The following is a 72,089-nucleotide window of genomic DNA, read 5'->3' on the forward strand; positions in this document are numbered from 1 at the left end:
AAATAGGCGGTTTACGGCACAGAAGGTACGACATATTCCAGGTGAAGGTAACACTGAAACAACTAATATAGTTACAGCAGTGACAGATAAGAAAGGTGTTGAATTAAATGGTGGGAGGAAGGCAGCATCAGGGCGGATGGACAGTGAGGGTCTTTTGCCCTCACAGAAGGACTTCCAAGTCCTGACCAGAAGTGACCCTCAGGCAATCTCGGTTACAAACCGGTCAATGTCTGTCGAACATGTAGACATCTAGATCGATAAAGAACAGAATATGGCTCGGGAGGGGATGTAACTGATGACCTAATTTAAGAATTTGAGATTGTGGCGAGCAGTAAATCTGATTGGTCTCTTTAAACATCCAATCAGAGAATTACAGAACAATGGCAATTGACAACGCAGCGAATGAACCAATCACAATCGTTGCCTTCACCCATCCCTCATTAGCATAGGGCTGTGGGCGGAGTGTGGGGCTGCCGATATAATGCGAGCTCCGAGCTGAGTTTACGTCATGTCTGGGTTGGATTGAACAAGACGATGCCTGAAGAGAAGAAATCAGTTACTGCCAAGAAAGGCGCCAAGAAAGTGATCAAGAAAACGGCACCGAAGGGCGGCAAGAAGCGCAGGAAATCGAGGAAGGAGAGTTACTCCATCTACATCTACAAAGTGATGAAGCAGGTTCACCCCGACACCGGCATCTCCTCCAAGGCCATGGGCATCATGAACTCGTTTGTGAACGATATTTTCGAGCGCATCGCGGGTGAGGCTTCCCGCCTGGCCCATTACAACAAGCGCTGCACCATCAGCTCCCGGGAGATTCAGACCGCCGTGCGCCTGCTGCTGCCTGGGGAGCTGGCCAAGCACGCTGTGTCGGAAGGGACAAAGGCGGTCACCAAGTACACCAGCTCCAAGTAAAGCTCCACGCTGTTCTGACGGAACAAACCCCAAACACAACGGCTCTTTTAAGAGCCACCCACAACTTCTCTGAAAGAGCTGCACAAACGCGTCATCCTTTAACCTCAATTTACTGCAGTTATTTCCTGAGTAAGTGTTTTTGACAACATTTAAAGATCCAGGGTAGATTTAGATACGAATTTTCAGATAATCGGTTTTACTGTCCGGTTCAGCCTTAGCTTCGTTGATGAATTTCCCTCCCATTAAACTATAAACACTCCCTGGTCGCCTGCCGACGAATTATGGTCTTGTTTTAAGGGGGGAGACTCAGACTTTATTCACCTCATTCTCTCAAGCCCTTTTCAATAAAAAAAATTCTAGTTAGTCAACCCGCTTATTACCCGGGGCCTGCGTGTGCAACAACCCAGAATGGGAGTTCTTAGAGACCAGAACGGGGCAGTTTGAACACTCTGTCCCTCTTCTCTTTTCACAGAAGGACTCCCAGTTCTGGTCTCACTCCCGCCTGTGCGGAGGATCGATCCATGATCTGTGATTCCCAAATTGTACAAAGATTGAGCTGGAATGTGTCCCGTTACAGAATGTTTGAAAGTGAACCCTAATTTAATCCTGATTGTAACATCCTGGAATTTGGAAGGCAATATGGAATAAAAAGTGTTTGGAAATCTTTGGCTAATGATGAATTTATTAACATAATCCGCATTGTAAAAATTATTGGCGGGGTTTTTGAAATTGAAGATTCGTTGGATGTCGAACAATAATTTTCGCCTTCTTTTCATTGGCGGGCTAAACAGATGGTGATTGGTCATCGGAAAAGACCAATGAAATGTACCGCAGAGCGACCAATCACAAGTTCACTCCCTGCATCCGTCCAGAATGTATAAGAAGAGCAGATGAGGGAGGAGTTTCGCATTCTTTCTCTGAACCTGTGGATTGTCTGGAAGAGGAAAAACCGACGGTAAAGCTCGGGCCAAGGCCAAGTCTCGTTCCTCCCGGGCCGGACTGCAGTTCCCTGTGGGTCGTGTTCATAGACTCCTGTGAAATGGGAACTATGCTGAGCGTGTGGGTGCCGGAGTCCCGGTCTTACATGGCTGCTGTGCTCGAGTATCTGACCGCTGAAATCCTGGAGCTGGCCGGCAACGCGGCCCGCGACAACAAGAAGATCCGCAACATCCCCAGGCACCTGCAGCTGGCCATCCGCAACGACGAGGAGCTCAATAAGCTGCTGGGAAAGGTGACCATTGCTCAAGGCGGGGTGCTGCCTAATATTCAGGCTGTGTTGCTGCCCAAGAAAACCACCACTTCGTCCAAGACCAAGTAAAGCGGACAAGATTTAATCTAATAACCAAAGGCTCTTTTCAGAGACATTCACAGTATCTGTAGAAGGGCTGCTTACTGACTTAATGGAGTGAGAGCCCTTGAATTCATGTACCGATAGATTGGCTTATTTCAGACATGTAAACGTAGAAAATAGGTGCAGGAGTAGACCATTCGGCCCTTAGAGCCTGCACCGCCATTCAATAAGAATCATGGCTGATCTTTCACCTCAGTACCCCTTTCTCTCCATACCCCTTGATCTCCTTTAGCCATAAGGGCCACATCTAACTCCCTCTTGAATATATCCAACGAACTGGCATCAACAACTCTCTGCGGTAGGGAATTCCACAGGTTCACAACTCTGAGTGAAGAAGTTTCTCCTCATCTCAGTCCTAAATGGCTTACCCCTTATCCGTATGCGGGAGTTTTCAGTTACGGTTCTCTACTCACACATACACTCTTCCAGTTAACAGCGAATAACTGAACTACAGTTGTCACTCAACAATTGTATAAATACCGCCACCGGTTCCTTAAATATTATTTAATGTGTCTGAAAACTAGAGAGTCGGCGATGATGAATTAATATAGTAATGAAAGGGCCTAGTTTAATTCTTGTCTGGTTTGAGATAGTTTGAATGCTGTTTTTGTTCTCGGGAGCTCCGGCCGTTCCGGCTGTGTATTTCTCTGCTAAGCCAGTCAGTTTACACCGCACTGCATCAGCGAGCGATATACACATACAGGACCCGGATCCATTGCAGTGCTTCCCAGATCTGCCTGCCCCCATTCTCCGGCAACACCGAATGGGGAAATCTGTGCTCTGCCCCGGGGAACTCGAGGTCAGAGCGACGCAAAGCCGATGTCAGTTTCTGAAAATATTAAAGGGCTCATTAGTTTATATTAGTCAAAGCTCATGTGAACCGAGCTGGTATATGAACACACGATCAGTAATCAATACCACACCCTCTGCCCGTCCCTACAATGGGTTAATGAACAACACGAAGCTCTGGTTACAGGAGATCGCAGCTCTTTCCTTTGTTGATTTGGTGGCTCTGAAAAGAGTTGTTGTTTCACTTGGTGCTGAAGCTCCGAGCCGAGGCAGGGGGTGTCTAGGCGCACTCCCCGCGGATGCGGCGGGCCAGCTGGATGTCTTTGGGCATGATGGTGACTCGCTTGGCGTGGATGGCGCACAGGTTGGTGTCCTCAAAGAGCCCCACCAGGTAAGCCTCGCTGGCCTCCTGCAGGGCCATGACGGCCGAGCTCTGGAAGCGCAGGTTGGTCTTGACGTCCTGAGCGATCTCCCGCACCAGGCGCTGGAAGGGCAGTTTGCGGATCAGCAGCTCGGTGGATTTCTGGTAGCGGCGGATCTCCCTCAAAGCCACGGTGCCGGGTCTGTAGCGATGAGGCTTCTTCACTCCGTCGGTGGCTGGAGCACTCTTCCAGGCCGCTTTGGTCGCCAGCTGTTTACGAGGTAACCTGTGGAACGCCCACATCCCATGAACGAATGCAAAAGAGGAAAGAGCAGAGGCCTTGACCATCATTTTCCAGTCCTCTTTGGATCTGGGCATGGTGCCGGAGGATTGGAGGACTGCTAATGTAGTACCCTTGTTTAAGAAGGGAGAAAGGGATCGGCCGAATAATTACAGGCCTGTCAGCCTAACCTGCATTTGGAAAGGCAAGGATTAATTAGGGTCAGTCAGCAAGGATTTGTTAAGGGAAGGTCGTTTCTGACTAACCTGATTGAATTTTTTGAGGAGGTAACCGAGACGGTCGATGAGGGTTGTGTGTACAATGTAGTATATATGAACTTCAGCAAGGTTTTTGATAAGGTTCCACATGATGGACTGATCATGAAGGTTAAAGCCCATGGAATCCAGGGCAAAGTGGCAAATTGATTCCAAAATTGGCTTGGAGTAAGAAGCAAAGGGTAATGATTGATGGATGTTTTTGTGACTGGAAGAATATTTCCAGTGTGATTCTGCAGGGCTCAGTACTGGGTCCTTTTCTTTTCATGGTATATATCAACGATTTAGATTTGAATATAGGGAGTATGATTCAGAAGTTTGCAGACGAGACTAAAATTGGCTGTGTGGTTGATAATGAAGAGAAACGTAATGGGCTGCAGGAGGATATCAATCTACTGGTCAGGTGGGCAAACCAGTGGCAAATGGAATTTAATTCAGAGAAGTGTGAGGTAATGCACTTTGGGAGGGCTAATACGGATAGGGCATACACATTAAGCGATAGGCCACTTAATAGTGTAGATGAACAAAGGGACCTTGGAGTGCTTGTACACAGATCCCTGAAAGTGGCAGGCCAGGAGGATAAGGTGGTTAAGAAGGCATATCGAATGCTTGCCTTTATTGGCTGAGGCATTGAATAAAAGAGCAGGGAGGTTATGCTTAAATTGTATAATACTTTGGTTAGGCCACAGCTCGAGTATTGCTTGCAGTTCTGGTCGATGTATTATAGAAGGACGTCATTGCACTAGAGAGGGTGCAGAGGAGATTTACTAGGATGCTGCCTGGAATGGAGAATCTTAGTTATGAGGACAGATTGGATAGGCTGGGTTTGTTCTCATTGGAACAGACGGTTGAGAGGAGACCTCATTGAGATGTACAAAATATTGAGGGGCCTGGACATAGTGGATAATAAGGGTCTATTTCCATTGGTGGAGGGGTCTATTGCGAGGGGGCATTGTTTTAAGGTGGTTAGTGGAAGTTTTAGAGGGGATTTGTTGTGGGGGGGGGGTTGGTTTCTTAACGCAGAGGGTTGTGGGGATCTGGAACTCACTGCCTGGAAGAGTGGTGGATGCAGAAACCCTCACTACTTTTAAGAGATGGATGGATGGGCACTTAAAGTGCCGTAACCTGCACAGTTACAGACCTAGAGCTGTAATTGGGATTAGACTGCATGACCTTTTGGTGGATGGAGCAGATATAATGGTGAGTGCTGCAGGGAATAAAATACAACCAGGATGATCTCCTGGACTATTTTCGATCACCTGGATGGGTCGGAGAGGAATTTTCCCATATTTTGTCTCTCTAAATTGGCCTGGGTTTTTGCCTGGTTTTTGCCTCTTCCAGGAGATCAGATGGGTCTGGTTGGGGTGGCGTGTAGAATGTTTCAGTATAAGGGGTGTCACAGTTGTGGTGAGGCAGACTGGTTGGGCTGGGTGCTCTTTGCCTTTCCGTCATTGTTCATAGGTTTATATTTAGCCATTAGGGCTGCTGACCAAGGGCCGTGTGGCTCTTTGGTGGCCAGCGCGAACATAAAGGGCTGAAATGGCCTCCTACTGCGATGTAAATTTCTATGTTTCTATGTTTCTAAATACATGGTATGTGACACCTTCTGCACAAAATAAAGTTCACGGGATTGGGGAAATATATTAGCATGGATAGAGGTTTGGCTAACTAACAGAGAACAGAGAGTCGGGATAAATGGTTTGTTCTCTGTTTGGCAATTAGTAACTACTGGGATGCTGCAGGGATCAGTGCTGGGACCATTAATACAATCTATATTCATGACTTAGAAGAAGGGACCGAGTGTAATGTAACCAAGTTTGCTGATGATACAAACATGGGAGGAAAAGCAATGTGTGAGGACGACACAAGAAATCTGCAAAAGGACATAGACAGGCTAAGTGAATGGGCGAAAATCTGGCAGATGGAGTATAATGTTGGAAAGTGTGAGGTCATGTACTTTGGCAGAAAAAAAATCAAAGAGCAAATTATTATTTAAATGGAGGAAGATTGCAAAGTGCTTCAGTACAGCGGGACCAGGGCGTACTTGTACATGAAACACAAAAGGATAGAATGCAAGTACAGCAAGTGATCAGGAAGGCCAATGGTACCTTGGCTGTTATTGCAAAGGGGATGGAGTATAAAAGCAGGGAAGTTTTGCTACAGTTATAAAGGGTATTGGTGAGGCCATACCTGGAATACTGCGTGAAGTTTTGGTTTCCATACTTATGAAAGGATATATTTGCTTTGGAGGCAGTTCAGAGGTGGCTCACTAGGTTGATTCCAGAAATGAGGGGGTTGACTTATGAGGAAAGGTTGAGTAGGTTGGGCCTCTACTCATTGGAATTCAGAAGAATGAGAGGTGATCTTATCAAAACATTTAAGATTATGAGGGCGTTTTACAAGGTGGATGCAGAGAGAATGTTTCCACTGATGGGGGAGACTAGAACTAGAGGGCATGATCTTAGAATAAGGGATCGCCCTTTCAAAACAGACAAAGATAAATTTATTTTCTCAGAGGGTTGTAAATCTGTGGAATTCGCTGCTTTGGAGAGCTGTGGAAGGTGGGACATTGAATAAATTTAAGATAGAAATAGATAGTTTCTTAAATGATAAGGGAATAAGGGGTTATGGCGAGCAAGCGGGGAAGTGGAGCTGAGTCCATGATCGGATCAGCCAAGATTGGAGGGGGAGAGGGAGGTGGAGGGGTGAGAGGGGGAGGGGGTTGAGAGGGGGAGGGGGTTGAGATGGGAATGGGGGTTGAGAGGGGGAGGAGGTTGAGAGGGGGAGGGGGAGATTGTATTGAATGGTGGAGCAGGCTCGAGGGACCATATGGCCTACTCCTGCCCCTATTTCTTCTGTTCTTATGACAGAGAGACAGAGAGGGAGAGACAGAGAGGGAGAGATTTTGAGAGAGAGCGCAAGATATACTCTCTCGCTCTCCCCCCTCTCTCACCCTCCCCCTCTCCCCTCTCCTTCCCTCTCCCCCTCTCCTGTCCACCTCCCTCTCTCTCCCCCCTCTCTCTCTCCCTCCCACACTCTCAGCACCTTACCCGCACTCACCCTACCTCCCTCTCCCCTCTCCCCACCTCCCTCTCCCCTCTCCCCCTCTCCCTCTCCCCCTCCCCTCTTCACCCTCCCTATTCATCCTCGCCCCTTCCCCTCCTCCCGCCCCCTCTCTCTCCCCCTCCTCACCCCCTCCCTCCCCCTCTCTCTCCCCCCCTCACCCTCTCCCCCTCCTCTCTCTCCCTCCCCCCCCCCGCCGCTTGCACATGGTTACCCCCCTCCCCCGTCCTCCTCCCCTCCACAGGCCCCCTCCACCCCCCGTACATACCCACCCCCCACCCGAACATGGTTACCTTTCCTCCACTGTACACGATTATCCCCCTCCCTCCCTCCCGGTGCGGCCTGTGGTGACTCACCAATAGTTCTGGGCCTGTTAGATCAGCATCAGGGGCAGCGGAGGACGATGAAGATGAGGGCGGCCAGCGATTGTATTTCCTGTACTGGGTCTGCACAGAGTCAGTAACCTCTCCCAGCCCCATTCCCCCTCACACGTGCTCACACCCAGCATTGTATTTCAACAGCACCATTCACAGCCTCAGGACCCCTGCAAGCCCCTCACAGCACATTCCCATGTGGTAGCTGTTGTAATGTGGGAAACGCCGCAGCTAATTCATGCACAGCAAGCTCCCACACACAGCAAAGTGATAAGTATTGGCCCCAGGACGGTGGTCGTGGGTGTTATGTATTTAACCCCTTGCAATCTGCATTACACTACCACCAGAGGGCCCACCTGTTGGAGTCCCAAGGGATCCCAGCATCCCTTAGGACTCCAACAGGTATATAAGCAGGTCACCCATGAGGTACCTACACTCTGAAGTCTCATTAATGGAGCTAAGGTCACACTTGCTCATTGTACACAGTACTTAGTTTCATCCTTTATTATGAGCTATCAATTGGCGATGAGGTAACGAACAACCGCGCAAAAATGCAAAGAACTGTTGGTATCCTGGAGAAGTTCTTAGAAGGGAATGATTGGGAGGCCTTCGTGGAGAGACTTGACCAATACTTCGTGGCCAATGAGTTGGAAGAGGACGAGAACGCTGCCACATGAAGGGAGATCCTCCTAACTGTCTGTGGGGCAACAACCTATGACCTCATGAAGAATCTCCTAGCTCCGGCAAAACCAACAGCTAAATTTTATGAATTATTGTGTACGCTGGTCCAGGAGCAAATAAATCGTAAGGAAAGTGTTCTTATGGCGAGATATCAATTCTACACATGTCAACGGTCAGAGTGCCAGTAATTGGCGAGCTATGTCGCCGAACTAAGGCGCCTCACAGGATATTGTGAATTGAGGGATTCCTAGAACAAATGCTTAGAGACTTTTTTGTACTGGGCATTGGCCATGAGCTAATCCTTCGCAAACTATTGACTGTTGAAACTCCGAATCTAAGTAAAGCCATAACAATAGCCCAGGCACTTATGTCTACCAGCGACAACACCAAACAGATTTCGCAGAGTAAAGACGTTTCGACCAGTACTGTGCACAAAGTAATGCTGTTTTCGAGCAGAAATATACATGGCAGAACGTACACGCCGGCTGTTGCTGCCCGACCTCAGATGACCCAGAGTCCACCATCAATGGTTAATGCGAGGCAGTTAACACCTTGTTGGTGCTGTGGAGATGATCATTGGCCCCATCAATGGCACTTCAAATACTATGCATGCAATGGTTGCAGAACAATGGGACACCTCCAGTGAATGTGCAGGTGAACTGCAAACCCTGCAAACCACCACGTTGCAGAGGAAGATCGATCCGCTGTGGATCAGGCTGAATTGGAAACTCATACCGAGGAGGCAGAAGTGTACGAGGTGCACACATTCACCACGAAATATCCACCAATAATGTTGAAAGTTGAACTGAACGGAATTCCAGTATCTATGGAACTGGACACGGGTGCGAGTCAGTCGATAATGAGTAAAAAGGCTATCGACAGGCAGTGGGGCAAAAAGACACACAGGCCCAAGCTCGGCCCCATTCACACCAAACTAAGGACTTACACCAAGCAAATAATCCCTGTAATTGGCAGTGCAGAAGTCAAAGTCTCCTATGATGGAGCAGAACACGAACTCCTACTGTGGATTGTGCCAGGGGATGGCCCCACAATGTTTGGCAAAAGCTAGCTGGGAAAATTCCGCTGGAACTGGGAAGACATCCGAGCGCTTTCGTCCATCAACGACGCCTCATGTGCCCAGGTTTTGAGCAGGTTCCCATCGTTGTTCAAGCCAGGCATTGGAAGCTTCTCAGGGGTGAAAGTGCAAATCCATTTCATCCCCGGTACACGACCCATCCACCACAAGGCATGGGCAGTACCATATATGATGCATAAGAAAGTGGAAATTGAGCTGGACAGGCTGCAGCGAGAAGGCATCATCGTGCCAGTGGAATTCACTGAGTGGGCTAATCTGATTGTCCCAGTACTTAAAGAAGACAGCACGGTCAGAATTTGTGGGGAATATAAAGTAACGATTAACCGGTTTTCGCTACAGGACCAGTACCCGCTACCCAAGGCATCCAACCTATTTGTGACTCTGGCTGGAGGAAAGACATTCACCAAGCTGGACCTGACCTCGGCCTACATGACACAGGAGCTGGAGAAGTCTTCGAAAGGCCTCAACTGCATGAACAAAGGCCTGTTCATCTATAACAGATACCCGTTCAGGATTCGGTCGGCTGCGTCAATCTTCCAATGGAACATGGAGAGCCTGCTAAAGTCAGTTCCTCACACTGTGGTTTTCCAGGACAATATCCTGGTTACAGGTCAGGACACCATCGAGCACTTGAAGAATCTGGAAGAGGTTCTTAGTCAGTTGGGACTCAGGTTGAAATGCTCGATATATTTTCCTGGCACAGGAGGTTGAGTTCCTGGGAAGAAGAATCGCAGCAGATGGCATCAGACCCACCGATGCCAAGACGGAGGCCATCAAGAACGCGCTGAGATCACAGAATGTGATGGAGCTGCGATCGTTCCTGGGACTCCTTAACTATTTCAGTAATTTCCTGCCTGGGTTAAGCACCCTGCTAGAACCCCTACATGTGCTACTGCGCAAGGGAGATGACTGGGTATGGGGGAATTCACAAGAGGCTGCCTTTCCGAAAGCCAGAAATCTGTTGTGTTGAAACAAACTGCTTGTCCTGTATAACCCTTGTAAAAGATTAGTGCTAGCTTGTGATGTGTCGTCATACAGGGTCGGGTGTGTGTTACAACAGGCTAACCAATCGGGGATTTTGCAACCGGTCGCTTATGCATCCAGGAGGTTTTCCAAGGCCGAAAGGGCCTACAGCATGATTGAAAAAGCGTGCGTTTACTGGGTAAAGAAAATGGACCAGTACTTATTTGGCCTCAAGTTTGAACTTGAAACTGACCACAAGCCACTCATATCACTGTTCTCTGAGAGTAAAGGGATTAACACCAATGCCTCTGCCCGCATCCAAAGATGGGCGCTCACGCTGTCAGCGTACAACTAAGTAATCCACCACAGACCGGGCACACAGAACTGCGCTGATGCTCTCAGTCGGCTGTCATTGCCCACCACCGGTGGAAATGGCACAGCCAGCGGACTTGCTCACGGTAATGGATGCATTCGAAAATGAAAACTCCCCCATTACAGCCCGCTGGATCAGGACCTGGACCAGCCACGATCCTTTACTGTCCTTGGTAAAAAAAACTATCCTCCAGGAAGCTGGTCCGGTGCCCAGCGGAGATGCAGGAGGCGATTAAGCCATTCCACAGGCACAAAGACGAAATGTCCCTGCAGGCGGACTGTCTGTTGTGAGACAATCGTGTGGTCGTGCCCAAGAAAGGCAGAGATATGTTCATTTGTGAACTGCACAGCACACACCCAGGCATTGTAATGATGAAAGCCATAGACAGATCCCATCTGTGGTGGCCCGGCATTGACTCAGATTTAGAGTCATGCGTGCGCCAGTGCAATACTTGCTCTCAGCTGAGCAATGCACCCAGAGAGGCAGTGCTAAGTTTGTGGTCGTGGCCCTCCAAACCGTGGTTGAGGATCCATGTGGGCTACGCGGGCCCATTTCTAGGCAAAATGTTTTTGGTTGTCGTGGATGCTTACTCAAAATGGATTGAATGTGCAATAATGTCTGTAAGCACGTCCACGGCCACTATTGAAAGCCTACGAGCCATGTTTGCCTTGCCCAGCTTTCCTGATGTCCTGATCAGTGACAATGGATCGTGTTTCACCAGTTCTGAATTCAAGGAATTCATGACCTGCAATGGGATCAAGCACGTCACATCTGCCCCATTCAAGCCCACATCCAACAGCCAGGCAAAGTGGGTAGTTCAGACCATCAAGCAAAGCCTGAAATGCGTGTCGAAAGGCTGCCTGCAGTTCTGCCTATCCCGAGTGCTGCTCAGCTACCGCACCAGACCCCACTCACTCACCGGCGTTCCCCCAGCCAAGCTGCTCATGAAAAGCGTGCTCAAAACAAGGCTCTCTCTTGTCCACCCTGATCTCTATGATCACGTGGAGGGCAGGCGGCATCAACAAAGTATGTACCATGACCGCACAAATTTGTCATGCGATATTGAGATCAATGATCCTGTGTTTGTACTCAAATATGGACAGGGTCCCAGATGGCTCGCTGGCACGGTCATAGCCAAGGAGGGGAGTAGGGTGTTCCAGGTCAAATTGGCCAATGGACTAACATGCAGAAAACATTTGGACCAAATCAAATTACAGTTCACCAACAGCTACGAACAACCCAAAGAAGACACCACCAACTTTGACCCTCCAACACACACACAAGTGGCAACTGACATCATGGTTGACCATGAAGCTGAACTCACCATCCCCAGCAGCCCAGTGAAGAACTAACCACCTCATCCACATTCGCATTTGTACCGAGACAATCGACAAGGGAGTGAAAAGCCCCAGATCATCTCACCTTGTAAATAAGTGTACTATTGACTTCACGGGGGAGTGATGTTATGTATTTAACCCCTTGTAACCTGTATTACACTACTACCAGAGGGCCTACCTGTTGGAGTCCCAAGGGATCCCAGCATCTCTTGGGAGCACAGTATATAAGCAGGCCACCCACACGGTACCTGCACTCTGGAATCTTATTAAAGGAGCTAAGGTCACACTTGCTCATTGTACACAGTATTCAGTTTATTACGAACGTATCAGAGGGAGTGCAACGAGTTCAGAAGAATGAGAGGGGACCTCAAAGAAACATTTAAAATTATGACGGGGTTAGACAGGTTAGATGCAGGAAGAATGTTCCCAATGTTGGGGAAGTCCAGAACCAGAGGTCACAGTCTAAGGATAAGGGGTAAGCCATTTAGGACCGAGATGTGGAGGAACTTCTTCACCCAGAGAGTGGTGAACCTGTGGAATTCTCTACCACAGAAAGTTGTTGAGGCCAATTCACTAAATATATTCAAAAAGGAGTTAGATGAGGTCCTTACTACTAGGGGGATCAAGGGGTATGGCGAGAAAGCAGGAATGGGGTACTGAAGTTGAATGTTCAGCCATGAACTCATTGAATGGCCGTGCAGGCTAGAAGGGCCGAATGGCCTACTCCTGCGCCTATTTTCTATGTTTCTATGTTTCTATGAAGGTTCACCAGACTGATTCCTGGGATGGGGGGGTTGTCCTATGAGAGATTGAGTAGACCAGGCCTATATTCTCTAACGTTTAGAAGAATGAGAGGTGAGAGGCGACACCCACATCGCATGAAGGAATTTAAAAAAGTGATGAGTGAGGTGTTTAAATTTGATCAAGGACAGCAGCCAAATTATTAGAGACACTCCCAGTCCTTCAGGACCTGTGCCCAGGGGAGAAGCTGATGGGTTAATCTGATCATCTTTGGGTTAAATGTTGTGTTCATTGAGCTAAGCACCTCGTGCCAGCATCAACCACTTTCCAGTCGGGCACTGCACGGGCTAGATACAGAGTGAATCCATCGGTCGCTCCCCGACACAGATACTGAGGGACAGGGAGTGTCCGGGACACTGACATTCTCACTCAATAAGGTATAAATTGATCCTGTACCTCTCCCCATTAATCCTGGGTTCCACACGGGCCAAATCCTGTTCCTGTTTCCCTTCCTGTAACAGCACTGAGCTCAACCCAGCCCAAGAAAGATTGGATCAACTGGGCTTGTATTCACTGGAGTTCAGAAGAATGAGAGGGGATCTCATAGAAACGTTTAAAATTCTGACGAGTTTAGACAGGTTAGATGCAGGAAGAATGTTCCCAATGTTGGGGAAGTCCAGAACCAGGGGTCACAGTCTAAGGATAAGGAGTAAGCCATTTAGGACCGAGATGAGGAGAAACTTCTTCACCCAGAGAGTGGTGAACCTATGGAATTCTCTACCACAGAAAGTTGTTGAGGCCAATTCACTAAATTTATTCAAAAAGGAGTTAGATGTAGTCCTTACTACTAGGGGGATCAAGAGATATGGCGAGAAAGCAGGAATGGGGTACTGAAGTTGCATGTTCAGCCATGAACTCATTGAATGGCGGTGCAGGCTCGAAGGGCCGAATGGCCTACTCCTGCACCTATTTTCTATGTTTCTATGTTTCTATAATGAGCAAGGCTCAGGGAGGGTGGTTGCTAGGCACTGCAGTGATGTCATAAAGCAGGGCCATTCAGCCCAGCGGGTCCTCTCCATGTCCCTTTAAAGGTGGAGAGGTGGGACATCCTGTCTCAACACACATCCCCCTGTTCATACTGAGAATCCCTGGGGAAGGCCAAGGCCCAGAGTGTAGAACACAACCAAGGGGGAAAGAGGAGGAGAGAAGGGGAGGTAAATCACGGAGTAGGGACTGAGGGCCACCAAGCTTCAGTTTTAGAGCCTGTAGACTTCAGGAGAGGAAGAGTTAGTTCTGCAGTTTCAGGATCCAGGGAGAGAACAAGGAGCAGATGGGAAGACTGGTGTGGGTTCCAGCACAGTGAGGATGTAGGGGGAGGGAGATTGTGTAGGGCCGTGTATTAGGGGTGTAGGAGGGACAAGAGAGGAAAGGTCAGAGGAGCAATTACTGCAGCACAACCAATAGTGAGAGAGAGAAGGTGGGGTCTGAGTGGGCCCTGGACAGGCCGGTAAACTGTTTGTTTGCTGTGACCAGCTTTCCTTATGTCACAAATAGCCTCCTGTCCCAGTGACACAAACAGCCTGTTAAACGCCACCAATGTCCTTTTGTCTGGCGAGGTCTCCCTTTGTGAAACATCAGCTTCTCATTCTGACTTACTCACAGAGAGAAATGAGCTTCAGAACTGCCGACACTGTCCCTTTGAAGATCAATTGCCCATTGAGTTTGATTAAATTGATGTTAAACTAAAAATACTGCTTTGCCCTGTGACAATAACAGATTATCAGAATATTTCCCATAGGTTAAAAAACAATATTACAGGGACTCACTGCCCTGGATAGTTGGACTGGACCTGTGATATAATAGAAATGTATTTCCTGTCAGACTTGGACACCTGGTAGATCCATCTTTAAAAAAGTTGTGAGAACTCAGTTCTCAGATGTATTCCACACAATTTGTAACAAGTGTGCAATCAGTTTGGCTTATTGTCGAGAAATCAAGGACCTGACACACTGTGTGTGTGGGACACAAACCTGATTTATTGGACATTGATACAGATTAAACTCCAGCCCAGTTATAGGGGTTACTAACATCAGTTTTACCAAACCCCAACTGCCCGAATGAACATGGTTCAGTCCTGGATATGATTAACAGCAGAATCCAATCCCTGTACTCACTTGTGAACTTGCTGCTGCCTCAGCAGGTTGGATAAATTAGTGAGTCCCTTTGCACACTCGGGGTAGGTGAACAGCATCTCCGCAGTGTGAATTCGCTGGTGTGTCAGCAGAACCTTTGTGCTTTTAAAGCTCTTCTCACTGTCAGAACATTTCAAAGATCTATTATCAGTGTGAACAAGCTGGTGTGTCCAGAGGTTGCATGACGGAGTAAATCTCATCCCACACATGCAGCAGGAGAATGGCCTCTTCCCAGTGTGAACTCACTTGTGGGTCAGCAGTTTAGATGAATGAGTGACTCCCTTCCCACATACGGAGCAGGTGAACAACCTTTACCTGATGTGAACTCACTGGTGTTTCAGTAGGTTGGACGAGTGAGCAAATGTCTTTGCACAGTGACAGCACCTAAATGATCCCTCGTCAGTGAACATTTGTTGGTATTTCAGCAGGTTTGATGATTCTTTGAAAGTCTTCAGACAGCAAGAGCAACTGAACGGCCTCCCCGGTGTGACTGCGTTGATGAGTGTCCAGCTGGGAGGGGGAATTGAATCCCTTCCCACAGTCCCCACATTTACACAGTTTCTCCATGGTGTGTGTCCTTGTGACTCTCCATAGTTGGACGATCAGTTGAAGCCTCGTTCACGCACACAACATGTGTACGGTTTCTCCCCGCTATGAATGGTGCGATGTTTTTTCAGGTTGTGTAACTGGTAAAAGCCCTTTCCACAGTCGGTGCACTGGAATACTCTCACTCGAGTTGGTGCTTTTCCAGTCACACTGATGTTTGAATGTTTGAAATCTTTGCCCACACACAGAACAGACAAACATTTGCCCTTCCACACTCAGAGCCCGATGATATTGGGGCTCTGATGAATGCAGTAATTGTGTCTGACCTGGGTGTGATGTGGACTGGGACTTTGCTCTGTAAATGCTGCTCCCCTTCTCTCACAGCCTGGAATACCAGTTGAAAAAAGCCCTCACTGAGTCCCTCATCGAAACTCTCAACAATTCGAGTGTGTGAGGGGCGGGGCTTGTGGCCCCCCAGTGGGCGGGGCTGAGCCAGGGTGGGAGGGGCTTGGGCCCCCAGTGGGCGGGGCTGAGCCAGGGTGGGAGGGGCTTGGGCCCCCAGTGGGCGGAGCTGAGCCCAGGTGGGAGGGGCTAGGGCCACCAGTGGGCGGGGCTGAGCCTGGGTGGAAGGGGCTTGGGCCCCAAGTGGGTGGGGCTTGGGCTCCCCAGTGGGCGGGGCTGAGCCCGGGTGGGAGGGGCTTGTGGTTCCCCCCCCAGTGGGCGGGGCTGAGCCTGGGTGGGAGGGGCTTGGGCTCCCCAGTGGGTGGGGCTTCAGGGTCTCTGTTCCTCACTGGGTCCCAGTGCCTGGGAGATGCAGCGTCCTGGACAAGAGCTTTATCATCACCTTTACAATCAGAGAGTGGTTACAGCACGGAAGGAGGCCATTTGGTCCATCGAGCCCGTGCCGGCTCTGGTTAGCTGGTCCCACTCCCCCACCCTTTCCCGTAGCCCCACAAACTTCTCTCCTTCTTGTACTTACCCAACTCCCTTTTGGAAGCTTTGATTGAGTTTGCCTCTATCTCCCTTTCCGGCAGTGCATTCCAGAGACTGACCACTCGCTGCGTAAAAAGGGCTTTTCTGACGTCGCCCTTCGTTCTTCTGCCCATCACCTTAAATCTGTGTCATCTGCTTCTTGACACATCCGCCAATGGGAACAGGTTCTATCAACTCTGTCCAGACTCCTCATGATTTTAAAAACCAACAAATCTCCTCTCAATCTCTGCTCTAAGGAGAACAATCCCAGCTTCTCCAGTCTATCCAAGTAACTGAAGTCCCTCATCCCTGGAATCAATCTTGTAAATTTTTTCTGCAACCTCTCCAAGGCCTCCACATACTTTCAAAAATGCGGTGCCCAGAATTGGACACAATACTCCAGTTGCAGATAGTGCAGATGACACGAAGCTGGGTGGCAGTGCGAGCTGTGAGGAGGATGTTAAGAGGCTGCAGGGGGACTTGAACAGGTTAGGTGAATGGGCAAATGCATGGCAGATGCAGTATAATGTGGATAAATGTGAGGTTATCCACTTTGGTGGCAAAAACATGAAGGCAGATTATTATCTGAATGGTGACAGATTATGAAAAGGGAAGGTGCAAAGAGACCTGGGTTTCATGGTACATCAGTCATTGAAGATAGGCATGCAGGTACAGCAGGCAGTAAAGAAAGCAAATGGCATGCTGGCTTTCATAGCGAGGAGATTTGAGTATAAGAGCAGAGAAGTCTTATTGCAGTTGTACAAGGCCTTGGTGAGACCACACCTTGAGTATTGTGTGCAGTTTTGGTCTCCTAATCTGAGGAAGGACGTGCTTGCTATTGAGGGAGTACAGCGAAGTTTCACCAGACCGATCACGGGACGGCAGGACTGACATACAAGGAAAGACTGGATCGGCTAGGCTTATACTCACTGGAATTTAGAAGAATGAGAAGGGATATCTTAGAAATTTATAAAATTCTGACGGGACTGGACATGTTAGATGCAGGTAGAATGTTCCTGATGTTGGGGAAGTCCAGAACCAGAGGTTATGGTCTAAAGATAAGGGGTAAGCCATGTAGGACCGAGATGAGGAGAAATTTTTTCACCCAGAGAGTTGAGAACCTGTGGAATTCTCTACCACAGAAAGTTGTTCAGTCCAGTTCATTAGGTTATATTCAAAAGGGAGTTAGATGTGGCCTTTATGGCTAAAGGGATCAGCGGGTATGGAGAGAAGGCAGGGGTGGAGCACTGAGGTTGCATGATCAGCCATGATCACATTGAATGGTGGTGCAGGCTCGAAGGGCCGAATGGCCTGCTCCTGCACCTATTTTCTGTGTTTCTATGTTTGAGGCCGAACCTGTATTTTATAGAGGTCCATCATAATATCCATGTTTTGTAATCTATGCCTCTATGATGCCCAGGATCCTGTAAGCATTTTTAAACTGCTTTCTCAACCTGCCTTGCCCCCTTCAACGATTTGTGCACATAGACCCCTAGGTCTCTCTGTTCATGTACCCCCTTTAAAAATGTACCCTTTAGTTTATATTGCCGCTCCTCGTTCTTCCTACCAAAATGTATCACTTCAAACCTTTGTGTTAAATTTCATCTGCCACGTGTCTGTCCAATTCACCAACCTGTCTGTGTCCTCCTGAAGTCTATCACCATCCCCTCACCATTCACTGTACTGTGTCCACCCATTTCACCAACCTGTCTGTGTCCTCCTGAAGTCTATCACCATCCTCTTCACCATTCACTGTACTGTGTCCACCCATTTCACCAACATGTCTGTGTCCTCCAGAAGTCTATCACCATCCCCTCACCATTCATTATACTTCCAAGTTTTGATCCATCTACAGATTTGGAAATTGTGCCCTGTACACCCAGGTCTGTGTCATTAATATTGATCAGGAAAAGCAGTGGCCCCAGTACCGAGCCCTGGGGAACACCACCGTGTACCTTCCTACAGTCTGAAAAACAACCTTTCCCCACAATGCTCTGTTTCCTCTCACTTAACCAACTGAGTATCCATGCTGCCACTGTCCCTTTTATTCCATGGGCTTCGATTTTGCTGGTATTGGTAACACGCCTGGGATCATAGCAAGGGGATTTGAGTACAGGGGCAGGGAGGTGTTACTGCAGTTGTACAGGGCCTTGGTGAGGCCACACCTGGAGTACTGTGTACAGTTTTGGTCTCCTAACTTGAGGAAGGACATTCTTGTTATTGAGAGAGTGCAGCGAAGGTTCACCAGACTGATTCCCGGGATGGCGGGACTGACATATGAAGAAAGACTGGATCAACTGGACTTGTATTCACTGGAGTTCAGAAGAATGAGAGGGGATCTCATAGAAACGTTTAAAATTCTGACTGGTTTAGAGAGGTTAGATGCAGGAAGAACGTTCCCAATGTTGGGGAAGTCCAGAACCAGGGGTCACGGTCTAAGGATAAGGGGAAAGCCATTTAGGACCGAGATGAGGAGAAACTTCTTCACCCAGAGAGTGGTGAACCTGTGGAAATCTCTACCACAGAAAGTTGTTGAGGTCAATTCACTAAATATATTCAAAAAGGAGTTAGATGTAGTCCTTACTACTAGGGTGATCAAGGGGTATGGCGAGAAAGCAGGAATGGGGTACTGAAGTTGCATGTTCAGCCATGAACTCATTGAATGGCGGTGCAGGCTCGAAGGGCCGAATGGCCTACTCCTGCACCTATTTTCTATGTTTCTATGACTAAACACAAAACCCAGTCTGTTGATCACTTTCAGCTACTGGACTTAGCTTGTGCCCCAGAGCATCTCTTCCACCTTCAATGTGTGAATAGAGCATCATGCCTGCAAAGCTGGTTTACGTTTATATCCACGCAGCAAATATATTTAAGAAAAGTCTGTTGGCCGATGAGAAACTGTTCAGGTGCCAGCGTGCTGCTGGTTTGCCTGGCATTTTGCCTGTAATGGGAAATAACTGAACATTTCTCCCAGTGTAACTTTTGCTGTAATGAAATGTGTTTTTAATAAGCCTCACGTCCTTGCTCATGTCTGCTGCAGTTGTGTAGAAAGGGAATGTGTGAAGTGATGGTGTTTGTATGGAGATGTGAAACAAGGAAACGGTATCTGTGTGTGACAGTGACGCAGCCTTGTGGTCACAGGGAGAACCAGGCACCGATAACCTTGTGGTTATGGTTTGAGCAGGTCAGTTCACCAATGCTCGAGCTAAGGGGTGCCAGGGATCGGCAGCAGCAGCAGTAAATACAATCTAAATGTAAATTCTGATGTAGTTTATCTTCATTTATTCCTATTTTAATAGCTTTTGCTGAATGTGGCCCATGCCAAGTGTCAGGATATTGGATCAGGCCCACCATAGAAAATGAGTTTGACACCCCTGAGGTAGATAATGTCAACCGGATTCCCCCATCCACCAACCTAACAACTTCTTTACAAACTCAAGCTAGTTTGTAAGACATGACCTTTTTTACTGGAATCCGTGTTCAGTATCTCCAATGGCTTCTTCCCTTACCCCATGATCGAAAACAGCATCTCTCGGGATCCCTTCACGTATCTTCCCGGTGATCGAGGTCACATTGATGGGCCTTCAGTTCCCGAGCTCTGATTTGTGCCTAATTTGCAAAATGGAAACTACGTGTGCTGCCTTCCATCTCAGGGAACAACCCATGACTCTACTGAGCTGTTGGAGATATGGGCTGACAGAGCACCCGTCCCATCTCTTTAAAACACCCTTGGGTGGATAACATCCGCACCTTACACCCGTCAAGATTAACCCGCACGGTGACTTTGCTGTCAGTGAAGAGAGATGAAAAAGACCAAAGTGCCGTTTGCCCCTCTCAGTGTGGCCCTGAAGGACTGTGTCCAGGCTGAAGTTCTCTCCCCATACAATCCTCCCCCAGATTGTCCTCTCTGAGCTCCAGCCAGGTGATGCTAAATACTCGGGCGGGAAAGTCAAAAATCTACAGAAATGTGTTGAAAGCAACTCTAATTTATTTATATATATCCTAAATATCAAATTCCAATCCAGTTACAGGAGTTATTAATTTCAGCGGAAACAAACCCCAACTTTCAGAATAAACACGATTCAGCCGGGATGTGATTAACAGCAGCAATAACAGCAGAATCCCACCCCTGCAGTCACTTGTGAGCTCGCTTGTGTGTCAGCAGATGGGATAATCGAGTGAATCCCTCCCCACACTCTGAGCAGGTGAACGGCCTCTCCACAGTGTGAACTCGCTGGTGTGAGAGTAGGCTGGATGTCTCAGTGAATTCCTTCCCACAATCGGAGCAGGTGCACAGCCTCTCCCCAGTGTGAACTCGCTGGTGTTTCAGCAGGTTGGATGACTGAGTGAATCCCTTCCCACACTCAGAGCAGGTGAACGGCCTCTCCCCAGTGTGACCTCGCTGGTGTATCAGCAGGTTGGATGACTCAGTGAATCCCTTCCCACACTCAGGGCAGGTGAACGGCCTCGCCCCAGTGTGAACTCGCTGGTGTGTCAGCAGGTGGGATGATGTAGTGAATCCCTTCCCACACTCAGAGCAGGTGAACGGCCTCGCCCCAGTGTGAACTCGCTGGTGTGTCAGCAGGTGGGATGATGTAGTGAATCCCTTCCCACACTCAGAGCAGGTGAATGGCCTCTCCCCAGTGTGAACTCGCTGGTGTGTCAGCAGGTGGGATGATGCAGTGAATCTCTTCCCACACTCAGAGCAGGTGAACGGCCTCTCTCCAGTGTGAACTCGCTGGTGTGTCAGCAGGTGGGATGATGCAGTGAATCCCTTCCCACACTCAGAGCAGGTGAACGGCCTCTCCCCAGTGTGAACTCGCTGGTGTTCCAGCAGGCTGGATGACCGAGTGAATCCCTTCCCGCAGTCGGAACAGGTGAACGGCCTCTCTCCAGTGTGAACTCGCTGGTGTATCAGCAGGTTGGATGACTGAGTGAATCTCTTCCCACATTCAGAGCAGGTGAACGGCCTCTCCCCAGTGTGAACTCGCTGGTGTCTCAGCAGGTCGGATGATGTAGTGAATCCCTTCTCGCAGTCGGAGCAGGTGAACGGCCTCTCCCCAGTGTGAACTCGCTGGTGTATCAGCAGGTTGGATGACTGAGTGAATCTCTTCCCACATTCAGAGCAGGTGAATGGCCTCTCCCCAGTGTGAACTCGCTGGTGTCTCAGCAGGTTGGATGATGTATTGAATCCCTTCTCGCAGTCGGAGCAGCTGAACGGCCTCTCCCCAGTGTGAACGCGCTGGTGTTCCAGCAGGCTGGATGACCGAGTGAATCCCTTTCCGCAGTCGGAGCAGGTGAACGGCCTCTCCCCAGTGTGAACTCGCTGGTGTCTCAGCAGGTCGGATGATGTAGTGAATCCGTTCCTGCAGTCGGAGCAGCTGAACGGCCTCTCCCCAGTGTGACCCCGCCGATGTGTTTCCAGCTGGGACGGGCATTTGAAACGTTTCCCACAATCCGCACATTTACACAGTTTCTCCCCAGTGTGACTGCACTTGTGTCTCTCCAGGTTGGATGATCGACTGAAGCCTTGTTCACACACAGAGCACGTGCATCCTTTCTCCCCGCTGTGAACAGTGCTTTTTGCTTCCATGGTCAAAGGCCGATGATATTCAGGTCCCGACGATTCGAGTGGCCGTCAGATCTTAATGTGATGTTTGGTTTGAGCCTCCGGTCGACAAATCCTCCCCGTTTAATACCCTGTAAAATGAATTTCAAACAGGAAAAAGGTTGGGTGAGAGAAAACCCACAAAAACACTAAGGTAGGTTGTGAAATTGAGCTGAATGAACCTGGCTATTTGTGCGGCCATCAGCAGAAAAAAAGTGACCATGACAGCTGTCGGATTGTCATAAAAACCCAACTGGTCACTGATGTACTTCAGGGACGGGAACCCACCACCTGGTCTGGGCCTACACAAGACTCTGGCCTCGATGGGTAGAGGGAGAGGTGGGTGGGGTGAAGGGGAGGGACTTTATACATCTGCAACTCGACCAGAACTTTGACAGAACCTCCCAAACCCACAATCTCTCCCACTTAGATAGACCAAGGCACCAGGTGCTTGGGAAATCCATCACCTCCAAGTTCCCCTCCAAGTCTCCCACCATCCTGACTTGGGCATATATCACCGTTCCTACATTGTCACTGGGTGAAAATCCTGGAACTCCTCACCTAACAGCATTGTGGGAGGACCGTCACCACACGGACTGCAGCGGTTCGAGAAGAAGGCGCACCATCACCTTGTCAAGGGGCAAATGGAAATTGGAAATATATTCTGGCCTTACTAGCGACACCCACATCCCAAGAATAGATTAAAACAAATCTGTACATTGAAAGCCTCTACAGATGTACTTGTTCCTAAACCAATACTCTTCCACATTGTGCGGAACCTAGTGTCTGTTTCGCAACCTAATCTCCCCTAGAATCCAACGCCGTTGACAGTCTCTCATCGGAAATTGTTGTGTACCCGACTGGGCTCAGAGGTACTGGGGATTAAACCCAGCAGCTTCTAACCCCCCTCCCCCGCCCTCACCCCTCCCTCTCCACTCCAGCTCAAACTGATGCAACAAACAGACCCACACAGGAGGCCAGGGAGCGACTTCTGCATCCAGCGCCCACCCTGATACAGAGCGGCTCTGGATTGGTCGCTCTGTGTTTCCAGTATCGATGCACTTAAGATCAGCAAATGAGGGAGAAGGGAAGAGGCTTATTCTAATAGAGTTAGAACCATAGAATCAGATAATGGTTACAGCATGGAAGTAGACCATTTGGCCCATCGAGCTCGTGCCAGCTCTCTGCAAGAGCACCTCAGCCAGTTCCACTCCCCCGCTCTTACCCCACAGCCCTGCAACTGTTTTTCTTTCAGGCACTTATCCAACTCCCTTTTGAAAGCCGTGATTGAGTCTGCCTCCACCACCCTTTCAGGCCGTGCATTCCAGATATTAACCACTCGCTATGCAAAAAGGTTTTTTCTTGTGTCGCCTTTGGTTCTTTTGCCCATCACCTTAAATCTGTGTCCTCTGGTCCTCAACCACTCAATAAGATCATGGCTGATCCGATCATGGACTCAGTTCCACTTCCCTGCCCACTCCACATAAACCTTTACTCCCATATCGCTCAAAAATCTGTCTATCTCCACCTTAAATATATTCAATGACCCAGCCTCCACAGCTCTCCGGGGCAGAGAATTCCACAGATTTACAACACTCAAGAGAAGAAATTCCCCCTCATCTAAGTTTTAAATGGGCAACCCCTTATTCTGAAACTATGCCCCCTGGTTCAAGATTCCCCTATGAGTGGAAACATCCTCTCTGCATCTACCTTGTCAAGCCCCCTCAGTATCTTTTATGTTTCAATAAGATCACTTCTCATTCTTCTGAACTCCAATGTGTATAGGCCCAAACTACTCAACCTTTCTTCATAGGTCAACCACCTCAACTCAGGAATCAACCTAGTGAACCTTCTCTGAACTGCCTCCAATGAAAGTATATCCTTCCTTAAACACTGAGACCAAAACTGAATGCAGTACTCCAGGTGTGGCCTCATCAATACCCTGTACAGTTGTAGCAGGACTTCTCTGCTTTTATACTCTAACCCCCTTGCAACCCCAGCTTCTTCAGTCTGTCCAGGTAACTGAAGTCCCTCATCCCTGGAATCATTCTCGTAAATCTTTTCTGCATCCTCTCTAAGGCCTTCACATTATTCCTAAAGTGTGTTGCCCACAATTGGGCACAATACTCCAGTTGAGGCCGAACCAGTGCTTTGTACAAATTCATCATAATATCCACACTTTCGTACTCTATACTTCTATTTATAAACAGAGATACTGTCTAATGTAATATAAACAGGGACAGGGTCTGGTGTAATATAAACAGGGACAGGGTCTAATGTAATATAAACAGAGGCAGGATCCAGTGTAATATAAACAGGGACAGGGTCTAGTGTAATATAAACAGGGACAGAGTCTAGTGGAATATAAACAAAACAGGGTCTAGTGTAATATAAACAGAGACAGGGTCAAATGTAATATAAACCGAGACAAGGTCTTGTGTAATTATAAACAGTGACAGGGTCTAGTGTAATATTTAAAATTATTCCCGGTGACATGAGCTAGTGAGTACAGAAATAGGAAGATAGAGCAGATGACTGCGTGACTGGAGAGATGGTGCAGGAGGGAGGGCTTTAGATTCCTGACGCATTGGGACCGCTTCTAGGGGAGGTGGGACATGTCCAAACCGGACGAGTTGCATCTCAACAGAGCCAGGACTAACATCCTCGCGGGGGCATTTGCTAGTGCTGTTGGGGAGGGATGAAACCAGCTTGGTAGGGGGATGGGCACCTGAAAATAGATTCATTAGGGAGGGAAGTAAAGCTGGAATTAGAAAGCAAAAATGTAGAAAGTGAGTTTGAAGGACAGAGGAAAAAAGCAAGAAAAAAGGGTAAAAAAACAAATTTAAAAGCTCTCTGTCTAAATGCACATAACATTCATAACAAAATAGATGAGTTGACGGCACAAATAGATACAAATGGGTATGATCTGATAGCCGTTACAGAGATGTGGTTGCAAGGTGACCAGGATTGGGAACTGAATATTCAGGGGTATTTGACAATTCGGAAGAACAGACAGAAAGGAAAAGGAGGTGGGGTAGCTCTGTTAATAAAGGATGGGATCAGTGCGTTAGTGAGAAATGATATTTGCTCAGAGGATCAAGATATTGAATCAGTTTGGGTGGAGATAAGGAATAATAAAGGGAAAAAGTCACTGGTGGGTGTAGTCTATAGGCCCCCTAACAGTAGCTACACTGTTGGACGGAGTATAAATCAAGAAATAATGGAGGCTTGCAATAAAGGAACGGCAATAATTATGGGTGATTTTAAACTTCATGTTGATTGGACAAGGCAAATTGGTCAGGGTAGTCTTGAGGAGGTGTTCATAGAGTGTATCCGGGATAGTTTCCTTGAACAGTACATTGCTGAACCTACTTTCCTGCACCAAGATGGCCGCCGTTAGCCTGGGTTTGCGAGCGGGAGAAAGCCCCGAAGATGCAACCGCCGATATTGCGGTTATTATTCCGGGATGGCGGCGGGCACCGGTTGTTTATGAAGCCTCCTCAGCTCCCCGCTGATCCATTGCTCCCCTCCAACCCGCTGAAAATGACAATTCTGAGCAGCCAATGCGAAACGTGTCTCTTCCGCCATTACACGAATAGCGCATGCTCCAAACCCAGCCTCGATCCGCGCCTGCGCACTGACTTCCTGTGTCTCGGTGCGGCACATTCTCCCCGCGGGGCATGCTGGCCAAAAGCGCCGCCATTACCAGTCTGAATTTTTGACTGGAGCAGGATTTACTGTGATTGCATTGGACACTGAACCATGTTCATTCTGGCAGTTATTGCTTGTTTTTGATGATCTTAATAACCCCTATATATGAGCTAGGGATTAATATTGTGTATAAATATGAAATAAATCAGCGTTGTTTCAAACAGTGTGTCGAATATTTGAAGCAAAAGAGAGAAAGAAGAAAAGTAAAAGTGGAGGGCAGAGAAACCCAAGGCAAAAATCAAAAAAGGCCACATTGCAGCACAATTCTAAAGGGGCAAAGTGTGTTAAAAAGACAAGCCTGAAGGCTCTGCGCCTCAATGCAAGGAGTATTCGTAATAAAGTGGACTAATTAACTGCGAAGGCAGCAATTAACGAATATGATATAATTGGCATCACGGAGTCATGGCTCCAGGGTGACCAAAGCTGGGAACTCAACATCCAGGGATATTCAGCATTCAGGAAGGATAGACAGAAAGGAAATGGAGGTGGGGTAGCGTTGCTGGTTGAAGAGGAAATTAACGCAATAGTAAGGAAGGACATTAGTTTGGATGATGTCGAATCTGTATGGGTGAAGCTGCGGAATACCAAAGGGCAGAACATGCTAGTGGGAGTTGTGAACAGACCACCAAACAGTAGGAGTGAGGTCGGGGACAGCATCAAACAAGAAATTAGGGATGCATGCAATAAAGGTACAGCAGTTATCATGGGCGACTTTAATCTACATATAGATTGGACTAACCAAACTGGTAGCAATACGGTGGAGGAGGATTTCCTGGAGTGTATTACAGATGGTTTTCTCGACCAATATATTGAGGAACCAACTAAAGGGCTGGACTTCCTCGACTGGGTGATGTGTAATGAGAAAGGATTAATTAGCAATCCTGTTGTGCGAGGGCCCTTGGGGAAGGGTGACCATAATATGGTAGAATTCCTTATCAAGATGGAGAGTGACACAGTTAATTCAGAGACGAGGGTCCTGAACTTAAGAAAAGGTAACTTCGATGGTATGAGACGTAAATTGGCTAGAATAGACTGGCTAATGATACTTAAAGGGTTGACGGTGGATAGGCAATGGCAAACATTTAAAGATCATATGGATGAACTTCAACAATTGTACATCCCTGTCTGGTGTAAAAATAAAACGGAGAAGGTGGCTCAACCGTGGCTAACAAGGGAAATTAAGGATAGTGTTAAATCCAAGAAAGAGGCATATAAATTGGCCAGAAAAAGAAACAAACCTGAGGACTGGGAGAACTTTAGAATCCAGCAGAGGAGGACAAAGTGTTAAATTAGGAGGGGGAAAATAGAGTAGAAGTGGAAACTTGCTGGGAACATAAACACTGACTGCAAAAGCTTCTATAGATATGTGAGGAGAAAAAGATTAGTGAAGACAAACGTAGGTTCCCTAGCAGTCAGCTTCAGGTGAATTTATAATGGGGAACAAAGAAATGGCAGACCAATTGAACAAATACTTTGGTTCTGTCTTCACGAAGGAAAACACAAATAACCTTCCGGAAATACCAGCTGACAGAGGATCTAGTGAGAAGGAAGAACTGAAGGAAATCTTTATTAGGTGGGCAATTATGTTAGGGAAATTGATAGGTTTGAAGGCCGATAAATCCCTGGGGCCTGATAGTCTGCATACCAGAGTAATTAAGGAAGTGCACTAGAAATAGTGGATGCATTGGTGATTATTTTCCAACAGTCTATCGACACTGGATCAGTTCCTATGGACTGGAGGGTAGCTAATGTAACACCACGTTAAAAAAAAAAGAATGGAGAGAGAAACAGGGAATTATAGACCGGTTAGCCTGACATCAGTAGTGGGGAAAATGTTGTAATCAATTATTAAAGAAATAATAGCAGCGCATTTGGAAAGCAGGGACAGGATTGGTCCAAGTCAGCATGGATTTATGAAAGGGAAATCATGCTTGAGAAATCTTCTAGAATTTTTTGAGGATGTAACTCGTAGAGTGGACAAGGGAGAACCAGTGGATGTGGTGTATTTGGACTTTCAAAAGGCTTTTGACAAGGTCCCACACAAGACATTTGTGTGCAAAATTAAATCACATGGTATTGGGGGTAATGTACTGACGTGGATAGAGAACTAGTTGGCAGACAGGAAGCAGAGAGTCGGGATTAATGGGTCCTTTCCAGAATGGCAGGCAGTGACTAGTGGGGTGCTGCAAGGCTCATTGCTGGGATCCCAGGGGACATAATCTAAGGATAAGGGGTAAGCCATTTAGGACTGAGCTGAGGAGAAACTTCTTCATTCAGAGAGTTGTTAACCTGTGGAATTATTTGCCGCAGAGAGTTGTTGATGCTAGTTCATTGGATATAGTCAAGAAGGAGTTAGATATGGCCCTTGCGGCTAAAGGGATCAAGGGGTATGGAGAGAAAGCAGGAAAGGGGTACTGAGGTGAAGGATCACCCATGATCTTATTGAATGGTGGTGCAGGCTCAAAGGACCGAATGGACTACTCCTGCATCTATTTTCTATGTTTCCATATTTCTCCGTGATCAGAGGAGAGTAGTTGATTTTCTGTTACCGACTGTTCAATTTTAGTGCTTTTTCTTACTCTAACTTATATCACTTCTCACCTAGTTCGCCTTCTATCATATCAAACCTCAAACTTGTTCCGTTTGAGTACATGACTTGTGGTTGTAGTGGACTTAACTGCAGTGCCTCACTGTAAACTCAGCGGAAATCCTTTGAACCAACCCTTTATTGGACTGTCTTGCATAATATTTGAAATCCGTTACTTTCTGTATCAGTTAACCTATTTTTGGAACCAATTTCATTTTAAAAACTCGTCCACACATTTTGCACGTGATAGCCTGTGAAATATTTTAATATTTGTAATTGTCATTGTCACAAACTCCGTTCCTGAGCCACCGACTCCATCTTCTGTCTGATGCTCAACCAGACTATTCGCAACCTTGGTGTCATACTTGACCCCGAAATTAGTTTTTGACCACATATCCTATGCGCAGCATAACTAAGATTGCTTAATCCACCTCTGAAACATCGCCCGTCTACACTCTTGCCTCAGGTCATCCACGCCTTTGTCACCTCTGGACATGACGATTCTAACGCACTCCTCCCACATTCTACCCGACATAAACTAGAGTTGATCCAAAACTCGGCTGCCCATGCCCTAACTCGCAACAAGTCAAGCTCACCCATCACCCCTGTGCTCGCTGACCTGCATTGCCTTCTGGTTAAGCAGTCAGTGGGTGTGGTCTAGTCATGGGTGGAGATTTCTCTGTATCTGACCCGTGTTGTACATGTCCTGGGAGTACTTGAGGCAGAGTAGAGGAAGATATACTCTGTGTCTAACCTGTACTGTACCTGCCTGGGGAGTGTTTGATGGGACTGTGTAGACGGAGCTTTACTCTGTATCTAACCCATGCTGTACGTGCCCTGGGAGTATTTGGGATATTGTAGACTGTGATTTACTCTATCAACCCTGGTGTTGTTTGGGATAGGATGGAGTGAGATTTACTCTGTATCTAAGCCGTGCAGTAGCAGTAGCCATGAAATCAGTAGTAGAGAAAATGCTGGAATCTATTATTAAACACGTGGTAACAGGGCACTTCGGAAGTAATAAAAGGATTGGGCAGAATCAACACGGATTTATGAAGGGGAAATTGTACTTGACAAATCCGATAGTGTTTTTTTGAGGTTGTTGTTGGTGTTTCGGGCAGCGGGTAAAGCCCCTTCGGAATTTTGCATTCCTTACTGCCACTTTTGATCGGCTCACGCTTTTCCCACAGACAAGAGACAAACATTTCTCTTTCCACATTCAAAGGCCGATGATATTCATGTTGCGGTGGATTGAGTGACTGTCAGATCTTGGTGATGTTTGGTGTGAGTTTCCCATCTACAAATCTTCCCTTTCTAATCCCCTGTAAAAGGAGTTTACAAAAATCATCACTGAGGACAGGATAGAAATTCAGAACAGTCAATTCTAGTTTCTATGGTACACACATTCCTCTCTGGTGTCCCCACAGCTGTAAATCCCTATCACACACATTATGCCTACTCCCCATGCTAAAATCCAAACCCATTACATCATCTCCAACATTTTTTCCTTCTTGATGGGGGAGATAGGGAGAATAAAGGGAAATCCAAACCCGATAGTCCGTACATCCGGGTCCCGAGACCAGTTTCCACCAGTTTGACGGAGCGCGCTCGAAGGACACGTGTCATGGGACAACGGCCTGATTGACGGGAGCTTCCGACCAATGGGGAGCGAGTGGAGCGGCCTGGAGCAGCGAGCCAGCGGGTCCTCCAACCAACAATCGGGCAGCCCGAGGGGCGGGACTTGAGCCGCAGCGCACGACTTTGTGCAGTCCCTTGTTCAGCGCCTGGGGCCAGGGAAGGCTGGGGGCCTTTATTGCCCTTAGTGGACACAAGGCTCTGGGGCTCACAACCCACTGGCTCACATTTTAATATAGACATTTTAAATTCATCAATAAAAGGGACAGGGTCTCTAATTAAGAACATAACATAAGAAATAGGAGCAGGAGTCGGCCACCTGGCCCCTCGAGCTTGCTCCGCCATTCAATAAGATCATGGCTGATCTGATCATGGACTCAGCTCCACTTCCCTGCCCACTCCCCATAATCTTTTACTCCCTTATCACTCAAAAATCTGTCTATCTCCACCTTAAATATATTCAATGACCTCGTCTCCACAGCTCTCTGGGATGGAGAATTCCACAGATTTACAACCCTCAGAAGAAATTCCTTCTAATCTCAGTTTTAAATGGGTGGCCCCTTATTCGAAGACTATGTCCCCCAATTTTAGTTTCCCCTATGAATGGAAATATCCTCTCTGCATCCACCTTGTCGAGCCCCCTTCATATCATGTTTCGATAAGATCACCTCTCATTCTTCTAAACTCCAATGGGTATAGGCCCAACCTACTCAACCTACCTTCATAAGTCAACCCTCTCATCTCCAGAATCAACCTAGTGAGCCTTCACTGAACAGCCTCCAATGTAAGTATAATCCTTAAATACGAAGCCCAAAACTGTACGCAGTACTCCAGGTGTGGCCTCACCAATACCCTGTACAGTTGTAGCAGGACTTCTCTGCTTTTATACTCTATCCCCCTTGCAATAAAGACCAACATTCCATTTGCCTGCCTGATCACTTGCTGTACCTGCATACTAACTTTGCGTTTCATGCACAAGGACCCCAGGTCCCTCTGTACTGCAGCACTCTATAATTTAAATGGAGAAAAATTGCAATGACCTTTTCTATTTTTTCTGCCAAAGTGGACAACCTCACATTGTATCACATTGTATTCCACCTGCCAAATGTTTGCCCACTCACTCAGCCTGTCTATATCTCTTTGCAGATTTCATGTGTCTCCTCTCCTCACAATTTGCTCTCCCATCCTTTTTGTATCATCAGCAAATTGGCTACATTACATTCGGTCCCTTCATCCAAGTCATTAATATAGATTGTAAATAGTTGAGGCCCCAGCACCGATCCCTGCAGCACCCCACGAGTTACCATTTGCCAACCGGAAAATAATCCATTTATTTCGACTCTCTGTTTTCTGTTCGTTAGCCAATCCTCAATCCATGATAACCCCGGGAACTTCTATCTTGTGCAGTAACCTTTTACGTGGCACGTTATCAAATGCCTTCTGGAAATCCAAATACACTGGTTCCCCCTTATCCACCCTGCTCGTTACATCCTCAAAGAACACCAGCAAATTTGTCAAACATGATTTCCCCTTCATAAACCCATGCTGACTCTGCTTGATTGAATTATGCTTTTCCAAATGTCCTGCTACTGCTTGCTTAATAATGGACTCCCAACATTTTCCGAACGACAGATGTTAGGCTAAATGGTCTATATTTCCTGCTTTTTGTCTGCCTCCTTTTTTAAATAGGGCGTTACATTTGTGGTTTTCCAATCCGTTGGGACCTCCCCAGAATCCAGGGAATTTTGGTAGATTACAACCAATGCCGCTACTATCTCTGCAGCCACTTCTTTTAGGACCCTACAATGCAAGCCATCAGGTCCAAGAGACTTGTCCGCCTTTAGTCCCATTATTTTACCGAGTACTACTACTTTAGTGATAGTTCCTCCCTCCCAGTGCGAAAATGGTGAAGGGAGTGAATGATGAAGGTGGTGGGTGGGGTGCCAATCAAGCGGCTGCTTTATCCTGAATGGTGTCGAGCATCTTGAGTGGTGCTGCAGCTGCACTCATCCAGGTACGTGGAGAGTATTCCATCACATTCCTGACTTGTACCTTGTAGATGGTGGAAATGATTTGGGGCATCAGGTGATTGAAAGTGATTTGACCAATTGAGGGTAAGGAAAGAAGCATACATTAAGTAGATAAACAACAGGGTAGGGCGTGATAAGGGAGAATACAAAGGAGATCAGGAGAGAAGTAAAAAAAAAAATTAGGAAGGCAAAGAGGAAATATGAAGTGAAATTATCAAGGAACATAAAACAAAATTAAATATTTTACAGGAAGGTAATAGAAAAGGAAGGTTGGGTGAGAATAGGGCCACTAAAGGATAGACAGGCAAGGCCACAAGTAACGATAGCGAGATGGCAGAAATATTAAATCATTATTTTGCTTCGGTATTTAGATAGAACAAGTGGACATGACATGAGTAATGAGAAATGCATTTAAAATAAAGAAAGGGGATACATTAAATAAACTAATCAAACTCAGGATAAAACCCCTGGCATCCACGTATTTTAAAAGAATCTAAGGAAGAGATATCAGAGACATTACTGCACATATTTAATAATTCTTCAGAAAAAGGTGTATTGCCAGAGGACTGGCAAACAGCTAACGGAGTATCTATATTTAAGGAGGAGAATAGAACATGTCTAGATAATTACAGACTAGTCAGCTTAACATCGGTGGTTGGAAAAAATAATGGAATCCCTACTAAAGGAGAAAATAGAACGTCTAGAAATAAAAAGTATAATAATGAATAGTCAGCATGGATTTCAAAAAAGGGAAAACTCTGCTTGACTAAACTTATTGAATGTTTTAAAGTAGTAACAGAGAGAGTAGACAATGGTAATGGAGTAGGTTTAATTTATCTAGATTTTTGAAAGGCCTTCGATAAGGTACCCCATAATAGACTAATGAATAAGGTCAGACAATAGAGTGTCACGTGACAAGTGGCAAAATGGGATGCAAGCTGGCTGCAAGACAGAATGCAGAGAGTGGCAGTAAAGGGTAGCTATTCACAGTGGCAGATGGTGGGTAATGGTCTTCCACAAGGATCAGGGCTGGGACCACTGCTGTTCATATTAACTATTTAGACTTTGAAATCAAAAACACAATTTCTAAATTTGCGGATGGTACCAAATTTGCGGGGGGGGGGGGGGGGGAAAGAGTGAATACTGAGAAATGCGACAAATTACAGGAGGACATTAATTAACTTGCAGAATGGGCAAATAATTGGCAAATGAAGTTCAACACATAAATGCGAGGCAGTACATTTTGGTAGGAAGAATAGGAAGGTCACTTATTACTTGGAAGGTGCAAGTCTGGGTGGGGTAGAGGAACAAAGGGATCTTGGAGTACAGATACACCAATCACTAAAAGTTGTGCCACAGGTTAGCAAGGCCATAAAAAAGCAAACCAAGCACTAGGCTTTATTTCTAGAGGGATAGAATTGAAAAGTAGGGCCGTTATGCTGAACCTGTATCAAACCTTGGTTAGACCATATTTGCAGAGTACTGCGTGCAGTTCTGGTCACCAGATTATAAAAAGGATATAGAGGCACTGGAGAGGACGCAGAGAAGATTTACAAGGACGATACAAGAAATGCGATATTAATATCAGGACAAGCATAAGAGGGAGAAGGGAGCAGAGGATTATGTTGTTAGATTTAGATGAGGAAAGACAGGAGGAGGTGCGAGTGGAGCATAAACGCTAGCACGGACTAGTTGTGCCGAAAGGCCTGTTTCTGTGCCGTACATCCTGTGTAAAGTCAGTTGTGAATAACCTTGTGCATTAATTTTCCAGTTTTATGCCATGAAAGAATCCACAGGTTAACAGGTTAATTATTTACATCAGTTTTTCTTACTAATGAATTGAATAGATTGGTCGATTGGTTTTACAATAGTCGTGATTACATGCTTTCATTTCATTTATCTTCTTATTTGAAGTCCATATGAATAATATTTACGTGTACTCTTGTCTGGTATAACATAAGAAATAGGAGCAGGAGTAGGCCATACGGCCCCTTGAGCCTGCTCCACCATTCAATATGATCATGGCTGATCTGATCATGGACTCGGGTCCACCTCCCTGCCCGTTCCCCATAACCCCTTATTCCCTTATCGTTTAAGGAACTGTCTATTTCTGTCTTAAATGTATTCAATATCCCAGCTTCCACAGCTCTCTGAGGCAGTGAGTTCAGGGTGTAAATGAGGGGATACATTTTTGCACAGCGAGTTATGGTGATCTGGAGTGCCCTGCCTGAAAGGGTGGTGGAAGCAGATTCAATAGAGAATTGGATAAATTGTTGACTAGGAGACATTCACAGGGCTCTGGAGTAAGAGCAGGGGAGTGAGACTAATGGGACAGCTCTTTCAAAGAGCCAGCACATGCACGATGGACCGAATGGCCTCCTCGTGTGCTGTGTTTTTCTACGATTCTAGGTGCTGACAGCAGAGTCGGGGCTCTGTTAAAATTAGAAGGATTAAAATGTGAATTTTAAAATAAATTCTTAGCTGGACCAACTGTTTTAACCTCACTTCATAATGGTGCAGTTGATACAAAGCTGAAGTGGAGTCAAACTCTCTCCTGGCCCATGGTCAATGGAAACTATTGATCTTCAACGTAACTCTGCACATCTCCCCTCGCCATCAATCTCAAACTGCTTTGCATCAACACAGTATGTGGCATGACTGTCCCAATCACACTGAGCCAGGACATACTGAGTTAAGTCATGCAGAATCAGCTGAACTATGAACAGAAGTACTGAGCTTTCTATACTTCAACAACATTAGATTCACAGTAAGATTCCTGCCCTCCTCCAGCTCACAAGATATCCTGAAATTTAAATAAAATGCAAAGTCAGGCAACACCAAGTTTCCTACTGGGAAGGAGAGCAGGGGAGTTCTCCCCAGTATCCTGGGTCAATATTTATCCTTCAACCAACATCACTAAAACAGATGAGCTGGTCATTGTCACATTGCTGTTTGTGGGATCCTGCTGTGCGCAAATTGGCTGCTGCCATTCCTACTTTACAACACTGACTACGCTTCAAAAGTACTTCATTGGCTGTAAAGCACTTTGGGATGTCCTGAGCTTGTGAAAAACACGATATAGTCTTTCTTTCTACGGGATTAACACACACCATTATTGCAGCATGACATGTCCTCTGTTAGAAACTGTCAGACACAAGTCAGCGACAGTGTGTGACTGAGATAGTCCTGATACAGCATCATTTCCTGTTGTTGCTGACTCCATCATTTCTTACCCATACTCCAGCTACGAGCAGATTCTTCACACTACAAGTCTAATTTAAGCACACACATACACACCTTACAATAGATGACAGCCCTCCTCACAAAAACAGAAGATCCCATGCACAGATTGTCTTTAACCCATGACTAAGATTACCCTCCATTATATTATGGGGATTATTTGCATCCCTCCTCCACCTCACCATTTCCCCTCCTCATCCCATCCCCCTTCCCCAATGTACATTGGGCCCATACGCTCCGGAGTTAAGAAGAAAGAGAGGTGTTCTCATTGAAACACAAGATTCTGAGGGAGATTGACAGGGTAGATGCTGAGAGGTTGTTTCCCCTGTCTGGAGAGTCTAGAACCAGGGGACATAGTCTCAGGATAAGCGGTCGGTCATTTAAGACCGAAATGAGGAGAAATTTCTTCGCTGAGAGGGATTTGAATCTTTGGAATTCTCTAACCCAAAAGGCTATGGATGCCGAGTCTCTGAGTATATTTAAGGCTGAGATTGATAGATTTTTGGACTCTGGGGGAAATCAAGGGATATGGGGATTGGGCGGGAAAGTAGAGTTAAGGTCAAAGATTAACCATGATCTTATTGAACGGGGGAGCAGGCTCGAATGGTAAAGGGGGGGGGGGGTGACCCTGATAATAAAGGATGACAATAAAGAATAATAAAGAACCTAGTTTCCCCTTAATTGCATCTATGCTATTCTCCTCAACAACTCCATGCGGCAGCGAATTCCACATTCTCAACACTCTCTGGGTAAAGAAGTTATCCTCTTAAAACTGTGCCTTCATAGAGTGTGACAGGAGAGAGGTAATTGCACCAAGACTTGCCCCCAACTACTCCTGTCTATGTTTCCGTATTACCAATTTGTTTTTTTAAGACTCCGAAGGTAATGGGTTTAAGTCCTGCTCCAGAACCTTGAGCACAAAATCTAGGCTGACACACCAATGCAGTGCTGAGGGAGCACTGCACTGTCGGAGGTGCCGTCTTTCAGATAAACTCTTAAACCGAGCGCCCGTCTACCCCCTCAGGTGGATGTAAAAGATCTCATGGCACTATTTTGAAAAGCAGGGGAAGTTATCCACAATGCCCTGGCCAATATTTATCTCTCAACCAACATCAACAAATACATATTATTTGGTCGCTGTTTGTGGGAGCTTGCCGTGTGCAGATTGACGGCCATGTTTCCCACATTACAACCACAAGTACACTTCAAAAGTAGTTCCAGATCACAACAACTCGCTGTGTTTAAAAAAAAGTTTCATTTCACCCCACTTCTTTATTGAATTGGTGTCAACACTGAGCCACATGAGGAGATATTAAGACAGGTGACCAAAAGCTGCGAAAAGTGGTAGGTTTTAAGGAGCGCTTTAAAGGAGAGGGGTAGAGAGGCAGAGAGGCTTAGGGAGAGAATCCAGAGCTCAGGGTACAGGCAGCTGAAGGCACGGCTGCGTTTTGTTAATTTAAAAATTATACGTTATATCGTGCCCATTCCAAATAACAGACTTGGCAGGTACGTAATTAGGTGCATTTCCTTCCAATAGATTAAACATTCGATCTGTCCCCTCTGCAGCACATCCTGTACCCACTAGCCAGGACTGTGGCTCACTCACTAGGCAGCAGACCCTGTCATTGCAAACACAATTTCAATGAGTTTCCCCTCTGTAACGATCCACAACAAAATTAAACACGTTTTATATATAGTACAGACTGGAGCAAACACATAACCCTCCTCTCCTCTTCAATCTCCCCTCCCCTCATCCCAGCCCTCACCTCCCAACGCCTCCCTCATCCCAGCCCTCACCTCCCATCCCCCCCTTACCCCAGCTCTCACCTCCCATCCCCCCCTTACCCAAGCCCTCACCTCCCATCCCCCCCTTACCCCAGCCCTCACCTCCCATCCACCACTCATCCACCCCTTACCCCAGCCCCCACCTCCCATCCACCCCTGACCCCAGCCCCCACCTCCCATCCACCCCTTACCCCAGCCCTCACCCACCATCCCCCCCTTACCCCAGCCCTCATCCACCATCCCTCCCTTACCCCAGCCCTCACTCCAACCCTCATCCCCCATCCTAACCCTCCCATTCCCCCCAGTCCTCACACCCACCCCCCCTTACCCCAGCCCTCACTCCAACCCTCATCCCCCCATCCTAACCCTCCAATTTCCCCCTCCTCCTCATCCCCCATTCCCCCCAGTCCTCACCACCATCCCCCAGCCCTCGCCCCCCATCCCCCCTTACCCCAACCCTCACCTTCATCCCCTTACCCCGGCCCTCACCCCCATAGAAACATAGAAAATAGGTGCAGGAGTAGGCCATTCGGCCCTTCGAGCCTGCACCGCCATTCAATGAGTTCATGGCTGAACATGCAACTTCAGTACCCCATTCCTGCTTGCTCGCCATACCCCTTGATCCCCCCAGTAGTAAGGACTACATCTAACTCCTTTTTGAATATATTTAGTGAATTTGCCTCAACTACTTTCTGTGGTAGAGAATTCCACAGGTTCACCACTCTCTGGGTGAAGAAGTTTCTCCTCATCTCGGTCCTAAATGGCTTACCCCTTATCCTTAGACTGTGACCCCTGGACTTCCCCAACATTGGAAACATTCTTCCTGCATCTAACCTCTCTAAACCAGTCAGAATTTTAAACGTTTCTATGAGATCCCCTCTCATTCTTCTGAACTCCAGTAATACAAGCCCAGTTGATACAGTCTTTCTTGATATGTCAGTCCCGCCATCCCGGGAATCAGTCTGGTGAACCTTCGCTGCACTCCCTCAATAGCAAGAATGTCCTTCCTCAGATTAGGAGACCAAAACTGTTCACAATACTCCAGGTGTGGTCTCACCAAGGCCCTGTACAACTGTAGCAACACCTCCCTGCCCCTGTACTCAAATCCCCTTGCTATGAAGGCCAACATGCCATTTACTTTCTTAACCACCTGCTTTATCTGCATGCCAACCTTCAATGACTGATGTACCATGACACCCAGGTCTCATTGCACCTCCCCTTTTACTAATCTGTCACCATTCAGATAATAGTCTGTCTCTGTTTTTACCACCAAAGTGGATAACCTCACATTTATCCACATTATACTTTATCTGCCATACATTTGCCCACTCACCTAACCTATCCAAGTCATTCTGCAACCTCATAGCATCCTCCTCACAGCTCACACTGCCACCCAACTCAGTGTCATCTGCAAATTTGGAGAGACTACATTTAATCCCCTCATCTAAATCATTAATGTACAATGTAAACAGCTGGGGCCCCAGCACAGAACCTTGTGGTACCCCACTAGTCACTGCCTGCCATTCTGAAAAGTACCCATTTACTCCTACTCTTTGCTTCCTGTCTGCCAACCAGTTGTCAATCCATATCAGCACACTACCCCCAATCCCATGTACTTTAACTTTGTACATTAATCTCTTGTGTGGGACCTTGTCGAAAGCCTTCTGAAAGACCAAATACATCACACCAACTGGTTCTCCCTTGTCCACTCTACTGGAAACATCCTCAAAAAATTCCAGATTTGTCAAGCATGATTTCCCTTTCATAAATCCATGCTGACTTGGACATATGTCACCTCTTTCCAAATGCGCTGCTATGACATCCTTAATAATTGATTCCATCATTTTACCCACTACTGAGGTCAGGCTGACCGGTCTATAATTCCCTGTTTTCTCTCTCCCTCCTTTTTTAAAAAGTGAGGTTACATTGGCTACCCTCCACTCCATAGGAACTGATCCAGAGTCTATGGAATGTTGGAAATTGACTGTCAATGCATCCGCTATTTCCACCTCCTTAAGTACTCTGGGATGCAGTACATCAGGCCCTGAGGATTTATCGGCCTTCAATCCCATCAATTTTCCCAACACAATTTCCCGACTAATAAGGAATTCCCTCAGTTCCTCCTTCTTACTCGACCTTCTGACCCCTTTTATATCCGGAAGGTTGTTTATGTCCTCCTTAGTGAATACCGAACCAAAGTACTTGTTCAATTGGTCTGCCATTTCTTTGTTCCCAGTTATGACTTCCCCTGATTCTGACTGCAGGGTACCTACGTTTGTCTTTACTAACCTTTTTCTCTTCACATATCTATATCCCCCCCACCCCCCGGAGCATAAAACCAGGCGACCGCTCTCAGCCGCTCCCACCGGCTCCAGCGCAGCGTCACTGGCGCCCGGCTCAAACACACTGCTCGACCTCCGAGTCCCACTGAGGCCCGGGCCCGCCCCGGAAACCCGCCTCCCTCACTCTGAGTGACAGGCACTCGGGCCAATCACCTTCCCCCGGGAGAGCCCAGCCCCGACAACCCACCTCCCTCACTCTAAGTGACAGGCGCTCTGGCCAATCCCCTTCTCCAGGACTGCCCCGCTCCGGAAACCCGCCTCCCACACTCTGAGTGACAGGCGCTCCTACCAATCCGCATCCCCGGAGAGCCCCGCACGGGGCCGCCCCTGAGGCGCTGAAGTGGGTTGAGCGAGGCTCGCGCTCGGAGCTTGGTGGTTGGGTTTAAATGTTGAATGTTTAACGGGCGGTGACCTTTGCCCCTGGGTCCCACTCCAGGACATTGTGACGTATTTACTGAGGCTCCCAGAGCTCGGGCCTTACACTAAACCTCCATCAGATAAAGGTCCTCCAGCAGCCTGTTCCCGCTGGGCCGGGCCGCGCAGCACTGCCCCCCAGTCAGCAAGGTCCACGGCGTGGGCCCTGGACACCGGCCGGGGACCATTTCCCAAAACACGGGAGCCTCTTATCAACAAGGGCCGGCATTGACCACCAGATCCAACACCGCCCCCAGTGCGCCAGTGCAGCCTTCGGCCGCCTGAGGAAAAGAGTGTTCAAAGACCAGGCCCTCAAACCTACCACCAGGCTCATGGTCTAAGGGCTGTAGTAATACCCGCCCTCCTGTATGGCTCAGAGACATGGACCATATACAGTAGACACCTCAAGTCGCTGGAGAATTACCACCAATGATGTCTCCGCAAGATCCTACAAATCCCCTGGGAGGACAGATGCACCAACGTTAGCGTCCTCGACCAGGCCAACATCCCCAGCATCAAAGAACTGACCACACTCGATCAGCTCCGCTGGGCAGGCCACATTGTCCGCATGCCCCAGACATGAGACTCCTAAAGCAAGCGCTCTACTCGGAACTCCGTCACGGCAAACAAGCTGAAGGAGGGCAGAGGAAACATTACAAGGACACCCTTGAAGCCTCCCTGATAAAGTGCAACATCTCCACCGACACCTGGGAGACCCTGGCCGAAGACCACTCGAGGTGGAGAAAGTGCATCCGGGAGGGCGTTGAGCTCTTCGAATCTCAACGCCGCGAGTGTGAAGAGGTCAGGCGCAAGCAGCGGAAGGAACATGTGGTAAATCAGTGCCACCCACCCCTTCCTCCGACGAATATCTGTCACACCTGTGACAGGGTCTGTGGCTCTCGTATTGGACTGTTCAACCACTAAAGAACTCATATTTTAGGAGGGTAAGTAAGTCTCCCTTGATTCCGAGGGACTGCCTATGAAAAAAAAGAGGGATTGGCGGGACAATAACAACAACTTGTCTTTATATTGCGCCTTTATCACAGTAAAAGGTCCACAGGCACTTCACAGGAGGGTCACAGATTGTTTTGTCTATTCCGGGGTGGATCTGCGATTGTCACCGAATCGGCCTCCCACAATATCTACAGAATCCCGGGAATACCCGCAATCTCCCCAACAATGGTCTTTATCATCATCGGCGGTCCCTGGAACCAGGATGACTTGCTTCCACATGGGTTTGCAGTTGTTTCAATGAAGGAGCCGATATTCCAGTCCTGAACTCCAATTGAAGGGTGGAAGATGCCTGTGCCTGGTTTGTTTTAATTTGTGATTGACAGAGCTCGGCCTTTATCCAGCGGCAAGGGTTAACCAGGACAGCAGGAGACCTGCTCTGCTGCAAGGATCTAGTGCGCACACAGTGTGGGCAGGCCCGTGCTGCCCCTGGGCCCTCGGCTCTTCTGGGCCCCGTACCCTCATTCACCGCACCCCCGCCACGATTTCTCACCGTTCCTCCACCACGATCTCTCACCGCTCATCCGCCCCGACCTTCCCGCTTCTCCGCTGTACCTGCACCCCGCCGATGTTCCTGCCCACGCACCAAACTGCGACCTGGGTTTTGATGATGTCATCCAGTCGCCCACCTTGAAGCTGTCGCACACTTGTAGCAGTTCACTCTGGAAGCTGCAGTGGTATGCTCTTTTATCCTCCTGACCCATGGTGGCTTTTTTTTTTTCAAAAATATACTTTATTCATATAAAATTTTCACAATACATTGGAAAATAGTTCAATACCTTGCGGTCAGCAATTCCATACAATTCATTTAGATGCTGACAGCAATTCCATACGATGCACTACCGTGCATTTCATTTCAGGGTACAGTTTAGTACAATCCGTAAATCACGTTACATGTAGTACTGTGCAAATAAGGGTATTACATGGAGCAGATAATAACAGGTTTACATTACATTCCAGGATACATTTCAATACCGATCACGAATCATGTTACATGTAGCACTATGCAGACGAAAGCAGTACACGGAACGGATGAGAATATGTCCTCTCGCAGGTCGGGATGACCCACAATGTTCCAGGACCCTCGCTGCTCTTTTATCCTCCCGACCTGCGGTGGTGTCCTCTCGCAGGTCAGGGTGGCCCACGATGAATGAATGCCCCGGTAATAGGTTGCCCTGATGGCGACGCTCAGATGTAATTATTTCTGTGGTGCCAACTTTAATATTCTCCTGAAAGTCCCACTACAATCCAGTTCCAGTTCCATTGAGGGTGTAAAAGAAAAAATAGTCACCCGTGGCTAACTAAAGAAGTAAAGGACGGTATCCAATTAAAAACAAGGGCATACAACGTGGCCAAAACAAGTGGGAGGACAGAAGATTGGGAAGCTTTTATAAACTAGCAAAGAATGTCTAAAAAATCATGAAGAAAGGGAAGATAGACTATGAAAGTAAACTAGCACAAAATATAAAAACGGATAGCAAGAGTTTCTATAGGTATATAAAAAGGAAAAGATGGCTAAAGTAAATGTTGGTCTCTCAGAGGATGAGAACGGGAATTAATAATGGGGATCATGGAGATGGCAGAAACTCTAAACAAATATTTTGTATTAGTTTTTATGGTAGAGGACACAAACAATATTCCAACAGTGGACAGTCGAGGGAATATAGGGGGGGAGGAACTGATCACAATCACTAAGAAGTAAGATAATGGGACTAAAGGCGGGTAAATCCCCTGGACCTGATGGCTTGCATCCTATGGTCTTAAGAGAAGTAACAGCAGGGATAGTAGATGCATTGGTTATAATTTCACAAAATTCCATGGATTCTGGGAGGTCCCAGCCGATTGGAAAATGGTAAATGTAATGCCCCTATTTAAAAAGGAGACAGACAAAAAGCAGGAAACTAGACCAGTTAGCCTAACATCTGTGGTTGGGAGTCCATTATTAAAAAAGCAGTAGCAGGATATTTGGAAAAGTATAATTCGGTCAGGCAGAGTCAGCATGGATTTATGAAGGGGAAGTCATGTTTGACAAATTTGCTGGAATTCTTTGAGGATGTAACGAACATGGTGGAAAAAAGGGAACCAGTGGATGTGGTGTATTTGGACTTCCAGAAGGCATTTGACAAGGTGCCATATAAAAGATTACTGCGCAAGATAAAAGTTCACGGGGTTGAGGGTAATAGATTAGCATGGATAAAGGATTGGCTAACTAACAGAAAACAGAGTTGGGATAAATGGGTGTCGCTGGGACCCCAACTATTTACAATCTATATTAACAACTTGGAAGAAAGGACCGAGTGTAACATAGCCAAGTTTGCTGATGATGCAAAGATGGGATAAAAAGCAATGTGTGGTGAGGAGGACACAAAATACCTGCAAAACGACATAGATAGGCTAAGTGAGTGGGCAAAAATTTGGCAGATGGAGTATAATGTTGGAAAGTGTGAGGTTATGCACTTTGGCAAAAAAAATCAAAGAGCAAGTTAAAATTTTAATGGAGGAAAATTGCAAAGTGCTGCAGTACAGCAGGACCTGGGGTTATTTGTGCATGAAGCACAAAAGTTTAATATTCAGGTACAGCAAGTGATCAGGAAGGCCAATGGTATCATGGTCTTTATTGCAAAGGGGATGGAGTATAAAAGCAGGGAAGTCTTGCTACAGTTTTACAGGGTATTGGTGAGACCACACCTGGAATACTGCCTTGATTTCCGTATTTACAAAAGGATATACTTGCTTTGGAGGCAGTTCGGAGAAGGTTCACTAGGTTGATTCCGGAGATGAGGTTGTTGACTTTCGAGGAAAGGTTGAGTAGAATGGGCCTATACTCATTGGAATTCAGAAGAATGAGAGGTGATCTTATCGAAACGTATATGATTATGAGGGGGCTTGACAAGGTGGATGCAGAGAGGATGTTTCCACTGATAGGGGAGACTAGAACTTGGGGGCATAATCTTAGAATAAGGGGGCGCCCAAGTAAAACTGAGATGAGGAGAAATTTCTTCTCTCAGGGTTGTAAATCTGTGGAATTCGCTGCCTCAGAGAATTGTGGAAGCTGGGACATTGAATAAATTTAAGACAGCGGTAGACAGTTTCTTAACCGATAAGGGATTAAAGGGTTACGGGGAGCGGGCAGGAAAGTGGACCTGAGTCTATAATCAGATCAGCCATGATTGTATTAAATGGTGGAGCAGGCTCCAGGGGCCGTATGGCCTACTCATGCTCCTATTTCTTATGTTCTTATGTAAAAGGACGATGATAATCAGCTCTTGATGAATCATCTGACTCTGGCAGATATGGATGTGATCTTTAGGTTTGAGCTTCCCGTGTGCTAATCTTCTTCTTCTAATACCCTGTAAAAGGAGTTTACAAAAGTCATCACTGTAAGTACAGGATAGAACTTCAGAACATTCTCTCCTTCTTGTTCCTGTCCTGTGGGCCATGCAGCGCTGATACACCTGGGTAATCTGGGCCTGTCACTGATGATAAATCCCACAGCTCCCGTCCCACTGGACACACACGTGACAACCAATGGGCCCATGGTTTTCCTGCTGCCAGGCTCGGAACTCGGCCATCCTGTGAGGTTTGTGCCCTGCCCTGGTGCCATGCTCAATACGCGGCCATCCTGTGGGGTTTGTGTCCTCCCCTTGTGCCAGGCTCAATATACGGCCATCCTGTGGGGTCGGTGCCCTTCCCTGGTGCCAGGCTCAGTACACGGCCATCCTGTGGGGTGGGTGCCCTCCCCTGGTGCCAGGCTCGGTATACACCATCCTGTAGGGTGGGTGCCCTCCCCTGGTGCCAGACTCGGTACACGGCTATCCTGTGGGGTGGGTGCCCTCCACTGGTGCCAGGCTTGGTATACACCATCCTGTGGGGTGGGTGCCCTCCCCTGGTGCCAGACTCGGTACACGGTCATTCTGCGGGGTGGGTGCCCTCCCCTGGTGCCAGACTCGGTGCACGGCCAATCTGTGGGGTCTGTGTCCTCCCCGCCAGGCTACATGACGTCACACAGACTGCGTTGCCAGGTTACTGATGTCACACAGCTCACGTTGCTGGGGTTCTGATGTCACACACCCCTTCTTGCTGGGTTGATGATGTCACGCAGCTTGCGCTGCCGGATTGGTGATGTCACTGGCGCTGAGTGAGCGGCACCGCCTCCGACTGTGGGAGTGGGCGGGGGAAAAGGAAGATACTGGGCTGCGATTGGTGGACGGCCTGTCAATCAAGTCAATCAGCCAATTGCAGGGGCGGACAACGCCTCCCTGAGCGCGCCGTGAGGTGGCACTGCGCATGTCCAGGGAGCCCGGAGGCCGGCCGTTGGTGAAGTTAAACAAGATAGCGGAAAGTGAGCGGAGCTGAGTGTCCCGGGGGGAGAGGGGGCCGAGGGAGAGTGTCCCGGGGGGAGAGGGAGTCGAGGGAGAGTGTCCCGGGGGGTGAGGGAGAGTGTCCCGGGTTGTAGAGGGGGCCGAAGGAGAGTGTCCTGGGGGGAGAGGGGGCCCAGGGAAAGTGTCTCGGGGGGGAGCGGGGGCCGAGGGAGAGTGTCCCGGGGGGGAGAGAGGGCCGAGGGTGAGTGTCCCGGGGGGGAGAGGGGGCCGAGGGAGAGTGTCCCGGGGTAGAGAGGGGGCTGAGGGCGAGTGTCCTTGGAGACAGAGGGAGGGGGAGGCATGTGACACGGAATGGGGGGGGGAGAGAGACACTGGGTGGGAGAGAGAGAGAGATGGGGGAAGAGAGACAACGGAGGGTACGGGAGAGAGAGCGAGAGAACGGGGGCGGGTGGGTGGCAGATGTGAAGAGAGACATGGGGGGGGCGGGGGTAAGAGATATGGACACGCTCACACAGGCACACCCCCAGAATGACAGGGGAGGGAGGAGACTGACGTTTGCGGGGAGTGGGGAGGTCCGACAGGCGAGGGGGACAGAGTTGTGAGGGGGAGGGGGGAAGCGTTCCTGGGAAAGCTGAGGGACTTCGATAACCGTCCCCCTATCCCTCTCTTCTCCCTCTCCTCTCCCTCACCCCCATTCTTTTTCCCCTCCCCTGCTCCTACCCACCTCCTTGTCCCTACGCCCCCCGTCCCCGGGGGCCCAGTGAGATCAGACAATGTGTAACCCGGGGGGCCCAGTGAGATCAGACATTGTGTAACCCGGGGGCCCAGTGAGATCAGACAGTGTGTAACCCGGGGGCCCAGTGAGATCAGACAGTGTGTAACCCGGGGGCCCAGTGAGATCAGACAGTGTGTAACCCCGGGGCCCAGTGAGATCAGACAGTGTGTAACCCGGGGGCCCAGTGAGATCAGACAGTGTGTAACCCGGAGGCCCGGTGAGATCAGACAGTGTGTAACCCGGGGGCCCAGTGAGATCAGACAATGTGTAACCCGGAGGCCCAGTGAGATCAGACAGTGTGTAACCCGGGGGCCCAGTGAGATCAGACAGTGTGTAACCCGGGGGCCCGGTGAGATCAGACAGTGTGTAACCCGGGGGCCTGGTGAGATCAGACAGTGTGTAACCTGGGAGCCCAGTGAGATCAGTTAGTGTGTAACTTGGGGAGAATTCTGGTGATTTTCTCTAAGTCCAGACGGGTCGGACAGGGATCTGAGGAAAAGGATAAAATCAAACAGAAATACTGAACAGATATGTTTCTGAAACATTGGAAAAACAATTTACACTACATTCCACTTCACAACATTAATATTCTTCTAATTTTCTGCCCTGCCATAATTAGATCTCCCGATGAATGGCGGAGTGATTGAGAAAGTTCCACAGCTGGAAGGAAACAGGGATTGTGGACTGAGAAACAACAGCAGGTGAACCAGCGCACGATTGTGAGAGCACCAACCAGTGAACCCCTTCCAATTGAAAGTGCTTCAATAGATCGACTGGGGAGAAAGGTAAGAGAAAGTGCCATTTACTCAGATACACACCGGTCCTGTAGACAGTACACACAGGTTACAAGGTAAGGCAGGAAATGAGACTTGAAGAGTCTGACCACCGAGCACAATTATCCAGCATGAGGCCGTGAAGTGAGATCACTTTCTGTCTCTAAACACAGTCTCAGTGAATCTTGTGTGTGTTTTAGAGTAAAGGGCTTTGATCTAAGTGGTGACTCCAGTTTGAGGCAGAGCCCAGCAGATGGACCGGTCTCTGTACATTAGGTGCGGCTACACTCACACCGACACCATCAGATCTCAATGTTCAAATATTTCCCATCTGGTGAGAAAGCCAATGGAAAGATTGAAGCGGAAGCACAGAGACAGTTCACTGATCACGATGCACAGACCCATCTGAAAGGCCAGCACGGCCTATCGTCCATAGAATCATTTATTCGTTCATGAACATTTAGAATTATAGGAACATATATTGATAACTACTAATATCGAAGCATTTCTGATTAATTGATCACTAGAGATATGTAGCATTCTAATATACTGAAACACAGATATGGAGAGTTGCAGTTTATTGATTGGCGTCGTACTTGTTCCCGAGATGAGCTTCTGAACCCATATTCCCTCAATCACCGAGTACACTTACTTCCACCTCCATAATATCGCCGGTCTCTACTTCTTCCTCAGCTCATCTGTTCAAACTCTCATCCATGCCTCTGTTACCGCTACATTGGATTATTCCAATGCTCTTCTGATCGGCCTCACACTCTCCGCAAACTTAAGCTCATCAAAAACACTCCTGCTCGTAATCCTTACTCAAGAACACAAGAAATAGCAGCAGGCGTAGGCCATACAACCCCTCCCGTCTACTCCACAATTCAGTAAGATCTCTATTCGATAGAGAATTTCAAAGATTCACAACTTTAGTGAAGAAATATCTCCTCATCTCAGTCTTAAATGGGCGATCTCTTCTAATACTAGGATCCCTACTTCGAGACTATCCAGACCTTGAATATTCGACGAAGAATTTTAAGTTTCAATGATATCACCTTCCATTCTAATAAACTCCAGAGAATATAGGCCTATTCTAATCAATCTGTCCTCAGCCCTCGCATCCCAACTTGTACCAATTTCCGTTCATCCATCACCCCTGAGCTCGCTGAACTACATTGGCTCCTGCTCCATCAATGCCTCAATTTCAAAATTCTTATCATTGTTTTGAAATCAGTCCAGGATCTTGCCCCTCCCTATTGCTGTAATCTCCTCCAGCCCTACAACCCTCAGAGATCTTTGCATTCCTTCAATTCTGGCCTCTTGAGCAGCCCCAATTTTCATCCCTCCAATATTGGTGGCCGTACCTTCAGCTGCCGAGGCTATAAGCTCTGGAATTTACTCCCTAAATCTCTCGATCTTTATAATATTCCTTAATACCTACTCTTTTGAACAAGCTTTTAGTCACCTGTGCTAATATTTCCTTATGTGACTGGGTGTCAAATTTTGTTTGATAAAGTTCCTGTGAAGTGCCTTGGGACATTTTACTATGTTTAAGGCACGTTATAAATACAATTTGTTGCTGATAACTGAAGATATTTTGAATTGTAATGACTCTGGGGTACAGTTTCCTCTGGCACTGACTCTCACTGGGGTACAGTTTCCTCTGGCACTGACTCTCACTGGGGTACAGTTTCCTCTGGCACTGACTTTCACTGGGATACAGTTACCTCTGGCACTGACTCTCACTGGGATACAGTTCCCTCTGGCACTGACTCTCTCTGGGGTACAGTTTCCACTGGCACTCTGGGGTACCGTTTCCTCTGACACTGTCTGACTGGGGTACAGTTTCTTCTGGGACTGATTCTCACTGGTGTACAGTTTGCTCTGGCACTGATTCTCACTGGGGTACAGTTTCCTCTAGCACTAGCTCTCACTGGGTTACAGGTTCCTCTGGCACTGACTCTCACTGGGGTACAGTTTCCTCTGGCACTAGCTCTCACTGGGGTACAGTTTCCTCTGACACTAGCTCTCACTGGGTTACAGCTTCCTCTGGCATTGGCTCTCACTGGGGTACAGTTTCCTTTGGCACTAGCTCTCACTGGGTTACAGTTTCCTCTGGCACTGTCTCAATGGGGCACAGTTTGATCTGGCACTGATTCTCACTGGGGTACAGTTTCCTTTGGCACTAGCTCTCACTGGGTTACAGTTTCCTCTGGCACTGTCTCAATGGGGCACAGTTTGATCTGGCACTGATTCTCACTGTGGTACAGTTTTCTCTGGCACTAGCTCTCACTGGGGTACAGTTTGCTCTGACACTGACTCTCACTGGGGTACAGTTTGCTCTGACACTGACTCTCACTGGGGTACAGTTTCCTCTTGCACTGATTCTCATGGGTAAAATTTCCTCTGGCACTAGCTCTCACTAGGGTACAGTTTCCTTTGGCACTGACTCTCACTAGGGTACAGTTTCCTTTGGCACTGACCCTCACTGGGGTACAGTTTCCTCTGGCATTGACTCTCACTGGGGTACAGTTTCCTCTGACACAGATTTACTGTGTATCTAATTCGTGCTGCCCCTGCCCCGGGAGTGCTTGATGGGACAGTTTAGAGGGAGCTTTAACCTGAAACTGATCAGGAGCTGCGGGTGGAAAGTTTTCAGTGCAGTGACAGATCGTACTGCTGCTGAATTTTAATTGATAAGCTGCCAGCAGCGCAGTTGGGAAGGACACTGAAGTTTGCCCTGCAGCAGTGTGGAGGGAACTTTACTCTGTATCAAATCATACTCTACCTAGTCTGTGGGAATTTAGTGTGAATTTGAAAGCAATTGCTAGGGTAGATAGAGAGAAATTGATTCTGCTGTGGTGGTTGTCTAGGACGAGGGGACATAATCATAAAATCAGAGCCAGGTCATTCAGGAGAGATGTTCGGAAACACTTCTTCACTCAATGGATGGTTGAAGTGTAGAACTTCCCACAATAAACAATCGATGCTCGCCCATTGAATAATTCTGGGCCAGTTGTGATTTCTGCCCAATGACCCGTTGCTTGTTCCCTTGGATTGGATCTTTATTTATTCCCTATGGGTTCATTTCAGTTTCACTACTGGACCCACCACTCAAAGCACTTTGTCTAATCTGCCCCTTGGAATGAGCAGACTCCTCCCTCATCTTCCACACTGCACCAGCTCTCCTCCTCTTTCTCCCTTGGTTGTGTTCCACACTCTGGGCCTTGGGGCTTTCCCTGGAGATTCTCAGTATGAACAGGGGAAGTGTGTTGAGACAGGATGTCCCAGCTCTCCACCTTTAAAGGGACAAGGAGAGGATCCGCTGGGCTGAATGGCCCTGCTTTATGACATCACTGCAGTGCCTAGCAACCAACCTCCCTGAGCCCTGCTCGTTATGGGCTGGCAGTGTCTGATGGGACAGTGTAGAGAGAGAAAGACTTGGATTTATTTGCCGCATTTCACGACCACCGGACCTCTCAAAGCACTTTACAGCCAATGAAGTACTTGGGATTGTCGTCACTGTTGTAATAAGGGAGATTTACTCTGTATCTAACCCCGTGCTCTACCTGCCCTGGAGTGTTTGATGGGATAATGTAGAGGGAGCTTTACTCTGTATCTAACCCCGTGCTGTACCTGCCCTCGGAGTGTTTGATGGGACAGTGTAGAGGGAGCTTTACTCTGCATCTAACCCCGTGCTGTACCTGCCCTGGGAGTGTTTGATGGGACAGTGTAGAGGGAGCTTTACTCTGTATCTAACCCATGCTGCACCTGCCCCGGGAGTGTTTGATGGGACAGTGTAGAGTGAGCTTTACGCTGTATCTAACCCCGTGCTGTTCCTGCCCTGGGAGTGTTTGATGGGATAATGTCGACTGAGATTTACTGTGTACAGAACCTGTGCTCACCTAGCAAGTTGAGAAGAGGATGCAAATAATCTACAAAGGGATATAGATAGGCTAAGTGAGTGGGCAAAACTTTGGCAGATGGAGTATAATGTGGGAAAATGTGAGCTTATCCACTTTTGTAGGAGAAATAAAAAAGCAAATTACTATTTAAATGGGGAGAGATTACAAAATGCCATGTACAGCGGGATCTGGGGGTCCTTGTACAGGACACACAAAAATTTAGCATGCAGTTACTGCAATTAGTTAGGAAGGCAAATGGAATGTTGGCCTTTATTGCAAGGGAGATGGAGTATAAAAGTAGGGAAATCCTGCTGCAACTGTATATAGCATTGGTAAGACCACACCTGGAGTACTGCGCACAGTTTTGGTCTCCTTATTTAAGGAAGGATACACTTGCACTGGAGGCAGTTCAGAGTAGGTTCATGAGGTTGATTGCTGAGATGAAAGTTTGAGCAGGTTGGGCCTATACTCCTTGGGGTTTAGAAGACTTGGAGGTGATCTTTTTGAAAGGTATAAGATTCTGAGGGGGCTTGATGGGTAGATGCAGGGAGGATGTTTCCCTCCATGGGGGAATTTAGAACTAGGGGGCGTAGTTTCAGAATAAGGGATCGCTCATTTAAAACCAAAATCAGTAGGCATTTCTTCTGAGGGTTCTGAATCTTTGGAATTTGCTACCTCAGAGCTGTGGCGGCTGGGTCATTGAATATATTTACGGTGGAGATCGACAGATTTTTCAATGATAAGGGAGTCAAGGATTATGGGGCGCAGGCGGGGAAGTGGAGTTGAGGCCTGGATCCGATCAGCCGTGATCTTATTGAATGGCGGAGCAGGTTCGAGGGACCAAATGATCTACTCCTGCTCCTATTTCTTATGTTCCATATGCTGCCCTGGGAGTGTTTGATGGGACAGTGTAGAGGGAGATTTGATCTGTATCTAACCCATGCTGTACCTGCCCTGGGAGTGTTTGATGGGACAATGTACAGGGAGCTTTATGCTGCATCCAACCCATGCTGTACCTGACCTTGGAGTCTCTGATAGGACAGTGTAGGTGGAGGTTTACTCTGTATCTAATCCATGCTGCAGTTGTCCTGGGAGTGTTTCCTTAGACAGTGTACATAGGAACATACGGCCCCTGGAGCCTGCTCCGCCATTCAATAAGATCATGGCTGATCTGATCATGGACTCCGCTCCACTTCCAGGCTCGCCCCCCATAACCCCTTATCATTTAAAAAATTGTCTATTTCTGTCTTAAATTTACTCAATGTGCTAGCTTCCACAGCTCTCTGAGGCAGCTAATTCCACAGATTTACAACCCTCTGAGAAAAGAAATTTCTCCTCATCTCTGTTTTAAATGGGCGGCCCCTTATTCTAAGATCATGACCTCTAGTTCTAGTCTCCCCCATCAGTGCAAACATTCTCTCTGCATCCACCTTGTCGAGTCCCATCATAATCTTATACGTTTCGATAAGATCGCCTCTCATTCTTCTGAATTCCAATGCGTAGAGGCCCAACCTACTCAACCTTTCCTCATAAGTAAGCCCCCTCATCCCCGGAATCCACCTAGTGAACTTCTCTGAACTGTCTCCAAAACAAGTATATCCTTTCGTAAATATGGAAACTAAAACTGCACACAGTATTCCAGGTGTGGCCTCACCAAAACCTTGAATAGCTGTAGCAAGACTTCCCTGCTTTTATACTCCATCCCCTTTGCAATAAAGGCTAAGATACCATTGGCCTTCCTGATCACTTGCTGTACCTGAATACTATCCTTTTGTGTTTCATGCACAAGTACCCCCAGGTCCCGCTGTACTGCGGCACTTAGCAATCTTTCTCCATTTAAATAATAACTTGCTCTTTGATTTTTTTTTTCTGCCAAAGTGCATGACCTCACACTTTCTAACATGATATCCATCTGCCAAATTTTTGCCCACTCACTTAGCCTGTCTATATCCTTCTGCAGATTTTTTGTGTCCTCCTCACACATTGCTTTTTCTCCCATCTTTGTATCGTCAGCAAACTTGGCTACGTTACACTCGATCCCTTCTTCCAAGTCATTAATAAAGATTGTAAATAGTTGGGGACCCAGCACTGATCCTTGCAGCATCCACTAGTTACTGGTTGCCAACCAGAGAATGAACCATTTATCTGGACACTCTGTTAGTTAGCCAATCCTCTATCCATGCTAATATATTACCCCCAATACTGTGAACTTTTATCTTGTGCAGTAACCTTTTATGTGGCACCTTGACAAATGCCTTCTTAAAGTCCAAATACCCCACATCCACTGGTTCCCCTTTATCCACCCTGTTCGTTACATCCTCAAAGAATTCCAGCAAATTTGTCAAAATGACTTCCCCTTCATAAATCCATGCTGATTCTACCTGGCTGAATTTTGCTTTTGCAAATGTCCTGCTACTGCTTCTTTAATAATGGACTCCAACATTTTCCCAACCACAGACGTTAGGCTAACTGGTCTATAGTTTCCTGATTTTTGTCTGCCTCCTTTTTTAAATAGGGGCGTTACATTTGCAGTTTTCCAATCTGCTGGGACCTCCCCAGAATCCAGGGCATTTTGGTAAATTACAACTAATGCATCCACTATCCCTGTTGATACTTCTCTTAAGACCCTAGGATGCAAGCCATCAGGTCCAGGGGATTTATCTGCCTTTCGTTCCATTAACCTCCTTAGTGATTGTGATTGTGTTAAGTTCCTCCCCCCCATATAGCCCTTGACTATCCACTGTTGGAATATTGTTAGTGTCCTCTAACGTAAAGACTGATACAAAATATTTGTTTAGAGTTTCTGCCGTCTCCATGTCCTCGTTACTAATTCCCCGGTCTCATCCTCTGAGACCAACATTTACTTTAGCCACTCTTGTTTCCTTTTTATATACCGATAGAAACTCTTGCTATTTGTTTTTATATTTCGTGCTAGTTTACTTTCATAGTCTATCTTCCCTCTCTTATCATTGTTTTAGTCATTGTTTGCTGGCTTTTAAAAGCTTCCCAGTCTTCTGTCCTCCCAGTAGTTTTGGCCACTTTGTATGCCCTTGTTTTTAATTGGATACCATCCTTTATTTCTTTAGTTAGCAATGATGGCTATCTTTTCTCTCTCACCCTTTCCTCCTCACTGGAATATATTTTTCTTGAGAGCTGTGAAATATCTCCTTAAATGTACACCAGTGTTCATCAACCATCCTGCACTTTAATCTATTTTCCCAGTCCACTTTACCCAACTCTGCCCTCATACCTTCATAGTCTCCTTTATTTAAGCTTAGTACGCTGGTTAGAGATCCAACTTTCTCACCCTGCATCTGAATTTGAAATTCAATCATGCTGTGATCACTCATTCCGAGGGGATCCTTTACTAGGAGATTGTTTATTAATCCTGTCTCATTACACAGGACAAGATCTAAGATAGCCTTCCCCCTGGTTGGTTCCGTTACATATTTTTCAAGGAACCCGGCCCTTATGCACTCTATGAACTCTTCTTCAAGGCTACCCTGACCAATTTGATTTGTCCAATCAATATGGAGGTTAAAATCACCCATGATTATTGCTGTTCCCTTTTTACAAGCCCCCCCTATTTCCTGGTTTACGCTCCAACCAACAGAGTTGCTACTGTTAGGAAGCTTATAGACTACACCCACCAGTGACTTTTCCCCTTATTCCTTATCTCCACCCAAACTGTTTCAACATTCTTATCATTTGAGCCAATATCGTTTTTCACTATTGCAGTGATTCCATCCTTTATCAATAGAGTTACCTCACCTCCTTTTCCTTTCTGTCTGTCCTTTCAGATTGTCAAGTACCGCTGAATATTTAATTCCCAGTCCTGGTCTCTTTGCAACCACGTCTCTGTAATGGCTATCAGATCATACCCATTTGTATCTATTTCTGCCGTCAGCTCATCTATTTTGTTACAAATGCTACGTGCATTGAGACAAAGAGCCTTTAAGTTTGTTTTTTTACCCTTATTTCCTGCTTGTTTCCTCTCTCCTTCAAATTCACTTTCTTTATTTTTGCTTTCTAATTCCAGCTTTACTCCCCTCCCTACTGAATCTATTGTCAGGTTCCCATCCCCCTGCCAAGCTAGTTTAAACCCTCCCCAACAACACGAGCAAACCCCCCCGCCCCATGAGGATATTGGTCCCAGCTCTGTTGAGGTGCAACCCGTCTGGTTTGTACAGGTCCCACCTCTCCCAGAAGCGGTCTCAGTGTGTCAGGAATCTAAAGCCCTCCCGCACCATCTCTCCAGCCACACATTCATCTGCTCTATCCTCCTATTTCTCTACTCACTAGCTCGTGGCACCAGGAGTAATCCGGAGATTACTACCTTTTGAGGTCCTGCTTTTTAATCCCTCTCCTAGCTCCCTAAACTCTGCCTGCGGGAGAGGGGTGGGAACAGAAACAGAGAGTATGGAATTGAACACAGCGAGAGTTAGCGCCTTAAGGGAAGGGGCAGATGGGAGGAAGGGGTACCAGTGAGTGTAGAACTGAACCCAGCCAGAGTCAGCACCTTCAGGGGAGGAGAGGGAGGGGAACCAGTGAGTGTGGAACTGAACCCAGCCAGAGTCAGCACCTTCACGGGAGAGGAACCAGTGAGTGTAGAACTGAACCCAGCCAGAGTCAGCACCTTCACGGGAGGGGAACCAGTGGGTGTCGAAGTGAACCCAGCCAGAGTCAGCACCTTCAGGGAGGAGAGGGAGGGGAACCAGTCAGTGTAGAACTGAACCCAGCCAGAGTCAGCACCTTCAGGGAGGAGAGGGAGGGGAACCAGTCAGTGTAGAACTGAACCCAGCCAGATTCAGCACCTTCAAGGGAGGAGAGGGAGGGGAACCAGTCAGTGTAGAACTGAACCCAGCCAGAGTCAGCACCTTCAGGGAGGAGAGGGAGGGGAACCAGTCAGTGTAGAACTGAACCCAGTCAGTGTCAGCTTCTTTTAGGAGAGGGAGGGAAACCAGTGAAAGCAGAACTGAAACCAGATAGAGTCAGCACCTTCAGGGGAGGAGAGGAGAGGAGAGGGGAGGCAGTTCATAGAAGATTCACGAGGTGGATTCCAGAGATGAGGGGGTTCTTATGAGGAAATGTTGAGGAGGTTGGCGGCAATATATTAGCATGGAAAGAGGATTGGCTAACTAACAGAAAACAGAGAGACGGGATAAATGGTTAATTCTCGGTTTGGCAATCAGTAACTAGTGGGTTGCCGCAGGGATCAGTGCTGGGACCCCAACTATTTACAATCTATATTAACGACTTGGAAGAAGGGACAGACTGTAACGTAGCCAAGTTTTCTGACGATACAAAGATGGGTGGAAAAGCAGTGTGAGAGAACACACGAAATCTGCACAAGGACAGACAGGCTAACTGAGTGACCAAAAATTTGTCAGATGGAGTATAATGTTGGAAAGTGCGAGGTCACGCACTTTGGTAGAAAAAAATCAAAGAGCAAGTTATTATTTAAATGGAGAAAGATTGCAAAGTGCCGCATTACAGTGGGACCTGGGGGTACTTGTGCATGAAACACAAAAGAATGGTATGCAGGTTCAGCAAGTGATCAGGAAGGCCAATGGAATCTTGCCCTTTATTGCAAAGGGGATGGAGTATAAAAGCTGGGAAGTTTTGCTACAGCTATATATGGTATTGGTGAGGCCACGCCTGGAATACTGCGTGCAGTTTTGGTTTCCATCTTTACGAAAGGATATACTTGCTTTGGAGGCAGTTCAGAGAAGATTCACTAGGTTGATTCCGGGGATTATGACGTGACTTATGAGGTAAGGTTGAGTAGGTTGGGCCTCCACTTTTTGGAATTCAGAAGAATGAGATGTTATCTTATCGAAACCTAAAAGATTACGAGAGGGCTTGACAAGGTGGATGCAGAGAGGATGTTTCCACTGATGGGGGAGACTAGAACTAGAGGCCATGATCTTAGAATAAGGGGCCGCCCATTTAAAACAGAGATGAGGAGGAATTTCTTCTCTCAGGGTTGTGAATCTGTGGAATTTGCTGCCTCAGAGAGCTGTGGAAGCTGGGACATTGAATAAATTTAAGACAGAAATAGACAGTTTTTTAAACGATAAGGGGTTATGGGAAGCGGGCGAGAAAGTAGAGCTGAGTCCATGATGGGATCAGCCATGATCTTATTGAATGGCAGAGCAGGCTCGAGGGGCCGTACGGCCTACTCCTGTTCCTATTTCTTATGTTCTTCCCTGCCCGCTCCCTATAATCCCTTATCCCCTTATCGTTTAGAAACTGAGCCATTGTGAGGAGGGCCCAGTGACCCTGCTGGAAAATGCACGTGTGAGGCCTCAGGTGAGGACAGTGGAATAGCCTGTGACATTCACTGTCGAGGTTCATACATGGATATTGGGCACATGGGTCACATATTGGAGAGAAACTGATGTGTACAACTGAACCCAGCCAGAGTCGGCACCTTCAGGGGAGGGAGAGGGAGGGGAACCAGTGAGTGTAGAACTGAACCCAGCCAGAGTCCACTCCCTTAGAAGAAGGAAGTGTACCAGTGAGTGTATTTCTTAGCCCAGCCAGAATTGGTGGTGAAAACTGGGAGCGGAGGAGAAACAGTCTAGAAATGTGTGATAGGTTTGGATTTCAACAAAGCAGGAGGGAAAATGTGTTGGACAGGGATTTGCAGCTTTGGAAGAACAAGAGAGGAAAGAATGTTCCATGTAAACTAGGGGCCAAGTTTCGACTGACCCATAGAACGGCGGACCTCCGAGAGTTCCGCCGACTTTCTAGAAGGAAAAGCACGCCTAGTACTTGCCTCGGGATTCTCCACGATGATCAGGCCTGCTTTGGAGTGGGCGCAGCGCAGCAGAAGCAGTAGGGGGCGGAGCTACAGCCCTGTGCCGAAGAGTGCCGGCTGCTGCGCACGCAGTAGCTCCTGGCCCTCCCAGCGCGTCGTGGCTCCGGGCGACCCTACCCCCGGCCGAGTGGCCCAGCCCAGGCCAAGTGGCCTGCCTGCCTCACCGTCCCTCGCCTCGCCACTGCCCAACCTCGGGCCTCGCCTCACCGCACCTCACCTCGCCTCACAGTCCCTCGCCTCGCTGCTGCTCGACCTCGGGCCTCGCCTCGCCGCCACTGCTCTTGCCTCAAGACCTACTCGACGGCCCGCCCAAACACCACCTCTGCGATGGGGCCACCCGACCAGCTCTTCGGTGGGCCCCCCCTCCCACCTCCTCGGCGGTGGGCACGTCCGAATCCTTCACCGGCGACGGGCCCCGCCCGAACTCTTCCCCTTGAAAATGTCATCAGTCAGGCAGGCACGGCTGAGTGTGCGGCTGTGTGCTGCTGGAGGGCTCCCGGTCCTCCCGAACAGATAGGTGTTGCAGTAGGTGAGGTAGGAACTTTAAATTTTTTATTTATTGCTTTTTTAATTTATTTTTTAATTTTTATTATTTATTGATTGATTTATTGATCATGTATTATTGATGATGGTTCTTTAATTTTAAGTGAAGTGTTTAATGCTTTGTAAAATCCTCCAACTTCCCTCAAACTTTCCTTGCCCCCCTTCCCCCCCTCCTATTTCTTGCTACCTGCGCCTGATTTCTAAAGTGTCCACAAGGTTTTTCTGAGTGTACCAAAGTGGACACTTACTCAGGCCCAAATTAGTTTGGAGTAACTTTTCGATGTCTAAACTTGCTTAAATGGCCAAAACAGGCATAAGTGGCTGGTAACGCCCCTTTTGGGGAAAAAAACTGAACTAAAAAGAAACTGAACTAACTGACTGAAACTGGAGCAAACTAAATGTGGAGAATTGCAATTTCTAGGATACTCCAAAAAAAACTAGTTGCTCCAAGAAAATAGGAGCAACTCCTGTTGAAACTAGGCCCCTAGATGTGCCTATTCTGAATTTCTGTCTTGCACTGACAGTGATGAGTTTTATTATCTCCTTTTACAGCGTATTCGAAGGGGAGATTTTCAGACAGGAAACACAAACCAAACATCGCATCAAGATCTCACGGAGCAGGACTTGAATATCATCGGCCTTTGAAAGTGGAAGGAGAAATGTTTGTCTGTTCTGTCTGTGGGAAAAGATTTCACATATCAGTGTGACTGGAAAAGCACCGAGACACACACCCGAGTGAGTGTTCCAGTGCACTGCCTGTGGAAAGAGTTACACAACCTAAAAAAAATCGCACCATTCACAGCGTGGAGAAACTGTAAATGTGTTGCGTGCGTGGGCGAGGCTTCAACTGATTATCCAACCATGGAGAGTCACAAGGATACCCCCACCATGGAGAAATTGTGGGAATGTGGTGACTGTAGGAAGGTATTCAGATCACCATCTGAGCTGGAAATTCATCGACGCAGTCACACTGGGGAGAGGCCGTTCACATGCCCCGTGTGTGGGAAGGGATTCACTCAGTCATCCAACCTGCTGACACACCAGCGAGTTCACACTGGGGAGAGGCCGTTCACCTGCTCTGAGTGGAGGAAGGGATTCACTACATCATCGCACCTGCTGACACCAGCGAGTTCACCCTCCTGACACACCAACGCGTTCACACCGGGGAGCAGCCATTCACCTGCTCTGAGTGTGGGAAGGGATTCGTTCGGTCATCCCACCTGCTGAGACACCAGCGAGTTCACAAGTGCCTGCAGAGGTTGGAATCTGCTGTTATTGCTGCTGTTAATCACATCCCGACTGAACCATGTTCATTCTGACAGTTGGGGTTTGTTTCTGCTGATGTTAATAACCCTATAACTGGACTGGACTTTAATATTCTGGATATATTGCTGATTGTGTTCTTGGGGCTGCAGTGTCCATGTGTGTTATCTTTCCCATTAATTCAGCGACTCACAACAGAAATTCAGTCTGCAATAAAATTATGATCTTTTACTTTAATTCTAAAATGATCTTTGGTACAAAATCTAAAATAGTGTGTGAAAGTTTCCACTGAATACAATCTCCAATTAGAAAGAGCTTGCTGACAATTCTTACTGACTTGCACATTACACACAGTGGCCCCTCCATTATCCACCAGAAAGAAGGAGAATGGGAATTGGTGGGGAATCAGTGTCTCCAAATGTTGCCCCTCCCCTCTGGTGTAGCAATCCCCTCGGCACGGAACTGGAGATAACTCCAGACCAAAACTGTACGCAGTACTCCAGGTGTGGTCTTACCAACGTCCTGTACAGTTGTAGCAGGACTTCCCTACTTTTATACTCCATCCCCCTTGCCAGCATTCTATTTGCCTTCCTGATTATTTGCTGTATCTGCATGCTAACTTTTTGAGTTTCATGTACAAGAACCCCCAGATCCCTCTGTACTACAACATTTTGTAATCGATCACCATTTAAATAATAATTTGCTGTTTTATTTTTTCTGCCAAAGGGGATAACCTGATATTTTACTGCATTATAGTCCATCTGCCAGATTTTTGCCCGCTCATTGAGCCTATCTATATCCCTTTGTAGATTCTTTGCGTCCTCCTCACAACTTGTTTTCCCACCCATCTTTGTATCATCAGCAAATTTGGCTACGTTACACTTGGTCCCTTCATCAAGTCATTAATATCAATTGTAAATAGTTGAGGCCCCAGCACTGATCCCTGCGGCATCCTAAAAATTACAGTTTGTCAACCTGAAAATGACCCATTTGTCCCGACTCTCTGTTTTCTGTTCGTTAGCCAATCCTCTATCCATGCTAATATATTACCCCCAACCCCGTGAGCTCTTAGCTTGTGCAGTAACCTTTTGTATTAGCAACCCCCCAGGGAGGATAATGGTACAGGCCCTGTTGAGGTGTGACCTTATCCGGCTTGTACAGTCCCCACCCCCTCAGGAATCTGGCTGTTCACACACTTCCCTCAGAATGTCCTGCAGCCTCTCAGTGACATCCTTGACCCTGGCACCAGGAAGACAACCTACCATCTTGGAGTTATGTCAGCGGCCGCAGAAAGGCCTGTCTGGCCCCTTTCAATATTGCCTTCCTGACCTTGCACCAAGCCCACACCCCCCCTCCCCCTCCCCTATACAGTTGAGCCACCCATGTTGCCTTGGACTTGGCTCTGGCTGTACTGCCTGAGGAACCACAGTATAGAGAGTGAGATGCACTCGAGGTCTCCTGCACTACCTGCCTGGTCCTCCATGTCTGTCTGACAGTTTCCCATTCCTTCTCTGCCTGCACACTCTTATGCTGCGAGTTGCCGATCCCTTGAAAGGTGCTATCCACGTAGCTCTCAGCCTCGCGGTTGCGGTGACGCACTCTGCTGCTCAAGCTCTGAAACCCGGAGCTCGAGCTCCTCCAGATGACGACACTTGTTGCGCACGTGGTTGACCAGGACACGAGAAGCGTGGTTGCTCCACAACAGGGTTTCATCTGTTTAAACAGAAACAACTAAACTGTGTTATTTCCTGAAATAATCCCTGCTGTCTGTCCTGAATCAATTAATGTCACTACCAAATGCTGCAATGTTTCCTCCACCTCACAGGGTTCCATCTGTTTAAAGCCACAACAGAAAGGTCCAGTAGCCTCCTGCAGTTTGAGAGAAACCAGCTTTAACAGTGGGGCAGAGTTTTAACCAATGAGGCAGATCCGTGCTCAGCCCTGCCCACTGGGGGGGGGGGGGGGGGGTTGTGCAAGCCCCACCCCTCACACACTCTGATTGGTTGGATGACCAACCGCTTGCCGGTCCTCCAGCCACGCTCCCGCTCTTCCTATTGGTTGGGAGCTGCCATCAATCAGCTGGGCAGTGTGAGCAGAGCATGCGCGGTGGGTGAGGCAGGGGATGAGAGATGAGCGGTGGGAGAGGTCTGGTTAATAAAGAACGCGCTTATTTGTACTGCAAAAATGGCCACCATGCGCCACCCTTTGTCTATGATTGGTCTCCATGGAGGATAAGCCACACCCTGAAGTTTCACTGGAATGTGTAACTGAACAGCCCATCCCAAGGTCGCAGTGATTTTGCAAATTGTAACTTGATCCACTTTGACTTCCTGAAGCAAAACAGGACAGAGCTCCCCAGAAGTCAGCAAGGACCAGCCAAAGTGTCTTTCCCCAGTCCCAGTGCATTCCTCCCCCAGCCGAACTGCCTTACCCAGTCCCAGTCTATGCCCCTCCCCCCAGCCGAGTGTCTTACCCCAGTCCCAGTGCATGCCTCCCCCAGCCAAATTGCCTTACTCCAGTCCCAGTGCAACCCTCCCCCAGCCGAAGTGCCTTACTCCAGTCCCAGTGCAGGCCACCCCAGCCAAAGTGCCTTACGCCAGTCCCAGTATATGCCTCCCCCAACTGAAATGCCTTACCCTAGTCCCAATATATGCCTCCGCAAGCCAAAGTGCCTTATCCCTGTCCATGCCTCCCCCAGCCAAAGTGCCTTACTCCAGTCCCAATGCATGCCTCCCCCAGCCACTGTGCCTTACCCCAGTCCCAGTACATCACTCTCCCAGCTGAAGTGCCTTACCCCAGTCCCAGTGCATGCCTCCCCCAGCCGAAGTGCCGTACCCCAGTCCCAGTACATCCCTCCCCCAGCTGAAGTTCCTTATCCCAGTCCCAGTGCATGCCTCCCCCAGCTGAAGTGCCTTACCCCAATCCAACAACATGCCTCCCCCAGCCAAAGTGCCTCACCTCAGTCCCAGTGCATGCCTCCCCCAGCCAAAGTGCCTTACCCCAGTCCAAGAGCATGCCTCCCCAGTCCTGCTTCTCGGCACCACCTGCAAGGAATGATTCGGTCTTGGAGGCGAGGGTGGGGGGACTTGACATAAAGATTATAAGAAATACGAGCAGGAGCAGGCCATACGGCCCCTCAAGCCTGCTCCATCATTTAATACGATCATGGCTGATTCGATCAGCGATTCAGGTCCACTTCCCTGCCCCCTCCCCATAACCCCTTATCGGTTAAGAAACTGTCTATGTCTGTCTTAAATTTATTCAATGACCCAGCTTCCACAGCTCTCTGGGGGGGTTTGTCGCCTGTCAGTCCGAAAAGTGTAGAACAAATAGTTCCCTGGGTTAATAAACCCTGGGGGAGGCAGGCTTCACACAGCCTGAGTGCGGGCCGAGGCCCGAGAGATAACACTCCGCACCATCCGCTTCACACACCCGGGCTCGGCCCCAGGCCCTGAAGCACAGCACGCAGGCCCTGTGTTTGCCCCCCGGTTCCAGGCTCGCTCAGTGAGTGCCCAGGGGAGCGGGCTCAGCGGTCGCCATCTTGGTCAGGGTGGAGGGGGAAGTGGACGCAGCGGCCGCCTTCTTGGTCAGGGCGGGGGAGCGGGCTCAGCGGCCGCCATCTTGGTCAGGGCAGGTCTCGCGGTGCATGCATAGCCCTTTGTGCAAAGACAAAGGGTGGGCGGGGCTTCAGGGTGTCTGTCAGTTTGATTGGTCACATGTTTGTGCCCAGGTCAGTGGCCCCAGAAAGGGAACCTTCTTGTGCTGATAGTCGTCTGGTGACCTGGGCCTGGGTTCACCCTATTAGGCTGGCCCAGGCTCACCCTATTGGACCAGCACAGGCTCAGCCTATCGGGCCAGTAAAAAAGGCCCAATGACCAGCAGAGAAAATCAGCAGCTGATTGATTTTATCCTCACTCTGCGCACAGAGGATGCAGAACTGAACCCAACCATGTAAGCTGGAAATTATGAACATCATCGGCCTTAAAATGTGGAAGGAGCAATGTTTGTCTATTCTGTCTGTGGGAAAATATTTCAAATATCAGTGTGACTGGCAAAGCACCGAGACACACACACATCCGAGTGAGAGTGTTCCAGTGCACTGCCTGTGGAAAGAACTTTAATCAGTTACACAGCCTGATAAACATCGCACTATTCACAGCGGGGAAAAACTACATGTATTCTGTGTGTGGACGCAACTTCAACTGATCGTCCAACGTGGAGAAATACAAGGACGCCTGCACCATGGGGAAGCTGTGGGAATGTGGGGACTATGGGAAGGGATTCAGTTCCCAGTCTGATCTAGAAATTCATCGTCGCAGTCACATCAGAGAGAGGCCATTCACCTGCTCCATGTGTCAGCAGGGTTTCACTGAGTCATCCGATCTGCTGAAACTCCAGCGAGTTCACACTGGGAAGTGTGGGAAGGGATTAACTCAGTCATCTGAATTGCAAGTTCACAAGTGACTGCGGGGGTTGAGTTCTACTGTTATTACTGCTGGTAATCGCATCCTGACTGCATGATGTTCGTTCTGTCAGTTGGGATTTGTTTCTGCTGATCTTAATAACCCCTAAAACTGGGCTGGAGTTTAATATTTTGATCTTTGAAATAATACAATGTGTCAATATGTGTTATCTCCATGATAAGAGGAGACTAATTGATGTCCTGTTACATTTTGGACCTTTTCTCCTTTCTAACTCTAGATTATTTCAGTTCTCATACCTTTGGTTACTCTCAGGGACAAGGCCCAGTTCCCCATACCATCCAGAGTGCCTCTCTTTGCCTTGGTGTCCAGGGTAGGGATAGCTAACACGCCCAGGATCACTAAACACAAAATCCAGTCTGTTAATCCCTTTCAGCTACAGGACTTAGCATGTGCCCACAGCATCTCTCTCACCCTCGATGTTTAAATCGAGCATCATGTCTACAAAGCTGGTTTCAATTTAAAACTTGAATACACTCAGTAAATGTATTTTTAAAAAATGTACAAGTAAACCGATCATGTCAAATAAGTGGCAAAGGATTACAGTCCAGAAGATGAACAAATAAAATCATCATGGCCCAATAACCCAGCTCTATACTCACAGGAGGAAATCTGTTTTCTAAGTCCTCGAATGTCAGTCGGTGAGATGAGCGACTGAATCTCTTTCCACACTCAGCTGGTAAAAGGTCTCTCCCTGATGTGTTTTCACCCAACGCGCATCTGCATCTATTCCCACTGTCCCCACATTTACAGTGTTGAGTCAGCTGAGCACACGAGTCCAACAGGGTAATCTATTGGTTGAAGGTGCATTCACCACACAGAACATGTGTCCTGTTTCTCCCCGCTGTGATTGGTGTTTTTCCAAAGGCTGATGATAAGGTGATCCTGATGAATCCGGTGAATCTTTCAAATCTTGACGTGATGTTTGGTTTGAGTTTCCCACCTGTAGATCTTCCCCTTCTAATAGAGGTTACAAATCTTGTTACTTTAATACAGGATAGAAATTTCCACTGTGGTAGGCATCAGAGCCGAATCCAATCCTGCCCTCAAATAACATCCACACACTTCCCAGTCGAGGTCACTGGATCAGTATCAAGAGCAGGGGTTCTGGCTAATTTTTGCTCATATTTAGCCCAGTGTTACTGAGGAAAATTATACCCCATGAACTGCTGCCTTCGCTGAGATCAACCAACAACCCAGAATAAGGATAAAACTTGGGAACTTCTAAATCAATATTGCAGAGAGTTCTAAAATTTCTTTGGGGGGGTGGGTTGGGGGAGGGTTAGAAATAATATTTTGAAATGCATTTTACTCCACCTTTAAACAAAACCTTCGTCACACTACACAATTATGAAGGCTTTCCAAATCAAAATCAAATAGATCATCAAAAAGAGGGAGACATTTTAGAAAGGTGCAAGTCACTAAAATAGGCAGCTATAGCAACATAGCAACATAGAAAATAGCTGCTGGAGTCGGCCATTCGAGCCTGCACCACCATTCAATAAGATCATGGCTCATCAGTCTCTTCAGTACTCCATTCCTGCTTTCTCTCCATACCCCTTGATCCCTTTAGCCGTAAGGGCCATATCTAACTCCCTCTTGAGTATATCCAATGAACTAGCATCAACAACTCTCTGCGGTAGAGAATTCCACAACTCTGAGTGAAGATGTTTCTCCTCATCTCAGTCCTAAATGGCTTAGACTATGTCCCCTGGTTCTAGACTTCTCCAACATCGGGAACATTCTTCCTGCATCTAACCTGGCCAGTCCCATCAGAATTTTATATGTTTCTATGAGCTTCTCTCTCCTCCTTCTAAACTCCAGTGAATACAGGCCCAGTCGATCCAGTCTCTCCTCATATGCCATCCCGCGAATCAGTCTGGTGAACTTTCGCTGCTCTCCCTCAATAGCAAGAATGTCCTTCCTCAGATTAGGAGATGAAAACTGAACACAGTATTCCTGGTGAGGCCTCACTAAGGCCCTGTACAACTGCGGTAAGACATCCCTGCAACTATCCTCAAATCCCCTAGCTATGAAGGCCAACATACCATTTGCCTTCTTCACCGCCTGCTGGACCTGCATGCCAACTTTCAATGACTGATGTACAATGACACCCAAGTCTCATTGCACCTCCCCTTTTCCTAATCTGCCACCATTCAGATAATATTCTGAGCTTCGGGGATTTATCGGCCTTCAATCCCATCAATTTCCCTAACACAATTTTCCACCTAATAAGGATATCCTTCAGTTCCTCCTTCTCAGTAGACCTACTGTCCCCTGGTACAATTGGAAGGTTATTTGTGCCTTCGTTCGTGAAGACAGAACCGAAGTATTTGTTCAATTGATCTGCCATTTCTTTGTTCCCCATTATAAATTCACCTGAATCCGACTGCAATGGACCCACGTTTGGCTTCACTAATCTTTTACTCTTCACATATTTATAGAAGCTTTTGCAGTCAGTTGTTATGTTCCCTGCAAGCTTCCTCTCGTACTCTATTTTCCCCCTCTTAATTAAACCCTTAGTCTTCCTCTGTTGAATTCTAAATTTCTCCCATTCCTCAGGTTTGTTGCTTTTTCTAGCCAAATTATATGTCTATTCCTTGGCTTTAACATTATCCTTAATTTCCCTTGTTAGCCATGGTTGAGCCACCTTCCCCGTTTTATTTTTACTCCCGACAGGAATATACAATTGCTGAAGTTCAGCCATGTGATCTTTAAATCTTTTTCATTGCTTATCCACCGTCAACCCTTTAAGTATCCTTTGCCAATCTTTTCTAGCCAATTCATGCCTCATACCAGCGAAGTTACCTTTCCTTAAGTTCAGGACCCTAGTCTCTGAATTAACCGTGTCACTCTCCATCTTAATAAAGAATTCTACCATATTATGGTCACTCTTCCCCAAGGGGTCTCGCACAACAAGATTGCTAATTGGTCCCTTCCCATTACACATCACTCAGTCTAGAATGGCCAGCTCCCTGGTTGGTTCCTCGATATATTGGTCCAGAAAACCATCCCTAATAGACTCCAGGAAATTCTCCTCCGCCGCATTGCTTGCAGTTTGGTTAGCCCAATCAATATGCAGATTAAAGTCGCCCATGAGAACTGCTGTACCTTTATTGCACACATCTCTTATTTCTTGTTTGATGCTGTCCCCAACCTCACTCCGACTGTTTGGTGGTCTGTACACAACTCCCACTAGCATTTTCTGCCCTTTGGAATTCTGCAGCTCCACCCATACTGATTCCACATCATCCAGGCTAATGTCCCTCCTTACTATTGCATTAATTTCCTCAATAACCAGCAATGCCACCCCGCCTCCTTTTCCTTTCTGTCTATCCTTCCTAAATGCTGAGTACCCTTGGTTGTTGAGTTCCCAGCCTTGGTCAACCTGGAGCCATGTCTCCGTGATGCCAATCTGATGTTCATCAGTTCAACACATATGCCTCATTTGATGATCCTTCTAACATATCATCCCTCTTCACTGCTCTAACAACACCTCAGCTTATCTGCCTTATTCCCGAGATTTCTTGCATTGTGGTATATACCATTAAGCAATGCCAAACTCCTTTATTGTCGATTTTCTAGCCTTTGTTTCCACTGCCTTCCAAACTCTGACGCATTTTCTGTTCCCATTTCCAAGCTTTCCTTCTCTCCCTTCTGAATCTAGGCTCAGGTTCCAATCCCCCTGCAAGCAAGGTTAAACTCTCCCCAACAGCATTAGCAAACCCCCCAGGGAGGATAATGGTACAGGCCTTGTTGAGGTGTGAACATAAGAACATAAGAATTAGGAACAGGAGTAGGCCATCTAGCCCCTCGAGCCTGGTCTGCCATTCAATAAGATCATGGCTGATCTGGCCGTGGACTCAGCTCCACTTACCCATCCTCTCCCTGTAACCCTTAATTCCCTTATTGGTTAAAAATCTACCTATCTGTGACTTGAATACATTCAATGAGCTAGCCTCAACTGCTTCCTTGGGCAGAGAATTCCACAGACTCACAACCCTCTGGGAGAAGAAATTCCTTCTCAACTCGGTTTTAAATTGGCTCCACCGTATTTTGAGGCTGTGCCCCCTAGTTCTAGTCTCCCCTACCAGTGGAAACAACCTCTCTGCCTCTATCTTGTCTATCCCTTTCATGATTTTAAATGTTTCTATAAGATCACCCCTCATCCTTCTGAACTCCAACGAGTAAAGACCCAGTCTACTCAATCTATCATCATAAGGTAAACCCCTCATCTCCGGAATCAGCCTAGTGAATCGTCTCTGTACTCCCTCCAAAACCAGTATATCCTTCCTTAAGTAAGGTGACCAAAACTGCATGCAGTACTCCAGGTGCGGCCTTACCAATACCCTATGCAGTTGCAGCAGGACCTCCCTGCTTTTGTACTCCATCCCTCTCGCAATGAAGGCCAACATTCCATTCGCCTTCCTGATTACCTGCACTAACTTTTTTTTGGGGGGGATTCATGCACAAGGACCTTGGTGCCGTGCTGGACCACATGATCTACCCTGACAAATCCTACACGGTCCCGGGCCGGACAATCCACGACAACATCCATCTGGTCCGGGACCTCATCCATCATTCCCAGGAGGCTGGTCTGTCGGTCGCCTTCCTATCTCTCGACCAAGAGAAGGCGTTCGACAGGGTGGATCATGACTATCTGCTCGGAACTCTGCGCGCTTTCGGGTTCGGGACGCATTTCGTCGCCCGGATCCGACTTTTGTATGCCGCCGCGGAGTGTCTGATTAAGGTTAACGGGTCCTTGACGGCGCCCCTTCACTTTCGGAGAGGGGTGCGCCAGGGATGCCCCATGTCCGGCCAGTTATATGCTGTCTGCGTGGAGCCTTTCCTGTGCCTCCTGCGGACGAGATTGACGGGACTGGCTCTGCAAGGGCCGGGCGTGGAGGTTGTCCTCTCGGCTTACGCCGATGACGTGCTCCTCGTGGTAGAGGATCCCGCTGACCTGCGGAGGATGCGTGAGTGCCAGGAGATTTACTCGGCCGCGTCCTCCGCCAGGATCAACTGGGAGAAATGTTCCGGACTCCTGGTGGGTCAGTGGTGGGTGGACTCCCTGCTGGAGGAGCTCAGGCCTTTTGCCTGGAGCACGACCCATCTCCTCTATCTGGGAGTCTACCTTAGCCCCGACGAGGAAGCCTGGCCGGCGAACTGGCAGGAGCTGGAGGCCAAGGTCACCGCTCGCCTAGGGCGCTGGACAGGACTGCTCCGAGTGCTGTCCTACAGGGGTCGAGCGCTAGTCATAAACCAGCTGGTGGCCGCAATGTTGTGGTACCGGCTGGTCACTTTGACCCCTCCCCCTGCGTTTGTCGCCAAGATACAGAAGAAGCTGGTGGACTTCTTCTGGAACAACAGGAAGCACTGGGTCTCAGCCGTGGTCTTGAGTCTCCCGCTTGAGGAGGGCGGTCAGTCGTTGGTGTGCGTCAGCGCCCAGCTCGCGACTTTCCGTCTTCAGACCCTGCAGAGATACCTTTACGTCGAGCCCCCTCCTAGGTGGTGTGCTCTGGCGACGTATTTCTTCCGCCAGCAGCGCGACCTCAATTACGACACGCAGCTCCTGTTTGTGAACTTGGGGGGTGTCAGGACCGTCCTCCTGGAGCTGCCTGTCTTTTACAAGGAACTCATCAGGGTCTAGAACAAAGTCTCCACCAAGCGCAGCTCTCCGCCGGCTGGAGTGGCGGCCGTCCTGCAGGAGCCGCTGCTCGGGAATCCGTACCTCCACGACCAAGGTTTTATGTGGCGGTCGGAAGAGAGGGCTGTGGCTGGTGAGGTGACCAGGGTCAGGGACCTGCTCGATGGTGGAGGAGCAGGCTGGATGGCGCCAGGCACGCTGGCGCGGCGCCTAAATTCAGCAGACGTCCGCCACGTGGCCGAAGCCATCGAGTCGCTAAAAACAGCTTTGGGCCCTGACTCTGTTAGGTGCATCGAGGAGGCTCAAGCACGTGGGGAGATCCCGTCCGAACTGACCCTCGTCCGGACGGAATTCCTCATTGGCGCCAAACCCCGGAACCTCCCTCGGGGGCCGGCGCCTCACAACTTGAGCCGCCTCAGGGAAATCCCCTCCGTGCCTTTCAGTTCCGCATGGAGGGGTTTCCTGTACGGGCTGCTCCTGCACACTCTCAACTTTGCCATCCTCGCCGGCCGTCCGGACACGCCATGGCGTACCATCTTGCCATCCAGAGGAGGCGGGGGTCCCCGATGGAGGGCACTCTATGCGGGAGTCCTCCCACTATTCATCGGGGACTTGGCCTGGAGGGTGGTGCATGAAGCAGTGCCGTGCAACAAATTTTTAAGCCGGTTCACGGACTCCCAGGCCGCCTGCAATTTCTGCGGTCTGGAGGAGTCCGTGTTCCATGTTTTTATTGAGTGCACGAGGTTGCAGCCCCTATTCCATTATTTAAAGGGGCTGCTCCTGAAATTCTGGCTGCACTTCAGTCCCACTCTCCTGATCTTTGGGCACCCTCTGCGGAGGGGAGCGGGTAGGTCCGAGGGCCTCCTCGTAGGACTGCTCCTGGGCACGGCCAAGGGTGCCATCAGCCAGTCCAGGCAGCGGGCGGTCGAGGGGGTCGTTCAACCTGACTGCCTGCCTCTCTTCCGCTCTTACATCTGGTCCAGGGTGTCCTTGGAGATGGAGCACGTGGTGTCCACCGGTACGCTCGCGGCCTTCGGCGTGAGGTGGACACCGGAGGGACTGGAGTGCATCATCATGCCCGGCAACCAAATTTTAATTTGATTTTACGTTTTAAAGTTTAATTTGTTTTAATTGCCGGTGCTTTTACCGTCCCCCTCCCCTTTTATAGGGGACACTGGAGTAAAAAATGTGATTTTAGTGCCCAGAAAAAAAAAAAAAACAAAAAGAAAAACACAAAAAAAAAACACAAAAATGAAAAAAAAAGGGGCTTTGTAAATGTCTGGTGTGTCATCCAGGTCGGGTGGCACCGATTAATGCTTTATGTTTTGCAGATAAACTCCAAAAAGAGTTTCATGCAAAAGGACCCCCAGGTCCCTCTGCACCGCAGCATGTTGTAATTTCTCCCCATTCAAATAATATTCCCTTTTACTGTTTTTTTTCCCCCAAGGTGGATGACTTTACACTTTCCGACATTGTATTCCATCTGCCAAACCTTAGCCCATTCGCTTAACCTATCCAAATCTCTTTGCAGCCTCTCTGTGTCCTCTACACAACCCGCTTTCCCACTAATATTAGTGTCATCTGCAAATTTTGTTACACTACACTCTGTCCCCTCTTCCAGGTCATCTACATATATTGTAAACAGTTGTGGTCCCAGCACTGATCCCTGTGGCACACCACTAACCACCGATTTCCAATACGAAAAGGACCCATTTATCCCGACTTCCTGCTTTCTGTTCGCCAGCCAATTCTCTCCATGCTAATGCATTTCCTCTGACTCCGCGTACCTTTATCTTCTGCAGTAACCTTTTGTGTGGCACCTTATCGAATGCCTTTTGGAAATCTAAATACACCACATCCATCGGTACACCTCTATCCACCATGCTCGTTATAGCCTCAAAGAATTCCAGTAAATTAGTTAAACATGATTTCCCCTTCATGAATCCATGAACTTATCCAGCTTGTACAGTCCTACCCCCTCAGGAATCTGGCTGTTCACACTCGCCCCTCAGAATGTCCTGCAGCCTCTCAATGACATCCTTGACCCTGGCACCAGGAAGACAACCTACCTTCCTGGAGTTATGTCAGCGGCTGCAGAAAGGCCTGTCTGGTCCCGTAACTGTTGAAACTCCTTTCAATATTGCCTTCCTGACCTTGCACCATCTCCCCCCGCCCAATCCTCCTCCGCCCTCCTCCGTACAATTGACCCACCCATGATGCCTTGGACTTGGCTCTGGCTATACTCCCTGAGGAACCACCAGTATAGACAATGAGATGCACTCGAGGTCTCCTGCCCTACCTGCCTGGCCCTCCATGTCTGTCTGGCAGTCACCCATTCCCTCTCTGCCTGCACACTCTTATGCTGTGAGTTGACGATCCTCTGAAAGGTGCTCCGAAACCCGGAGCTCGAGCTCCTCCAGAGGACGACACTTGTTGCACACATGGTTGACCAGGACATGAGAAGCGTGGTTATTCCACAATAGGGTTTCATCTGTTTAAACAGAAACAACTACACTGTGTTATTTCCTGAAATAATACCTGCTGTCTGTCCTGAATGGATCCCTGTCACTACCAAATGCTGCAATGTTTGCTCCACCCCACAAGGTTCTATCTGTTTAAAGCCACAACAGAAAGGTCCAGTAACCTCCTGCAGTTTGAGAGAAACCAGCTTTAACAGTGGGGCAGAGTTTCAGCCAATAAGGCAGATCCGTGCAAGACTCGCCCTTCGCACACTCTGATTGGTTGGATGACCAACCGCCTGCCGGTCCTCCAGCCCTGCCCCCGCTCTTCCTATTGGCTGGGAGCTGCCATCATTCAGCTGGGCAGTGTGAGTTGAGCATGCGAGGTGGGTGAGGCAGGGGATGAGAGATGAGCAGTGCGAGGGAGCG

The 72,089-nt window shown here is 48.0% G+C and overlaps 1 protein-coding gene across 1 annotated transcript; it reads right to left on the reverse strand.

Moving 5' to 3' along the window:
- Nucleotides 1-3,332: 3,332 nt before the first annotated feature.
- On the reverse strand, nucleotides 3,333-41,373 carry LOC139274137 (histone H3-like). Its single transcript, XM_070891180.1, has 3 exons — nucleotides 41,225-41,373; nucleotides 14,771-14,908; nucleotides 3,333-3,699 (listed from the first exon to the last, which is right to left on the reverse strand). Exons 1-3 carry the CDS (start codon nucleotides 41,371-41,373, stop codon nucleotides 3,333-3,335), a joined length of 654 nt encoding a protein of 217 aa, XP_070747281.1.
- Between the last annotated feature and the right edge of the window lie 30,716 nt (nucleotides 41,374-72,089).

Source organism: Pristiophorus japonicus, chromosome 9 (assembly GCF_044704955.1).
Source record: "Pristiophorus japonicus isolate sPriJap1 chromosome 9, sPriJap1.hap1, whole genome shotgun sequence".
NCBI lineage: Eukaryota > Metazoa > Chordata > Chondrichthyes > Pristiophoridae > Pristiophorus > Pristiophorus japonicus.

Bases quoted from the DNA above. Each gene is read 5' to 3' on its own strand.
- LOC139274137 (XM_070891180.1), bottom strand. From the start codon at position 41,373: ATGGGTCAGGAGGATAAAAGAGCATACCACTGCAGCTTCCAGAGTGAA. The intron at 14,909-41,224 runs GTACAGCGGAGA...ATGTTCTGACAG, and splicing joins GGAACATCGGCGGGGTGCAG to TGAGAAGAGCTTTAAAAGCA. The intron at 3,700-14,770 runs GTGAGTACAGGG...GGCGTTCCACAG, and splicing joins AGGCAGCAGCAAGTTCACAA to GTTACCTCGTAAACAGCTGG.